This window comes from Crotalus tigris, unplaced genomic scaffold, assembly GCF_016545835.1.
Source record: "Crotalus tigris isolate CLP2741 ecotype Arizona unplaced genomic scaffold, ASM1654583v1 scf7180000017690.20705106771:4171800, whole genome shotgun sequence".
Lineage (NCBI taxonomy): Eukaryota > Metazoa > Chordata > Lepidosauria > Squamata > Viperidae > Crotalus > Crotalus tigris.
The window spans coordinates 2,566,306-2,635,971 of record NW_024096569.1 but is presented as its reverse complement, the minus strand read 5'-3'; the positions used below and the strand labels follow the sequence as shown (position 1 = coordinate 2,635,971).

Below are 69,666 nucleotides of genomic sequence, written 5' to 3'. Positions count from 1 at the left end.
AAAGCTGGAGACAGTACCAAATAAGGAAAAAGGAGAACGAGACCTCTATAAAGGAACTGGATTGATATGAAGACAACTCCATGATCCTCACAGCCACAAGGGATGATTCTGGATTATATAAATGCCGGTACCTAGAACAGAAATATGGGAGAACCATCCCTTCAGACTGGAGTCGTCCTGTCTCAATAGTGGTGAGAGGTGCGGATTTTTTTTTCTTCATTTTGAAAATGTGGATCCCTATAACTGGGGCTTTATTTATTTAGAGCCTGCATATGAAAGCATTTCCCTGATGAAATCCCAGAAAGGCGCCACCCTGGAGACAGTGGAATCCAAGCACCACCAAGCTAATTCCCATTTTTCTCTTCTCCAGATCCTCTGCCTCCCCCAGTGTTGAAGCTGCATCCTCCCTCTGGATCCCTGCAGGAAGGCAAAGTCCTGTGCATCCAGTGTTTGCCCAATGAGGGCAATAACACCAAGAGGTTCCATTTCTCATGGAAGGGTGTGGAAATGGCCTCCAGCAATGAAGGTCTTCTGAGGAGCAGCAGAGACCCTGGGCTTTTTACTCTAAATATGTCATCAGCCTTCCTATGTGCCAAAGGCGATGGAAGCCTGGGACTTGCTTGCAGATGGGAGGAAAACATAAGTGGGCGCTGGATCATGTCTCCTTGGAGCCAGATAGTGAATATCACAGGTGTGTCTTTTCAGAAGGTGGAGTCATCTGCTGCCTAAATGCAGAAGGAACCCTTTGCAAAATTTGATTTAACTATTTATTAAGTCTTTATGCAACTGGCCTTGTGCTGGAGCATAGAGACTAGAAAGGCCAAAGAAAGATCTATAGAAAGGCAAATGGCTTTTGTGAGATTGCTAAGCAAATTTCACGAAGACCATGAAATGTTTAAAAATGAGACTAATATAAGAGGTGAGTATTTCAATTTTTAGGTGAAATAGGATCTAAACCAGCGGTTCTCAACCTATGGGTCGTGACCCCATTTGGGGTCGATCGACCATTTTACGGGGGTCGCCAAAGAAGGCGATCAGCCATTTTCCCCCCTCAGGGCGCGGCGCCATGCATGCGCGGCACGTTTGTGTGACGGGGGTCGCCGTCACACAAACGTTGAGAACCACTGATCTAAACTTCCAAGAACAGGACAACAAAATGTGATGAATTGCTTAATTACTTTAGAGGAAATTGGCTTATCTATTAAGCAGTTAAAGGTGGGAAAGTCTCCAGGAATAGATGGATTGACGGCAATGTAGTATAAAATTTTACTTGAGGAGATGATGGAGCCATTAAAGGAGCTTTTTAATAGTATTTTGTCGGGAGCTCAGGTTCGCCCCTCTTGGAGAAGTGCATTTATATCATTGATCCCGAAGGAGGATCAAGATCTTACTGAGCCTAAGAATTATAGACCCATATCTCTTTCAAATGTAGATTATAAGATTTTTTCAAAAATTTTGGCAAATAGATTTATGCAGGTTATGAAGGATTTGATTCATAGTGACCAATCAAGATTTATAACAGGAAGATATATGAAATATAACGTAAGACAAATTCTTAATTTAATTGAGCATTTGGACAAGAATAATCAGATTCCTGTGGCTTTTATATTTTTAGATGCTGAAAAAGCTTTTGATCAATTAGATTGGAAATTTTTATTTTTATTGATAGAGAAAATGAATTTTAGAGACAAGTTTTTATATGCTCTCAAGGCTATATATCAGCAACAGTCTGCTCAAATTATTATCAATGGGGGATTGACAGAGACTTTTAATATTGAAAAGGGAACAAGACAAGGATGTCCATTATCCCCATTGTTATTTGCTTTAACAATGGAGATTTTGTTAATTCAGATTTGAGAGTCAACGGTACTTAAGGGAATAAAAGTAAACAGGAATGAGTATAAATCGAGAGCTTTTGCGGATGATTTGGTTTTAACTCTAGCACAATCGACTCAAGTGGTCGGTCATTTGTTGGAACTTATAACTCAGTATGGGAAAGTTTCTGGTTTTAAAGTAAATAATAATGACTAAAATGCTATCTAAGAATATGTCTAATAAGGAAAACGAAATTTTAGTTAAACTTACAGGTTTCCAGATGGTGAAAAAGGTTAAATATTTGGGAGTATATATAACAGCTTCTAATGGAAAATTATATAAGAATAATTATGAATTATTATGGGCAAAAGTACAAAAGGATTTAAATGATTGGAAAAAGTTGCAATTGTCGTTGTTGGGGAGAATAGCAGCGGTAAAAATGAATGTTCTACCAAAGTTTCTTTTTTTGTTTCAAATGTTACCCATTTTGAAGAAAGATGCAAACCTGGATGAGTGGCAAAGGGGTATTAGTACATTTATTTGTGCTGGGAAGAAACGAAGGGTAAAATTTAAGATTATGCAAGATGCCCGAGAAAGAGGCGGGCTTAAAGCACCTAATTTGAAATTATATTATGATGCAGCCATCTTAACTCTGATAAGTGATTGGCTTATTCTTGAAGGGTGGGATTTATTGTATGGTTGGCATGCATATTTGATTTTTAACAAGAAAGTAGATCGGGCTTTTAAATCACATATTTTAAGAAACACTTTTCTTCGTGTTTGGAAGAAGTACTATTATAGGTTAAATTATAAAATACCTATTTGGGGGATTCCTGGACATGTAATTGAGGGAGTTTCTAAGGGGATGAATTTTGATAAAATTTCGTATAAAGAATTATTAATTTGGTCAGGTACTGAGTGGCAATTAAAATCTTTAGATGTATTAAGACAAGAAAATATTTTACAGTCACGGTTTCAATACATACAAATTGTGGATAGGTGGACTGTAGATAAGAAAGTTGGAATAACTTTAGGAGATGAAAATTTGGTAATTCAGATTAAAGGTCAGAATCATGCTCATATTAAAAGAATTTACAATGAGTTAATAAAATTGGATTCGGAAACAGAGTTGGTAAAAGATTGCATGATTAAATGGGCTCAGAATATCCAGGAACCGATTTCACTGGATGTATGGGAGACTATTTGGATTAGAAATGTTAAATTTACACAGGCCCAAAATTTGAGGGAAATTTTTTTATAAAATGCTTTATAGGTGGCATTTGGATCCTAAAAAACTGTCTTGTATGTATCCTAACTTACAGCCCAAATGTTGGAGGTGTGGTAGTACTGATGCAACTTATTTTCATGTTTGGTGGACTTGTAAAAATGTTAAAGCTTTTTGGATTATGATTTGGTGGAACATTCAAAAGATTTTCAAAAGGAAGATAAAGTTCACTCCTCAATTATTTTTACTGCGTATTTTTATGGATTTAGATGTTAATGAAACTATTTTAATGTTGAATTTAATAACCGCAGCAAGGTTATTAGTAGGTTCATACTGGAAGGATTCATTGCCTACTATAGAAGAATGGATACTTAAGGTTTCTAATTTAGCAGAAATGGCAAAGATTTCTGCTTATTTAAAGGATCATACACAAGAAAAATATATTTTGGTATGGAGAAGATGGATAGATTATATTCAGAATAAATATGGAACTCAAAAGTTCCATTTATTTTATGATTAATTTTGTTTGAAATAACAATTATTATTTATAGAATTTTATAATAAATGATTTATAATGGATTTGTTTATATTATTATGATGTCAAAGCTTAGAGGGAGTTAAGGGTTAAGTATGAATTTGTTTATTGTATAAATTTTTTTTTTAAAGTTAAGTAGATTTTGTTTATTTTGTTTATAATAACCCTGTATTTTGCTCTGGGAAGTGGGGAGGGGTGGGTTTAAGTAGGTTAGACAAATAGAAACATTAATGTATAAAATAGATAGAGTAATTTTGAGAGAGGTGCCGCTCTGGTATTTCCCCTGAACTGTATCCGAAGAGGGATGAGTGGGAAGGAGGAAGGGATGGAAGGAAGTAGGCTGGGAGGAAGGGAGGAGGGGAAGAGAGAGGTGAGGAGAGGAGAGAAGGAAGAGAGAAGTAAGGAAGGAAGGTAGAGAGGGCGGATGCAGTCTGGGGGGAGGTGGGTGAGCGACACCTAATGTGTATGAATTTATTTTAAAAAATATATTTTTTTTATAATGTATTGAAAAATGGAAAATAAAAACTTTTTTTTTTTTAAAAAAAGAACAGGACAGGGTAAAAATATTCTGCCAAGTAATATGAAATCATCCTCCTTCTTTCCTAGTCAAACCAGTTTGGACCCAAGGTTTATATTCTGTTTGGAGATATGCCCGGAGATGGATTCTTTTTCTAATTCTGCTGGTTCCAATTGCCTTTTATTGCTGGAAGCAAAAGAGCAGTAAGTGAAGGATTTGGGTTCGAGGGTTCCCTTATCAGAGGTTGCTCTTGTAGTTGGATATGTTGACCGAGAGATCCTCCGGGGAAGCAGGAAAGGAAAAGCAGAACTGGAAATGAGAGGGATGGGAAGATGATAGGTAAGGATGGTGGAAAGTAGCTTCATAGTTTTTTTTTTCCTTTTTATTGCTGCCATGGAAGCATCTCAATCACAGGAACAATTTCAACTAATGGAAAAGAAAGAGAAAAATCATCTTTCAGTGATGGAGCCTCAAGCAGCAACACCCTCATCAGTCAAGGTAGCTGGTGGAATTCATGGGTGACTTTAATTAACGTCTACAGCAGGGGTCTTCAAACTTGGCCCTTTTATGACTTGTGGACTTCAACTCCCAGAATTCATTATCCAGCATGCCTGGCTGAGAAATTCTGGAAGTTGAAGTCCACAAGTCATAAAAGGACCAAGTTTGAAGACCCCTGGTCTACAGGGAAGGTCTATCACACTGGAGAGTGATACTAGATTTATGGAATCCTCACCAATAACTTACAGTGTCCTGTGGAATCACCCAACTATTGTCGTCTATAAACAAGAATGATATAGATGGGCTTTAGAGGGCCTGAAGCATAGTGGTGCAATGTTGGTAGATAGTGAACTTAAATCTTAAAACTTAAATCTTAACTTCAAGCAGGATTTGCCTCCCATAATCCCATTTGTTTTGATCTCTGTCAACAACTATTCTCCGTTTCTTCATTTACTTCGTTTCAATCAAAGAATTTAGGCATTTTAGTACCCCTGGATATTTCTTTAAAAATAGGAAAGAATAATTCTCCTTATGGCTTTCTGTCTAACAAATTATGTATTGGCCATAAAATTAAATGGCCTTGAAATTCGCAGAAAAATGCGAAGAGAAAGATATATTTAAGAAAACTAAGTATCTTAGAAGCCATCAAAGATTCCTCTAATCAAGTGTTGCAGGCAAGGTTTTAGAGGAATGTCCTTGCGGATTTCTCAGGAGTATCTCATCACCATCAGAATCAGAAAACCAGACCGGGTCAGGTGTGATGCCGAAGGTCAATCCTTCTGTTCTTTGATGGGCTTGGCAATCTTTCTAGAAGACCATCAACCTTATTTATTTCTAAAAATGCTGCAAAATGCTGGAGAAATCCCTTGTTCTTCATTGGTTCTTGAGCTGCAGGCAAACTGAATGTTTGAACAATGGGCTCTCTTTCCCTTAGTTTCCCCCGGACTCTGAGGCCACCTACAGCAATGTTCAGGACTTCTCCACTCAGAAGAACCATCTTAGAGAAGAGGAAGAAGAGGGGCCACTGTATATAAACTTGATTGGAGGAAAATAAGATAACTCTCTTGGTGCAGTCTCTTACTAGGCTCAGACATGCACATGACCTGTGAAGAAATGATGAGGTACTTCAGTTTATGGCAGAAGAGAAAGTCCATCCAAAAGGGGGAAATCTTTGGCCCCACCCTCTTCTACAAGTCTCAGATCTATCTAGACTTGAGCCTGCTGGGAAGATTTTTGTTACTGCTTTCAACAACTTTTTTCTGTAAACGGGATAGATCTAATACAAACAACTGCCATGAGGTCTAGTTTAGAGGCCCCTTTCCACACTGAAATTTCTCTTGAATCTCCAGCTCATAGGAGCTCGCCTTCATCCTTTGGAGATTCATTTCTGACTCTCAGGTGAGAGAGAAGATCCAAGGCTTTTTCCTTGTTGATCTGTTCCTGTCCATGTTTGTTTGAAGCCGTGGGAAATGTCCTTTGGGATATTTTGCTTTGAATACTAGCTGAGTCTCTTGGCTAATAACCCCTTTCTCATTTTCCCAGAGATACAGTTTTTCCTTTTTCTTAGGTCCACCTTGCCTTTTTTTCTCCTTCCATTTTTTTGATGGGTTGAATGGTGCATGGAGGTGATAGATAGATAGATAGATAGATAGATAGATAGATAGATAGATAGATAGATAGATGATAGTTAGATTGATAGATCCTGTAGATAGATAGATAGATAGATAGATAGATAGATAGATAGATAGATAGATAGATAGAGACAGTGGGGGGGTTGAGAAAAGAATTATACATACATACATATATATACATATACATTTGGTACAATATGGTATTTCAATATGGTGAGGTTCATATAATATACTTAGATGCTTAATATTCTATTATTTAAGTTCCTTGGAGTACTGAATATAGATATGAGGAGAAAAATATATATTTTATCAGTATTAATTACAGTTTTGGATATTGGTGTTACCAATATTATGATTGTTTGACTTTTTCTTCAAAGTTAGATATAACTTTGAAATAAATTGAAAAATGAAAGAAGAGTATGCATCGAAGTATTTGTTTTATAATAAAAGTTTCGGTCTCAATCTAAATCACTTGATAATAAAATGGGCTAGACTTGTAAAGAAAGTCAAAATTTGCGACCTGTTACTTTAAAGTGAGATTTATTCAAGAAAAGAATTCGGCAAAAGAATCTCCCTCTTCGGCAACAGAAGTTTAGCCTGGAGGACGAGGCAGGAAGAGATGGCAAGTGTCTTCCCAATTGTTTGAAGCACTTCCAGAAATCAGGAAATTATTACCGTAGCTGAAATTACAAGGAAACAGATTTTGGCTGGACGACAGGAAAAAAAAAAATTCCTAAGAGGAACTGAAGGCCTTGGGAAGGCCTGGATTTTCCTTCCGTCAGAGATGCTGCAGATGGGGATTCAGTTCCACATGTTAAATTCTGTGGAGCAGTAGTTATTTTTTAAATGATCTTTAAAATTCACCAAGTGCTTTCAAGCCACCCACAGTCATCTTGTAGGGCAGATGTGTGGCATAGAAACTGAATGAATGAATGAATGAATGAATGAATGAATGAATGAATGGATATAGAAAAGAGAGGATAGAGATAGATAGATAGATAGATAGATAGATAGATAGATAGATAGATAGATAGATAGATGAGAGAGAAGGGCAGGCAGGCAGGCAGGCAGGCAGATGCTGAAATGAGGGAACACCACAATTCAACAGAGGGTAGGCAATGGAGGGAAGCCATGCAGACTACCACATACACAAAACACACACATAAAGTGAGAGAGCTGGGATTGCGTTTCTCAACCTTGGCCCCTTTAAGCTTCCCACAGAAACAGTTCCAGGAGTTTCTCATCCCATAATATCCCAGCCCTCCTCTGCTGCGTATGTATCACTCACCCTCGAAGGAGACTCTGGCTGATGACCGGCTCCTTCTCTCCCTCTCCTCTGATGACCGGCCTGCCTGGCCCAAACTCCCAACACCCCTCGGGGCATTTGTGAGGCTTTGATTCAGATAATCTCCCAAAAAGCCAGAGCCATTTTTTCCCCTCAGAACAAGACTCTCTCTCCATCTCCCCTCAGACGCCAAGAGTTTTTTCTCCCCTCAGTCCATTTTTCCCGCCTTTTTTTTCCCTTGGAATGCTGGGCTCTGTAGTTCTGCTGCCCTGCACTCTAAGGCCCTCTTCCCGGGTAGAGCCTACATCTCCCAGAATCCCACGCTCGGCTCCTCCTCCTCCTCCTCTTCCTCCTCCTGTTCAGAGCTTGAGGTGATAGCTAAAGTTGGCTGGAGCTCCTGCCTCCATTTGCTGGACCCCAATTAAAATAGCCAGAGGATGGCAAATAATCAGCAATATGTTTGAAAGAAAGAAAGAGAGAAAGAAGACTAGTTAAAATGCAAGAGAACCCCTGTGAGTTAACCAGTGCCGTGGAACTACAAAAACCATATTGCAGGTATTACAAAGTCCATACTGTGTGGCCCTCAAAGTGGATGAGGTTCCAGCCACCACCATAATTAGCAATACATTTGAAAGGAGCAGAGAAAGAAGGCTAATTCAAATACAAGAAAACCCATGTGAGTTAACTAGTGCAGTGATATTACAAATACCATATTCCAGGTATTACATAGTCCATACTGCATGGCCCTCAAAGGGGCGAGGTTCCAGCCACCACCATGATTAGCAATACATTTGAAAGGAAGAGAACAAGAAGGCTAATTAATATACAAGAGAACCCAGGTGAGTTAACCAGTGCAGAAAACATATTGCAGGTAATACAAAGTCCATAGTGCATGGCCCTCCAAGGGGTGAGGCTCCAGCCACCAGCCCATCAGGGAGCCTAGAAGGGCCTCAGTAGCTTAGAGAGAAGAAAATCACCAGCAGCAACCATAAAGCTTTGCGTAATTTGAAAGATGAAAATGCCACTGATAAACCGGGGATACAAATTACCTATTTGGACCAGTGAAAACATTGCAAACATTGTGAATGGGAGACCTGCATGATTGGAGAGGATGCCTGTGGAGACCCAGCGCCATGGGACCCAGTTTTGGGACAGAACAGCAACCCTGCCATGGAAAGAAACAACAACAATTGCAGAATCCCTTATATTTAAAAAAAAACTCTTATATTTTTTGAAGCTCAAATAGTTGGCCACCTAATGAGAAGAAAAGATTCATTGGGAAAGACTCCGATATTGGGAAAGATGGAAGACAAAAGGAGAAGGGGACAGCAGAGGATGAGGTTATTAGATGGTGTCATTGATGGAATAAACATAAATTGGAGCAAAATTTGGGTGGGCCTGGCATGCTATGGTCCATGGGATTGCAAAGAGTCAGACACAGTTTGGTGACTGAACAACAACAACAGCATTTTTTATTTATTTGACAGGATTTATATCTCCTCCACTGGTTTCTCCTTCAACAAGGACAGGAAGAATCATTTAGCACAAAAAGGGGAAAGCAGGACCGGTATTCCTGGTCAGTAACTGGACATTGGCCAATATTTCTACTAGTTAGGAAGAGTAAAAGGTCAAGGCTGTAAGTTCTGAGTGATTTCGGTGTACTCCCGAAGGTATGCCCCGTGTTTCTCAATCTTGACAGCTTGAAGATGGGTGGACTTCAACTCCCAGGATTCACCAGACAGCCATGAATTCTGGGAGTTGGAGTCCATCCATCTTCCAGTTGATAAGGTTGAGAAACCCTGGGTTCAAGCATGTCTATTCCCAAATACCCCAACAGAACCAGAGCAAGTCCTCCATTCCTGGTGGTGAAGAGGCTGCTCTTCTGAAAGTGGCCTTTGGAGAAGTAGTCAGTGGGCTGTTCTGCTGGTTGCTTGAACCCGGACATCGCTGTATATGACTTGGTCCACTTCCTGGGTCTTCAGAGGATTCTTGGTCCTGGGTTCCAAAGGGATCACCGTGGCTGACTTCTTGACAAAAACATAGGTGAGTTCTGAATTCTAGAAAGCCAGGAAAAGACAAGATTGAAATTCAGTCAGAATCCATCATAAAGGAGACTTTTTAAAGTTTATTTTGGAAGGTGTTTACAAATGGAAACTAGCTGACACTTCCAGAATCCTCAGCAAGTGTAAATGGCAACCACACCACACCAGGCCCAACCCAGATCTTCTATCTCCTGTCACCCAGAGAGCTGCCATGGGAGAGACTTCTACCAGGATGACCATCCACTTTGATTTACTTATGACCAGGCAGGAGGAATCCCTAATACCTAAGATGCTCTCAAAGACAAAACTTCATATTGCATTGAACTATAGCTCCCAAATCTTTCTAGTTGGAAAACCAACAATTCGTTCACAATAAAACCAAATATTAGTAGAATACAAGACTACTCGAGACAAAATGGACTTTGGGCCATGCCACTCAAGGCAAGAAGTAAATGAAGGTATTCTTCAAAAATTGTTCTTTGGGTTCTGCTTTTATAATCTAGTGAATGGAAATCCTTCCCTCCCTCCAGAAGTCCTCGACTTACGACCAGTTGGGTAGTCCTCGACTTACGACCGGTTGGGGGTCACAGCATTAAAAAGGTTGAGAACCACTGATCTAGTGAATGGAAATCCTTCCCTCCCTTCTCTCTTAAAATCCTCTAGAAAGTTTTTTTATTCCATCAGAATTTCACTACCAGGAAACTTGGGGTGATATACGATATCTCTGAAACTGCCCAGGATTCCCAATTTCTTCATAAACGGTCCTGCCCAGGAATGGAAGAATCCTTGAAGTGGTTACCTGTAAATCCTCCCCATCCAGATCCTCAGATCCAAGATCATTTAATCGGACTTCCTCCTTCTCTTTAGTCTCAGATCTCCGCTGGCATCCTGATGCTTCCAGATCCATGCAAAAAAAAGGAAGCCAGGAATAAACAAACATGACTTGCTCATCCTAGTTATTCCATCATCTTAAAAACAAAAGTAAAGATAGATACACCCTCAAGCTCAGCTTCACTGGGCTGCAGTGTCCATTCTATTTCTTGAAAACTGCCCACTCTACAGCTAAGAAACATCTTGGATATTCGCATCCAGCTATTACTCAGGGTGAACATACTTACCGTCTAAGATCTGCTATCTGCTGCTATTCTGGCTGGGAGGAGAAGACTCTCCTTTAAAGCCAAATATGTTCTTCTCAATTCAGCCACCTTCGCCCAGTAGAGGGAATACCCCAACCTAATTACTACTGAGGGTAGATACAGTGGGAGCTGGAGTTTCTTAGCTCAGGGGGATGTTCGTTATGTCAACAGTCAAGACCCTCCTAATCTCAAGGCTGAGATTCCCAAGGCCAAATGTCTATTAAATTGTGGGACAGGCAACAAGAAGGACCACTATGCCTATCAGAGTAGTCTCCATTGTGTTGAAGAAGGACCTCTTGGAGGTCTATTCTTCCAAATGGCTTCGACCATTTCTGCAATGAAGATTCCTCTCTAACGACTTGACTGAGATTCAGGGTAGTTCCTGCTACTTTTGAATTTGGGACTCACCCACCTACCGTTCTTCTTCCTGCTGCAGCAGAAAACCAGTGGGGCTCCCAGGAGGAGGACAAGAAGAGCCAACGCTGCATAGCCCACTGACGGGGCAGATGAGGCTGGTAGAACTGCAAAGGAAAAGAGGGAGAAGTATCATTTTGCAAGATTTCCTTGGATGGTTAAATCAATTCCTTCCACGTTTAGGCAGCAGATGACTCCACCTTCTGAAAAGACATACCTGTTATATTCTGGCCCCAAGGAGACATGATCCAGCGCCCATTTATGTTTTCCTCATATCTGCAAGCAAGCCCCAGGCCTCCATTGCCTTTGGCATATAGGAAGGCTGCTGACCTATTTAGAATAAGAAGCCCAGAGTCTCTGCTGCTCCTCAGAAGACCTTCATTGCTGGAGGCCATTTCCACACCCTTCCATGAGAAATGGAACCTGTTGGTGTTATTGCCCTCATTGGGCAAACACTGGATGCGGAGGACTTTGCCTTCCCACAGGGATCCAGAGGGAGGATGCAGCTTCAACACTGGGGGAGGCAGAGGATCTGGAGAAGAGAAAAGGGGGAATTAGCTTGGTGGCGCTTGGACTCCACTGTGGAAAGGGTGGAAACTTTCTGGGATTTCATCAGGGAAACACTTTCATATGCAGGTTCTAAATAAAAAAAGCCCCAGTTACAGGGATCCATATTTTCAAAATGAAGAAAAAAAAATCCGCACCTCTCACCACAATTGAGACAGGACGACTCCAGTCTGAAGGGATGGTTCTCCCATATTTCCACTCTAGGTATCGGCATTTATATAATCCAGAATCTTCCCTTGTGGCTGTGAGGACCCAGGAGTTGTTGTCTTCATGCCAGTCCAGATCCTTTATAGAGGTCTCATTCTCATTTTTCCTTATTTGGTACTCTCTCCAGCTTTGAACAGTGTTGTTGGGATCGGAGCACCTGAGAGAAATGTTCTCCCCAACCAGATACAGAGGTTCTGAAGGATTTGGAGAAAGACTGGGAGCTGGTGGAGGATCTAGATAGATCCAGAGAGGAAAAAGAAGTGAGTATCAAATGTCCTTCAGGCAGTCCCAGGATTATCTTGATTGGCACCCATCAACACATCTAACTGCACTAAAGGTCTTGGTTGGACTTTCCTTCATGCAGAATGGAACTGATGACCTCTTCTCTTTCCTCAGAAAATACTCCTTGGAATCAGGAGGTTGAAGAAATCTAGACTGGGCAGCTTCACAGCCTGAATAATGGGACAGAAATATCCCTAAAATATCCCACTAATATTCCTTCACTCTCCAGGGATATTCTAAGGAGACAGAATCTCGGCGAGGAAGCACCAAAATCTCCCTGCTCCAATGTGGTGAAGGTGTGAAATATCATAATTTCTTTCAGCTTTCTGCTTTAAAAGAAATTGGTCTGCTTGAATCTCTTTCTCTGTCTCTTTTTTGTTTCGAGAACAATAAAATAAATAACTTTTATTTAATGAATTAAGGAACACAGGTTCTTGAAAGTACTGTTTTTTGTCGTAGGAATCTCTTAGGCATCTTTCTAACGATGTGAACAGTATTTCTCAACCTTGACAAATATGAAGATTTTGAACTGACTCTCAGAATTCCTCAGCTAGCATGTGGAATTCTGGGAGTTGAGGTCCACACATCTTAAAGTTGTCAAGATGGAGAAACCCCGATGTAAACACTTTATAAATTAGAAGAAAATTCCTTACTGATGATAGTGAATTCAACCCGATTACTCTTTCGTGACAGAGATCTTCTTCCTTCTCTGTTTTTTCCTATGTAAGAACAAGAACATTTTGCCTTTGGGGCCATTCGTATTGCCTGAATCAGCAGAGTATTTCCAATCTGTTCTTGATATCTTGTCTCTTCACCCTTTTCACCGGTGCGATAGAAAAAGTAATGTTCTCCCTTCTGTCCTCCTGGGGGGGAACATTTTAACTCTATCTGTTCTCCTTTGTGGAGAGTTTGGTAAGGGGGGGACCAGGACAAGGTGGGAGCTGCTTGATGCTGATTCCAAGTCATCTTCTGAAAATCTGAGAAACAAAGGAAATTTGGAAAGAATCCCATAAAAATACTTGCAAGCTAGTAAGCAGAATTGTGTTGCACGAATCCAATCCAAGACCTGGGCTAGAAGTAGAAACAACCAAATTATCTCTTCTCAAATAAAAGTCTTTACAGGTAGTGCTTGACCAACGGCTGATTGCTTTGTAAACGTTCAAAGTTATGACAGATCTCAAAAAAGCAAATTACAACCCAGATTCAAAGTTCTGACAGCAGGCTCCATTATGGTCATTAAGTTGAGGCTTACATGTGCATCTGATGACCAGAAAGTGGACCATTACTCTCAACATCTCTACCAACTACAATTAACAAATCCTTAATGGAAATCCAGACAATTCAATGGATAGCTGTTGAGAGCTAGGCGGTGGATCCAATGAGGCTTTATGCATGTATTCCTGGACTACAGTTCCCATCATCCATTAGCAATGGCCATTTTGGATAAGGTTCATAGCTGGGATTCTATAACGTCTGGAAGGTCTCAGGTAGACATTTATCACATTTATGATGAACTGGAACTCCCTACATAAATTCAGCATATGAGAGATCCTTTTTTCTGTCTGCAGATTCACGACTGTGGCATGGCCTATTAATTTATACATTAAAGCCGATTTGCAACAGAGCCATGAATTACCCTTCGCCAGAGCTGGTCCATCTGAATCATCAACGTTTTTGTTCGATGGAGCCATTTTTACAATCACAAATTGGTTAACTTCTCCCTTGACACGTCACATGCACATCAAGAAGCCAATATTGGTAGGGCAATATTGGAAGAAGGATTGTTTGCCTACTATAGAAGAATAGACGCTTAAAGTGTCAAATTTAGCAGAAATGGCGAAAATTTCTGCTTACTTGAAGGATCATTCACAAGAAAGATACATTTCGGTCTGGAGAAGATAGATAGATTATATTCAGATAAATATAAGACTAAAAAGGTCCATCTAGTTTATGAGTAAATTTTAGAGTATTATTATTATTAATAGTTTATTATAGTAGAATTTTTATTAGTTTTATTATTATTTTTAGTATTAGTATTGTTTAACAATTTGGATATTGTATTGTTTAATAATATTGAGTTGTTTATATTATTATGTTTATTTTTAATTTGTTTATACCTATGTTAAAGGGGAGTTAAAGCACATTATGGACTTGGTTATTTATATAGTTGGTTAATGTTAGTTAGAGTTTGATTATTATATTTGTAACCCTGTGCTCAGCTCTGGGAAGTGGGGGAGGGAGAGGGGGGGTTAGGGTGGGTGGCTTTTGGGGTGTATACTGTAATTTTTATAAAGCTTTTCAATAAAAAAAGAAGCCAACCACAAACGCTGCAGTCACAGGAAATGCTAGTCTAAGTTGGCGTTTGTGGCTTTGTCACTGCACTGAAGAATTGTGCAAACTGGACCCATTATTGGACCAAGAAAAGGAAAGATGGCAGTTTATGGTCAAGAATCGCCAGGTGAAGCTCCAGAAGCAAAATGTTCATATTTAGCATGTTGACTGACGTGAGTATTGGGCCTTGTTCAACATGATGCAGTTCAGTGATGAGAAAAGATAGATAAATGTAGAATAGGTAGTACCCAGTTCAACAGCAGTAACTATCAGATGCATCTAGGTGTCCTGGTAGACAATCACTGAAGTATGAACCAACACTATGCTGTAGCTGCCCAAAAAGCCAATGCAGTTCTAGGCTGCATCAAGAGAGGGTTAGTTTCAAGATCACAAGAAGTGATTGCATCGCTTTATAATGCCCTGGTGAGCCCACATCTGGAATACTGAGTCCAGTTTTGGTCACCATGATTTAAAAAAAAGGTTTCTAAAAAAAAGAGTGCAGAGAAGAGCAAAAAAGATGATTAGGAGACTGGAGACTAAACCGTGCTACTGTGAACCATTGAGGGAACTAAGGATGTCTAGTCTAACAAAGAGAAGGACTAGAGGAGATTGACAGCATCTTCCAATATTTGAAGGGCTATCACAGGGAAGAACATTTAAAATTTCTCAAATTGCAGGCAAGGAAGGGAGAAAAGCAAAAGAGCGCCTTTGAGACAAACATTCTTAAGACGTTAAATCTGTGAGAGGGACCTCGGAGTCCTAGTAGACAATCACTTAAATATGAGCCAGCAGTGTGCTGCAGCTGCCAAAAAGGCCAACACAGTGCTAGGCTGCATTAACAGAGGGATAGAATCAAGATCACGTGAAGTATTAATACCACTCTTCAATGCCTTGGTAAGGCCACACTTGGAATACTGCATCCAGTTTTGGTCACCACGATGTAAAAAAGATGTGAGACTCTAGAAAGAGTACAGAGAAGAGCAACAAAGATGATTAGGGGACTGGAGGCTAAAACATATAAGGAACGGTTGCGAGAATTGGGTATGTCTAGTTTAACGAAGAGAAGGACAAGGGGGGACATGATAGCAGTATTCCAATATCTCAGGGGCGGCCATAAAGAAGAGGGAATTAAGCTATTTTCCAAAGCACCTGAAGGCAGGACAAGAAGCAACGGGTGGAAACTAATCAAGGAGAGAAGCAACCTAGAACTAAGGAGAAACTTCCTGACAGTTAGAACAATTAATCAGTGGAACAGCTTGCCTCCAGAAGCAGTAACTGCTCCAACACTGGAAGTTTTTAAGAAGAGACTGGACAGTCATTTGTCCGAAATGGTGTAGGGTTTCCTGCCCGAGCAGGGGGTTGGACTAGATGACCTCCAAGGTCCCTTCCAACTTTACTATTATTATTATTATTATTATTCATCCTTTTCATCAAGAAAATTTCTCTTTGAGTCTTTTCACTTCTTTGCCACACTAAAACGAGCCAATGTTTACAAAACTATCTGATTCCTGGAGAGGGATTTTCAGAGAAAAGACATAGGATCCCTTTTCACAAATGAGAAAAAGGACAATAGGAAGAGCTTTCGGCTCATACCACTTTGATAGCTCCTCTATCTATTCTGATATTAACCACACATTCCCAAGCATAAGAGTGAGGATTTATTCCCCGCTACCTCTTTGGAGAGAAATCTTCATTTCCAGATCCTTCCTCCCATCTTGTGTGTCAGAAAAGGGAAAATGTAGAAGCAAAGAACTTAATTTTACCTTGGGTGGTTGATTCACATGGGAGGATCGGGAGAGACGTTGGAAGAAACAGAAAGAGAGCCACAAAATTGATGATGGGAACAACAGGAGCTGAAGAGTACCGAGAGAAGAGAGACACCTTCAAGCCATCCTCCAAGTGGTGGCCTCCATGCTCCACAAGATGTTTCATTTGTGGAGCTAGGATCTTCTCAGCACCACCACCGCTCTGTTTTCTGAGCTGAGGAGGACAACCTGCTCCTGCAAATGCTACCTCCTGTTAGCAAAGAACAGGAAAGGAAAAACGTCATCAACATCTCTCCACAACTCTCCTCCTCCTCCTCACTTGGCAGGCCCAACGAGACCAACCCAGCTCCCTGCTCAGCTCTGCGGCCTTCTTGACCACAGCAAACCTATTCTGCAATCTCACAAGGACATCTCGCCGCCCCCGGCCCTAGAGGTGTCATTGTCAAATCCTTTGTGCAGCCACGGCTCCTTAAGAAGAGCCAAAAACAATAGAATAGACAAAAACGGAGAGCAAAACACAGTTTCTCTTATTCTCAGCATCAAAGATTCTCCACCAGCTCGAAAAATCATCCACCTCCAAACCGGAAGCTCCTATGTCTTCCTTCCCCAATCCCACCAATCCAAGGCGTCGTTGTTCTCCATTCAGTTCCATCTGACTCTTGGTAATTGTATGCGCCAGGTCTCTCCACATCTTCCATCTTGCACTGCTTCTTTGAGATTTTCTATGCTCTGGCTGGTGTCGGTTTTAATTGTATCCGGCCGCTGTGATTTTTGGGTGTCCTGGTTGTTGTTTTTTACCGCTAACCCTTCCCAACATAAATATCTATGGAGCTTCTCAGCCATCCAGGTCACGGATGTCCCAAAGGTGCTTTTTTTTTTCAGGAGGCAACTGGACCTCCTTGTTTTTGCTTTGAAGATGTTTCGCTTTTCATCCAAGAAGCTTCTTCAGCTCTGACTGGATGGTGGGGAATGGAAGGATTTATATTCCTTGCAAATAGCTGGTCACTTGGCTTTCTGTAGAGTCTTTGAGGCCATTTGGAGGTTTACCTGTGTTCTCAGGGTCACCTGAGTGGTGCAAATGGGTGTGGCACCTTTTTGGCTGCAGGATGTTTTCGCCCTGGGTCCCTTCACTATTGAAGACAGGCGCAGGCTGTTGGGGATGAGTCTGTGTTGTCTGCATCCCAAACTGAAGCACAAATGGTCTCTATGGTCCACAATGTTTTCTGGAAATCCGTTCATCCTCCCGCACCCTTCGCAGGGGGTACATCCCAATGTGTATGGCTCAATGTCTATGGAGAGTCTCAGTCATCCAGGTCACAGTTGTCCCAAAGGTGCTTTTTTTTTCAAGAGGCAACTGGCCTTTCTTGTTTTTCTTTGAAGACGTTTCACTTCTCATCCAATCTTTCCATTCCCCGCCATCCAGTCAGAGCTGAGGAAGCTTCTGGGATGAGAAGCGAAACTTCTTCAAAGAAAAACAAGAAAGTCCAGTTGCCTTTGGGACAACAAGAGTGCAAGATAGTTGGGCAGGTGGAAGGGGCTAGGTTAAGTTAAGCGGCTCAAGATGTCTTCAAGAAGAAACATAAGAGCCCACGGTTAGAAGCGTCAATGAATCCCCTAGAGAAGATAGTCAAGAACTATTTTCAATAGACAGAAATGAGAACCGGGAATGATGCGTACAAGTAAGCAACCAGCTGAATTTCTTTAAACATAAGGAAAAATTCCTGATGATAAGGTGTATGGAACAGTTCACTTATTGAGGTTATGGGATGGCCATCTCTGGAGATCTTAAAGGGGCTGGAGAGTCACTTCTCATGAATGCTTGGATTGATTTTTCTGGACTAGATGATCTTTGGGATCCTTCCAATTTCAGCGTTGTAGGATTCAGTGAACGGCTCCTCCTGACTAGCTCTTTCCTCTATTAAATCATAGAACCCTAGGCTGCCTTTGATGTAAGTATTTCTCTGCAATAAATATTGATCTTACCAATGACTGAGAAGACCAGCTGGTTACTGTTGGAGAAAAAGGGCTTCCTCCTAATGTTTTCCAGAACTTGTAGGAACATGCTCTCTTTATTTGGTCTGAATATAGTTTTGCAGTGCTGAGAATAAAGGTATTTTTATAGAGATGTTCATGTTTGATTGGTGTGTCTGACTGATCCACGCTGTAGAAAAAGAACCATTCTGCATGAGATCCCTCAGGGAGGGAGCACTTCAAAGAAACCTCTTCTCCTCTAATAATGACGGTGTGTGGAAGAGATGAGGACAGCCTGAGGGCTGATAGAGATGAATCTGCCCAGGAACCTGAGGAAAGAGAGAGAAGCCATTGAGTCTTTCCTGCTGATCTCCTTTGGAAACCAAACCTCTACCCTAGAACATCCAAGCGGATTCCCACAGTGGCTTCCATCTATAAACTGCTTTGTGGATCCTTGACCCACTGCTTCTCTCTTCTCCCGGTGAGAACAATTGGGGCTCCGCTCGCCTTTTCACTCTAAGAGTTGGAGGTCTTCCTGACGGAGCCACTGAGGACAGCCTCCCACTTTTGAACCACTTTTGAAAGCTTGGGAATCACTTGAGGGTTGGGTAGTTGACGTCCCAGGCGGTGGACGGTTTTCTTGCATTGCAAAATCAAATCCGATTAAATTTCTCTTACCAGCTCCCAGGAGGATCCTTGAGAGGGCTGAAAGAGAGAAGGAGGGAAGGTGGAGTTAAGAGAAGAACAGATGGTCTAAGGCTGTGGAAGACTTTCATCCCCACCACTCTCAAGTGAATCATCTTCCCTGAATGGATTCAGCAGTTAGATGCTGCCGTAAAGGAGGATGAGGAGGAGGAAGGGGTCTTCTCCCACCCATATTCTATCCTTCGGGGGTCATAAGAGTTCCTCAACCCTCCTTATCATGGCTGGAATTAGCACGAAGGACAGAAATGGGGACTTTCACAGGCCCAGGAGGGTTTTCTCTCTGAAGTTCAGCTGTTCTGATGTCTTCAGTTCTCAGTTGTTTGAGAGGAGGAGGAGGAAGGAGAAAAAGGGAACACCCCTTATCCTCAATGCCTTCATTGCGACCCACGGGACAACCCCTTTCTTTGCTCATCTATCACCCCAACTTCCTATATCTTTCAATGGCCGTGAAGCTGCAGTTTCTGGGTATTTCTGATGGGAGGGAGAGAGACTGCCCTGCATCCCCACATATGCCCTTTAGTTGAGATGGCCATAAATCAAGAGAACTAGAGACACGATTGGGGGGAGGCAGGTAAGTGCCACTGTTGTTCAAATTATGCCAAGCTGAGAAACAAGAAAGTCCTTGCTTTTTGGAAAAGATCTAAAATAAGAAAAGAATGTGGCACTAAAGCAATCCTCTCTTCAGTGAGGAGAAGAGTCGGATTGAGATGGGAAGTAGTAGAAGAAGAAGAAGTTGGTCCCGAATCTATCATCCAAGGGATGGTCTCCATCTTCTCTTCAGGATTCCTGGGAAGCTGGTCTTGGCCTCCGTTGCTCTCATCTTCTTTCCCCAGAGAGATGAAGAGCTGCAACTTCTCTTGAGTCAGTCTTTCAACTCAACAGTGAAGGGAGGAACTACGTCATCTGCCCAGTCCAGGACGCAACTCAGCTCTCAGGCCTTCTCCACCACACCAAAGCCCTTTTCTGTGCAGCAGCTTGCTGTCCCCATCCTCCTTGGGCTCTCTTACACCCAAAGAGAATGAAAACTAAAAATAGAGAGAATGAATACTAAAAATAGCTATCCGGTGAGGTGAGAGGTGTAAAAGGCAAGAAGCCAAGTCAGTTTGCTTTTCTCATGACCTAAATGCCAACCCTTTGTATCTGACCTAATTCCTTCCCCTTCTTGTCCTAAGCCATGCATTTCCAAAGTGGAGCCCAAAACACGTGCAATAAAAAGAATAACAAAGCATTAATAAACAAACATTTAAAGTGGCAATATCATCGAACAGCAGTAGGTTCCACTAAAACAGCTCTTAAAGGCATTGGCTGTGTCTGAAACATCAGAGTTTTGCCCTTCAAATTTATCAGTCCCCTCTTAATAGCATCTCGGATTGGCCTTATGGTCTTCTGCTTCCAGCTATTGGTCTTTGATGAAGGTCCATCCAAGATTTCATCACTTCCTGGTCTTTGGGGACTATTCCCCTCCTCAAATGAAGATCTCTTCAAATCAACCTCAAGAACCTAGACATCCAGAAGGAGAGGCCATTCATGTTGGAAAGCCAGATGTTTGAAGGGTATTTCGGAAGAAAAGGGAGGCGGAGATAACATGTTGAATTTTGGTTGAAGGAAACCATGAAGCTAATGGTGATTTCAAGAAGTCCCCAAATGAAGCTCCCCAAAAGTGAAAGAGGAGAAGATGGACACAATTGCGAATTTTTTGGCCTTAATGGTCATAACAAACGAAGAGACCCCAAGATTGGAAGAAGGAAGAGAAAAAGATTGGCTTTGAGGACAGATGACACAAAAATGGGGGTGGGGGAGAGGGAATCCCTATGATTGTTGATGTTCCGTCATGAAATTGGTCTTCCCCCCTCAACATTCCTGAATATCTCTCCTTTGTTCCTTTTCCCAGCATTAAAAATAAATTGAAGGGGAGAAGAGCCCTCTATAAACCATACAAATATTTTTTTCTAAAGTGTGATAATCAGCTCCTAGAGGCTCCCAAATATCTCTGAGGGGATGACCTGGTTGACTTTTTGCTTCGACCGTGCGGACCCTCTATAAATGCTCAGAATAGTAAATATGTGCCTCAATGCATTAAAATACCCTTCTTGGGTGGACTTTCCAAAGGTCACTTCTGGAACTTAATTGTAGCTTCTTCCATTCCAGCTGGACAAAGTTTCCGTTTTAATCTTTGGTGTGAAAAATCCTCTCCACTTTTGGGAAAAGCCAGTTTGACTTTGGCTGGTCTCAGAAAGAAAAGCTTGAGCAGCTCTGGATACTTTTCAAAGTATCTTCTTCTTCCTCCTGGTTTCTTCAAGAAATCCAGAACTGAGACACTGGAAAACCATCTTGGATGAAGACAAGGGCCAATGACATTCATGCTATTGTCAAATAAACTATAGAGTCAAACTGGTCACCAAGAGTTGAGATCCTCTCAAAGGAGATCTTGCCCATTAAAAGACACAGAGGCTTTTACATTCCAAATAAGTTTGGAATGAGAAGCTGGAGGCTCACCATTAATCAATCAAAGAGTATCTTGCTTTCTTCCTAGGAAGGATCCAAAACAACCTGTTAGGCCAGCCCATCAGCTGGCCAATAGCCAAGTCTGCCTTTTATGAGAGGTGGATTTGATTGACTGATTTATCTCCTAGCTGAGTATCATTCATCTGGTGCTGTTTTTTATCATCCAGTTGGAATTGCCAATAAGGATTCAAAAGAAAGCAAGGGGGGGGGAAGTAATTTTGTCAACTTTCACTAGTGTCTGAATGCTCTGTTGCAGGACTTTTAAGCTGCTTAGACTTGTCTGACTGAGACAGCAGAGAAGTAGCAGAAAGAAAATTAAATAAATAGGGTTCTGACTTGGGGGGGGGGGCTCTTTCTTTGCCTGAATTCATCATCTCCTTGCTCGTTTTGGGTGAGAAGGACATTTGGAAGCGATGATGGGCCTTGCCAACCAGTCAACTGTTTCTGATGACCTTCTATAGTAGTTTAATAGTGGTTGAGTTTCTGAGCAGCACTGTGGATCCTGGTAGCTGACGACGTAGCAGAGATGCTACATGATGGATTGGTGGAAGTGGGAATGAAGGAGCCTCTAGATCGCAGGAAAGGAGGGGATTTCAGAGCTGGTGGAGAATCTCTGGAGAGTAAAAGCATCGTGTAAAAGAAATTTAGCCTTTTGCTCTGAGTTTTGTCAGTTTCAGACCAATTCTATTATTTGCACCCTCTTCTTAAGCTCCATAGTTGCACAGAGGACTTGGCAATGGGACGTCTGGGACCAGGGGTAGTGAGATACTCTTGTGAGATTGCGGAAAAGGTTTGCTGTGGTCAAGAAGGCCCCAAAGCTGAGCAGTGAGCTGGGTTGTCCTCGCTGGGGAAAGGGAAGAGGAGGGTGGTTCAGAGGTGTTGATGACGTGCTTCCTTTGCTGCTGATTGCTGTGAAGAGAAATGTTTGCAGGCCAGGTTGTCATCCTCGGCTCAGAAGGCAGAGCTGTGGTGGTGCTGAGAAGATCCCAGTTCCCCAAATGGAGCATCTCCTGGAGCAGAGAGACTACCACTTGGATGATGAGTTGAAGGTTTCTCACTTCTCTTGGCCCTCTGCATCTTCTCTGGTTCCTGCCATAAATTTTCTGCCTCACTTCTTATTTCTTCCAGTTTTCCTCCAGATCCTTCTGTGTGAATCCACTGCCCAAGGTACATCTAATTTCTTCACTTCTACATTTTCCGTTTTCTGAGATGAAATGGGGGAAAGGAGATGTAACTGTTCTCCCAAGAGGGAGAGGGGAATAAATCCTCACCATTATGCTTGAGAATATGTGGTTAATATCAGAAGAAGAGCTATCAAACTGGTAGAAACTGAAAAATTCCCCAATTGTCCTTTTTCTTATTTCTGAGAAGTGATTTTTTAAAATCTTCTTTCTGAAAAAGAAAAATTCTCTCCAGGAATCATTTTAAGTGGCAAAGAAGTGAAAAGCCTTGCATAGAAATACAACCTCTTGTTCTTGATGAACAGGATGAATAATGACATTTAACTTCTTAGAAATGTTTGTGTTTCTCACTTCCTTTCCTTAAAATTTAGAGGGCATTTGCTTCCTCCCTTGTTGCAAATCTAATGATTTAGATCTTGTCTGTTTCAGTTGCCTCAAGTGGAATGTAGTTCTTTTTATATCAAATAAAATAGATCCATGTGGATTGATTATGTTTCCCCCTTACGAAGAACAAAGGTTCAGATCAGGCTTTGGATGCGTGACTTCAAGAGGTATTTTGGACCCTCTGCATGGAGGCCATGTTGAATAGAATAGAATAGAGCTGGAAGGGACCTTGGAGGTCTTCTAATCTAACGTAAAACCTTACTTTTCTCACCACTGGACTGCACTTTCTTGGACAGGGCCCAATGCTCAAGTCAGTCAACATAATAAAAATGAACTGGACCTTCACCTGGAGATCCTTGACTATAGATTCAGAAAACTGCCACGTTCTCTTTCTTTGGTCCAGTAACGGGCCCACTTTGCAAATTCTTTAGCACAGCCACAAAGTCACAATAGCCCGCTTATACTAGCATTTCCTGTGATCTGAAGCATTTGTGGTCAACCTCTATTTTGTTTGCTTCATGTGACATGAGTCAAAGGAGGCCTTAGCTAACTGCTGATCTTCACAATGGCATCGACAAAACAATTCAGATTGGCCATCTCTGGCTGAGGCTAATTCATGGCTCACTTTAAGAAATTAATAGGCCAGGCCCTCGGAGATGCAAATCTCCAGAAACAAAAAAGGATCTCTCTTACGCTGAATTTGATGCAGAGAATTTGATGCAGAGGTTTCATATTTGTCACCAATATGATCAATGTCTACATCAGGCCCTCCAGATGTTATGGAAGCCCAGCTGTCATGGGCCCTGTCCAATATGGCCAATGCTAGGGGATGATGGGAATTGCAATCCATTATGCAGAAAGCCACATTTTGTTCACCCTTAGTTCTCAACGCCTAGGTTTCTATTAAGGAATTGTTAATTGACAATTGATACAATTGTTGAGCCTAATCTCCAGTCATCGGATGTACAGGTAATCCTCAATTTACAATCATAATAGGGCCTGTGTCGGAACTATGAATCTGGGTTGTAAGTCACTTTTTTGAGGTTGATCCTAACTTCAAACACTTACTAAGCAACCGGTCGTAAATCAAGGACTACTTGTAAAGACCTTTATTTGGGAAGAGGTAATTTGGTTGTATCTGTCTACTTCTACCCTGTGGGATTCTCTTGAGTTCTTGCAACACAATTCTGCTTAATAGCTTGCAGGATTTTTATGGGATTCTTCCCAAATTTCCTTTGTTTCTCAGATATTCAGAGGACTACTTGGAATCTCCCAGCAGCTCCCACCTTGTCCTGGTCACCTTCTTACCAAACTCTCCTCAAAGGAGAAGAGATAGAGTTAAAATGTTCCCCCCCAGGAGGACAGAAGGGAGAACATTACTTTTTCTATCGCAACAGTGAAAAGGGTGAAGAGACAAGATATCAAGAACAGATCGGAAATACTCTGCTGATTCAGGCAAAACGAATGGCCCCAAAGGCAAAATTTGCTTGTTCTTACACGGTAAAAAACAGAGAAGGAAGAAGATCTCGGTCGCGAAAGAGTAATCGGGCTGAATTCACTATCATCGGTAAGGAACAAATCTTCATATTTGTCAAGGTTGAGAAATGCTGTTCACATCGTTAAAAAGATGCCTAAGAGATTCCTATGAGAAAAATAGTAATTTCAAGAATCTGTGTTCTTTAATTCATTACATAAAAATTATTTATTTTATTGTTCATGAAAAAAAAAGAAATAGAGAAAGATGTTCAAACAGATCAATTTGTTTTACGCCGGAAAGCTGAAGGAAATGTGATATTGCACACGTTCACCGCTTTGGAGCAGCAAGATTTTGGTGGTCCCTCGCTGAGATTCTGTCTCCTTAGAATATCCCTGGAGAGTGAAGGAATATTAGTGGGCTATTTCAGGGATATTTCTGTCCCATTATTCAGGCTGTGAAGCTGCCGAATCTAGATTTCTTCAACCTCCCAATTCCAAAGAGTATTTTCTGAGAAAAGAGAAGAGGTCATCAGTTCCATTCTGAATGAAGGAAAGTCCAACCAAGAACTTTAGTGCAGTTAGATGTGTTGATGGGTGCCATTCAAGATAATCTGGGGATTGCCTGAAGGACATTTGATACTCACTTCTTTTTCCTCTCTGGATCTATCTAGATCCTCCACCAGCTCCAAGCCTTTCTGCAGATCCTTCAGAACCTCTGTATCTGGTTGGGGAGAACATTTCTCTCAGGTGCTCAATTCCCGACAACACTGTTCAAAGTTGGAGACCGTACCTGTTTTCCCAAATAAGGAAAAATGAGAATGAGACCTCTATAAAGGATCTGGATTGGCATGAAGACAACTCCCTGGTCCTCACAGCCACAAGGGAAGATTCTGGATTACATAAGTGCCGGTACCGAGAATGGAAATATGGGAGAACCATCTCGTCAGACTGGAGTCATCCTGTCTCAATCGTGGTGAGAGGTGCAGATTTTTTCTTTCTTCATTTTGAAAATGTGGATCCCTATAACTGGGGCTTTATTTATTTAGAGCTTGTATATGAAAGCATTTCCCTGATGAAGTCCCAGAAAGTCTCCACCCTGGAGACAGTGGAGTCCAAGCGCCACCAAGCTAATTCCCGTTTTTCTCTTCTCCAGATCCTCTGCTTCCCCCAGTGTTGAAGCTGCATCCTCCCTCTGGATCCCTGCAAGAAGGCAAAGTCCTGCAAATCCAGTGTTTGCCCAATGAGGGCAATAACACCAAAAGGTTCCATTTCTCATGGAAGGGTGTGGAAATGGCCTCCAGCAATGAAGGTCTTCGGAGGAGCAGCAGAGACCCTGGGCTTCTTACTCTAAATACGTCAGCAGCCTTCCTATATGCCAAAGGTAATGGAAGCCTGGGACTTGCTTGCAGAAGTGAGGAAAACATAAATGGGCGCTGGATCATGTCTCCTTGGAGCCAGATAGTGAATATCACAGGTTGGTCTTTTCAGAAGGTGGAGTCATCTGCTGCCTATATGCGGAAGGAACCCTTTGCAAAAATTGATTTAACCATCCAAGGAAATCTTTTCCTTTGCAGTTCTGGCAGCCCCATCTGCCCCGTCAGTGGGCTATGCAGCGTTGGCTCTCCTTGTCCTCCTCCTGGGAGCCCCACTGGTTTTCTGCTGCAGTAGGAAGAAGAACGGTAGGTGGGTGAGTCCCAAATTCAAAAGTAGCAGGAACTACCCTGAATCTCAGTCAAGTGGCTAGAGAGGAACCAATGTTGCAGAAGTGGTGGAAGCCATTTGGAAGAATAAACCTCCAAGAGGTCCTTCTTCAACAGAATGGAGACTCCTCTGATAGGCATAGTGGTCCTTCTTGTTGCCTGTCCCACAATTTAATAGACATCTGGCCTTGGGAATCTCAGCCTTGGGATTAGGAGGGTCTTGACTGTTGACATAACGAACATCCCCCTGAGCTACGAAACTCCAGTTCCCACTGTATCTACCCTCAGTAGTAATTGGGTTGGGGTATTCCCTCTACTGGGAGAAGGTGGCTGAATTGAGAAGAGCTTATTTGGCTTTAAAGGAGAGTCTCCTCCCAGCCAGAATATTAGCAGACAGCAGATCTTAGACGGTAAGTATGTTCACCCTGAGTAATAGCTGGATGGGAATATCCAAGAAGGTTCTTAGTTGTAGAGTGGGCAGTTTTCAAGAAATAGAATGGACACTGCAGCCCAGTGAAGCTGAGCTTGAGGGTGTATCTATCTTTACTTTGTTTCTAAGATGATGGAATAACTAGGATGAGCAAGTCATGTTTGTTTATTCCTGGCTTCCTTTTTTTTGCATGGATCTGGAAGCATCAGGATGCCAGCGGAGATCTGAGCCTAAAGAGAAGAAGGAGGAAGTCCAATTAAATGATCTTGGATCTGAGGATCTGGACGGGGAGGATTTACAGGTAACCACTTCAAGGATTCTTCCATTCCTGGGCAGGACTGTTTATGAAGGAATTGGGAATCCTGGGCAGTTTCAGAGGTATTGTGTATCATCCCAAGTTTCCTGATAGTGAAATTCTGATGGAATTATAGAAAAACTTACTAGAGGATTTTGAGAGAAGAACCACTTCTGGAGAGAGGGAAGGATTTCCATTCACTAGATCAGTGGTTCTCAACCTGTGGGTCAGGACCCCATTTGGGGTCGAACGACCATTTCACGGGGGTCGCCAAACAAGGCTGTCCGCCATTTTTTCCCCCTTTTCTTTGGACACGGCCCTGGCAACCGATGATGTATAAGTGATTGGGGGTCACCACAACATGGGGAACTGTATTATGGGGTCGCGGCATTAGAAAGGTTGAGAACCACTGCACTAGATTATAAAAGCAGAAGCCAAAGAACAATTTTTGAAGGATACCTTCATTTACTTCCTGCCTTGAGTGGCATGGCCTAACGTCCATTTTGTCTCGAATAGTCTTGTATTCTACTACTATTTGGTTTTATTGTGAACGAACTGTTGGTTTTCCAACTAGAAAGATTTGGGAGTTATAGTTCAATGCAATATGAAGTTTTGTCTTTGAGAGCATCTTAGATATTAGGGATTCCTCCTGCCTGGTCATAAGTAAATCAAAGTGGATGGTCATCCTGGTAGAACGATTTGGGAGTCATCCTGGTAGAAGTCTCTCCCAGGGCAGCTCTCTGGGTGACAGGAGGTAGAGGATCTGGGTTGGGCCTGGTGTGGTGTGGTTGCCATTTACACTTGATTTGTGTTGCTGAGGATTCTGGAAGAGTCAACTAGTTTCCCTTTGTAAACACCTTCCAAAATAAACTTTAAAAAGTCTCCTTTATGATGGATCCTAGTTGAATTTCAAGCTTGTCTTTTCCTGGCTTTCTAGAATTCAGAATTCACCTGTGCTTTTGTCAAGACGTCATCCACAGTGATCCCTTTTGAACCCAGGACCAAAAATCATCTGAGGACCCAGGAAGTGGATCAAGTCATATACAACAATGTCCGGGTTCAAGCAACCAGCAGAACAGCCCACTGACTACTTCTCCAAAGGCCACTTTCAGAAGACCAGCCTTTTCACCACCAGGAATGGAGGACTTGCTCTGGTTCTGTTGGGGTATTTGGGAATAGACATGCTTGAACCCAGGGTTTCTCAACCTTGGCAACTGGAAGATGGATGGACTCCAACTCCCAGAATTCATGGCTGTCTGGTGAATCCTGGGAGTTGAAGTCCACCCATGTTCAAGCTGTCAAGATTGAGAAACTTGGGGCATACCTTCAGGAGTACAGCCTTGACCTTTTACCCTTCCTGACTAGTAGAAATATTGGCCAATGTCCAATTACCCACCAGGAATACCTGTCCTCCCTTCCCCTTTTTGTGCTAAAAAATTCCTCCTGTCCTTGTTGAAGGAGAAACCAGTGAAGGAGATATAAATCCTGTGAAATAAATAAAAAATGCTGTTGTTGTTGTTCAGTCACCAAATTGTGTCTAACTCTTCGCAACCTCATGGACCGTAGCATGCCAGGCCCACCCAAATTTTGCTCCAATTCATATTTATTCTGCCGATGACACCATCTAATAACCTCATCCGCTGCTGTCCCCTTCTCCTTTTGTCTTCCATCATTCCCAATATCGGAGTCTTTCCCAATGAATCTTTTCTTTTGGTTAGGTGGCCAAACTATTTGAGCTTCAAAAAATATTATAAGAGTTTTTTTTAAAAAATATAAGGGATTCTGCAATTGCTGTTGTGGCTTTCCATGGCACGGTTGCTGTTCTGCCCCAAAACTCGGTCCTGTGGGGCTGGAAGATGGGTCTCCACAGGCATCCTCTCCAGTCACGCAGGTCTCCCATTCACAATGTTGGCAATGTTTTCACTGATCCAAACAGGGAATTTGTATCCCTGATTTATCAGTGGCATTTTCATCTTCCAAATTACACAAACTTTATGGTTGCTGCTGGTGATTTTCTTCTCTCTGAGCTGTCGAGGCCCTTCTAGGCTCCTGATTGGCTGGTGGCTGGGGCCTCGCCCCTTCGAGGGCCATGCACTATTGTAATACTAACAATATGGTTTCTGTACTGGTTAACTCATATGGGTTTTCTTGTATTTGAATTAGCCTTCTTTCTCTGTTCCTTTCAAATGTATTGCTAATTATGGTGGTGGCTGGAACCTCATCCCTTTGAGGGCCACACAGTATGGACTATGTAACACCTGAAATATGGCCTTTGTAATACCACTGCACTGGTTAACTCACATGGGTTTTCTTGTATTTGAATTAGTCTTCTTTCTCTACTCCTTTCAAATGTATTGCTAATTATGGTGGTGGCTGGAACCTCATCCACTTTGAGGGCCACACAGTATGGACTTTGTAATACCTGCAATATGGTTTTTGTAGTACCATTCCACTGGTTAACTTACATAGGTTCTCTTGTATTTTAACCAGTCTTCTTTCTTTCTCTCTTTCTTTCAAACATATTGCCAATTATTTGCCATCATCTGGCTATTTTAATTGGGGTCCAGCAAATGGAGGCAAGAGCTCCAGCCAACTTTGGGTATCACCTCAAGCTCTGAACAGGAGGAAGAGGAGGAGGAGGAGGAGGAGGAGCCAAGCGTGGGATTCTGGGAGATGTAGGCTCCACCCGGGAAGAGGGCCTTAGAGTGCAGGGCAGCAGAACTACAGGGCCCAGCATTCCAAGGGAAAAAAAGGCGGGAAAAATGGACTGAGGGGAGAAAAAACTCTTGGCCTCTGAGGGGAGATGGAGAGAGAGAGAGAAAGAGAGAGAGAGAATATCTTGTTCTGAGGGAAAAAGTGGTTCTGGCTTTCTGGAAGATTATCCGAATCAAAGCCTCACAAATGCCCTGAGGGGTGTCAGGGGGTTTGGGCCCGGCAGGCCGGTCATCAGAGGAGAGGGACAGAAGGAGCCGGTCATCGGCCAGTGTCTCCTTCGAGGGTGAGCGCTACATATGCAGCAGAGGAGAGCTGGGATATTATGGGATGAGAAACTCCTGGAGCTGTTTCTGTGGGAAGCTTAAAGGGGCCAAGGTTGAGAAACGCTGCTTTAAACAATCCCAGCTCTCTCACTGTATGTGTGTGTTTTGTGTATATGGTAGTCTGCATGGATTCCTCCCATTGCCTACCTCTGTTGAATTGTGACATTGCCTCATTTCAGCATCTGTCTGTCTTATCTATCTATCTATCTATCTATCTATCTATCTATCTATCTATCTATCTATCTATCTATCTATCTATCTTTCTTTCTTTCTTTCTTTCTCTCTCTATCTAACATCTATCTATCTAACATCTATCTATCTATCTATCTATCTATCTATCTATCTATCTATCTATCTATCATTTCCATGCACCATTCAACCCATCAAAAAATTGAACTAGAAAAAAAGGCAAGATGGACCTAAGAAAAAGATCTCATTTCAGCATCTGTCTATCTATCTATCTATCTATCTATCTATCTATCTATCTATCTATCTATCTATCTATCTATCTATCTACTCTCTCTTTCTATATCTATCTATCTACCTACCTACCTACCTATTCATTCATTCAATTTCTATGCCACATATCTGCCTTTCAAGATGACTCTGGATGGCTTGAAAGCACTTGGAAGTGCTCCAAACAATTTGGAAGACACTTGCCATCTCTTCCTGCCTCATCCTCTTCTCCAAAGCTAAATTTCTGTTGCTGAAGACGGAGATTTTTTTGCCAAATTCTTTTGTTGAATGAATCACACGTTAAAGTAACAGGTCGCAAATTCTGACTTTCTTTACAAGTCTAGCCCATTGATTTGTTAAAATTGGGAATTCCAACTCTTTGTTGGTAGTTTCTTCCTATTCAATATATGCATTAGTGCACGCACATACACACACACACACACACACAAATACAAGTACACAAACACATGTATGCATCAAGTAACAACATGATGAACATTTTATTATCAAGTAATTTAGCTTGAGACCAAAACTTTAATTATAAAACAAATACTTTGAGGCATACTCTTCTTTCATTTTTCAATTTATTTCCAGTATTATATTTAAGTTTGAAGAAAAAATCAAACAGTCATAATATTTGTAACACCAATATTCAAAGCTGTAATTAATACTGATAAAATATCTACAGTACCTACCTACCTATTTATCACCTCCATGCACCATTCAACCCATCAAAAAAACGGAAAGAGAAAAAAAAGTAAGGTGGACCTAAGAAAAAGGAAAACCTGTATCTCTGGGAAAATGAGAAAGGGGTTATTAGCCAAGAGACTCAGCTAGTATTCAAAGCAAAATATCCCAAAGGACATTTCCCACGGCTTCAAACAAACATGGACAGGAACAGATCAACAAGGAAAAAGCCTTGGATCTTCTCTCTCACCTGAGAGTCAGAAGTGAAACTCCAAAGGATGAAGGCGAGTTCCTATGAGCTGGCAGATTCAAGAGAAATTTCAGTGTGGAAAAGGGCCTCTAAACTAGATCTCATGGCAGTTGTTTGTATTAGATCTATCCAGTATACAGAAAAAAGTTGTTGAAAGCTGTAACAAAAATCTTCCCAGCAGGCTCAAGTCTAGATAGATCTGAGACTTGTAGGAGAGGGTGGGGCCAAAGATTTCCCCCTTTTTGATGGACTTTCTCTTCTGCCATAAACTGAAGTACCTCATCATTTCTTCACAGGTCATGTGCATGTCTAAGCCTAGTAAGAGACTGCACCAAGAGAGTTGTTTTGTTTTCCTCCAATCAAGTTTATATACAGTGGCCCCTCTTCTTCCTCTTCTCTAAGATGGTTCTTCTGAGTGGAGAAGTCCTGAACATTGCTGTAGGTGGCCTCAGAGTCCGGGGGAAACTAAGGGAAAGAGAGCACATTGTTCAAACATTCAGTTTGCCTGCAGCTCAAAAACCAATGAAGAACAAGGGATTTCTCCATCATTTTGCAGCATTTTTAGAAATAAATAAGGTTGACTGGTCTTCTAGAAAGATTGCCAAGCCCATCAAAGAAAAGAAGGATTGACTTTTGGCATCAGACCTGACCTGGTCTGGTTTTCTGATTCTGATGGTGATGAGAGACTCCTGAGAAATCCGCAAGGACATTCCTCTAAAACCTTGCCTGCAACACTTGATTAGAGGAATCTTTGATGGCTTCTAAGATACTTAGTTTTCTTAAATATATCTTTCTCTTCACATTTTTCTGCGAATTTCAAGGCCATTTAATTTTACGGCCAACACATAATTTGTTAAACTGAAAGCCATAAGGAGAATTATTATTTCCTATTTTTAAAGGAATATCCAGGGGTACTAAAATGCCTAAATTCTTTGGTTGAAACCAAGTAAATGAAGAATCGGAGAATAGGTGTTGACCAGAGATCAAAACAAATGGGATTATGAGAGGTAAATCCTGCTTGAATTTAAGATTTAAGTTCACTATCTACCAAGATTGCACCAATATGCTTCAGGCCTCTAAAGCCCATCTATATCATTCTTGTTTGTAGACAACCATAGTTGGGTGATTCCAGAGGACACTGTAAGTTATTGGTGAGGATTCCATAAACCTAGTATCACTCTCCAGTGTGATAGACCTTCCCTGTAGACCAGGGGTCTTCAAACTTGGCCCTTTTATGACTTCTGGACTTCAACTTCCAGAATTCCTTAGCCAGGCATGCTGGCTGAGGAATTCTGGGAGTTGAAGTCCACAAGTCATAAAAAGGGCCAAGTTTGAAGACCCCTGCTGTAGACACTAATTAAAGTCACCCATGAATTCCACCAGCTACCTTGACTGATGAGGGTGTTGCTGCTTGAGGCTCCATCACTGAAAGATGATTTTTCTCTTTCTTTTCCATTAGTTGAAATTGTTCCTGTGATTGAGATGCTTCCATGGCAGCAATAAAAAGGAAAAAAAACCATGAAGCTACTTTCCACCATCCTTACATATCATCTTCCCATCCCTCTCATTTCCAGTTCTGCTTTTCCTTTCCTGCTTCCCCGGTGGATCTCTCAATCAACATATCCAATTACAAGAGCAACCTCTGATAAGGGAACCCTCGAACCCAAATCCTTCACTTACTGCTCTTTTGCTTCCAGCAATAAAAGGCAATTGGAACCAGCAGAATTAGAAAAAGAATCCATCTCCGGGCAAATCTCCAAACAGAATATAAACCTTGGGTCCAAACTGGTATGACTAGAAAAGAAGGAGGATGATTTTATGTTACTTGGCAGAATATTTTTACCCTGTCCTGTTCTTGAAAGTTTAGATCCTATATCATCTAAAATTGAAATCGTCACCTCTTATATTAGTCTCAATTCTAAACTTTTCACGGTCTTCTTCGTGGAATTAGCTTAGCAATCTCACAGAAGCCAATTGCCTTTCTTTAGATCTTTCTTCGGCCATCCTAGTCTAGCCTATCGTGGTGGTCTCAAGATTTAACCACATCCAACATTCCCCTAACTGGCTCACCTGTCATGTTTATCCCCTGGCTCCAAGAAGACATGAACCATCGGTTGCTTCTCCTTTCTTCATAACTGCAAGCAAATTCCCCTCTATGGTTGAACGAGGCATGTAGGATTCTCAAAGAGGCACTTTGAACACGATCTGTGGGTTCACTGGAGGGTTCCAGAAGACCTTTTTCCCTGGAGGTGATCTCCATCCCATCCTTGTAGAAATAGAAGATCTTCTCTGCGTTGCCTCCTTCCACTGAGCAGAGGAAGACCAAAGGGTCACCTTCCTTCACCTTCTGGGACAACGGATCCACCTTCAGCAGTGGGGAAGGAAGTTCATCTGCAAGAAAAGTTCAAAAAGAACATATTAATGTCTCCATTAAAGCAGGGGAAATCTTGGAAATCATCCATAGTATCCCCTTGAATCTAACGTACCATTTCTATGAGACAAAGCAATGATATTTCAGAGAATGGAGATTAAGATGGGAAATAAGGAAGGAGAATGCTGTAGTTTGGGGTGAAAATAATACATAAACTGCCCCTTTTCATACAAGAGAGACTAGATCAAGCAATCATTATGGTGGCCCTGCTTGTCTGGTTCACTGGATTAATTTTTGAAAGTTTTATTGTGCATTTGCATAGGTTGAGTATTAGAACTGCCTTTGATGTGAATATTTCTGGGCAATGAGGATCCATCTTACCAACAACTGAGAAGACCAGATGGTTACTTTCAGGGTAATCAGACCATCCCCCAGATGATTCCCTGATCTTGCATTTACATATAATCTTTATTTGGTTAGTGGTCAGATTTTCAGTGCTGAAATTGAAGGTATTGTTAGGGAGAGGGTGATCTCCAACTAATTTGCCAGATTGATCTTTACAGTAGAAAAAGAACTTATGGGATCCCTCAGGACTCTGTGATGCGACTCCCTCAGGGAGGGAGCAATTTAAGGGAATCTCTTCTCCTTTAATAATAAAGCTGTATGGAAGAGACGAGGATAGCGTGGGGGCTGATTGAGTTGAATCTGTCTGTGAACCTGAGGAAAGAAAGAGAAGACATTGAGACTTTTCTTCTGATGTCCTCCTGGAACCAAATCTCTAGACCAGAACATCCACCGAATTTCCAGAATGGCTCCCATCCATAATCTACTCTGAGATTCTTTGATCCACTGCTTCCTCTTACAAGGACAGGAGTTGGACAAAAAGGGACTGACACTGCAAATAACCCACAATACTCAGCTTCGTTTTATACTGCTTTACATATACTTTGCTATATACTGCTTTGGTAAGGCCACACTTGGAATCCTGTATCCAGTTTTGGTCCCCACGGTAGAAAAAAGATGTTGAGACTCTAGAAAGAGTGCAGAGAAGAGCAACAAAGATGATCAGGGGACTGGAGGCTAAAATATATAAGGAATGGTTGGTGGAATTGGGCATGTCTAGTTTAATCAAGAGAAGGACGAGGGGGGACAGGATAGCAGTCTTCCAGTATCTCAGGGGCTGCCCCAAAGAAGAGGGAGTCAAGCTATTCTCCAAAGCACCTGAAGGCAGGACAACAAGCAACGGATGGAAACTAGCCAAAGAGAGAAGCAACCTGGAATTAAGGAGAAATTTTCCTAACAGTTAGACCAATTAAGCAGTAGAACCACCTGCCTCCAGAAGTTGTGAATGCTCCAACACTAGAAGTTTTCAAGAAGAGATTAGACAACCATTTGTAGGGTTTCCTGCCTGAGCAGGGGGTTGGACTAGAAGCACTCCGAGGTCCCGTCCAGCTCTGTTATTCAGTTTATTCTGTTTCTCGGGTGATCGGTTAGTGAGGGCTCATTTATCGTGTTATTTTCAATTCTGAAACCTGAGCCTTGTGACAGTGAACTCTAGCAATAAGGGAACTTTCTTACCAACAATCAAGATCTCCCTGGAATTACTAGAAGGATAAGAGTAGAATTTTATTTCATTGAGGTATTTTGAACTGCAATTGCAAATAAGCTTCTTGGTTCCATTCAGATGTGCGATGCTGATATTCCATGTATTTTCTTGATGAGCTTTTTTCAGGATGGAAGAACCTGATTCATTTTTACAATGGAAAATGAAAAGAAGTGGCTGATATCTGTCTGGAACGGAACATATCAAGGTCATCCGCTCTCCTTGAGCAAAGACGCTGTATGGAGGAGACAAGAAGAGTCTCGTAGTTGCCAGAGATGAATCTATCCACGAACCTGTGAAAGAGATAAAAACCACATAGGCCTTCTTTTTTCATCCTCTCTTGTCAGCTAGATAAGGGGTAGATAAGGGTCAATAGCACTCAGGGGAGATTGGGCTGAGCTTTCTTGTGGCTACGTAGGGTTTCTAGGCTGATAACCTTTTTAACTCCCCTCCAGAGTCTGCCCTTCCTTCTCCTGCTTCTCCTACTCTCTGTCCTTCACAAGAAGCAACAATCAAAGTCTACATTTGTGTGGCCAGAGAAAAACTCTACACAAGTCTCGGTCTTACCTGCTCCCAGGTTCACCCACAAAAGAACTGAAAGAGAAAAGAAACGAAAGTGGCTTAAACAGAACACACAAACACACATACAAAAAAACCCCTCAAGATCTCTGTGCAAAACTGGCAGTTTCCATTTCTGTAATGGGGCTTCCTAGAATGTAGAAGAGACAAGACAAAGAAAAGCAAGAAAAGCAAAATGGAGGACTGAAGACGAAGGGCTTACGCCATGAGACCTTGAATACGGGACTAAAACCCAGTCTATTTAGAGGGAAAAGAAGATTGATTTTACATTTCATATAAACGGGACCCTTTTTAAAAGAAACATCCTGACTTCAGGACGGAGATAAAAAAATATCTTGATGTCCCATAGATTAAATTCACGTCAATTAAAGTGGTCACTTTGAGCCAAAGATGCTTTTTTTTTTAAGGAGGCAACTGGACTCTCTTGTTTTTCTTTGAAGACGTTTCGCTTCTCCTCCAAGAATGGTGCGAGAGGATGAATGGATTTCCAGAAAATATTGCAGACTACAGGAACCATTTGTGCTTTAGTTTCATGACCCAAACTAGACAACATCAGGACTAGCACAGATGATGGAGGAGGAGGAGGAGGAGGAGGAGGAGGAGGAAGAAAGGATGCAGGTGTATTGTCATCTTGGGCACAGGGAAAGAAGAATAATTAGTTTTAGAAGCGAGAGAGGAAGAAGAAGGAGGTCCCAAACCTATTATCCAAGTGATGGTCTCCATCTTCAGGTTTCCTGGGAAGGAGGTGTTGTTGGTATCCGTTGCTCTCTTCTTCCTTCCCCAGGGAGATGAAGAGCTGCAACTTCTCTCGAGTCAGTCCTCCAACTCAACGGCCAAGGGAGGAACTGCGTCATCCCCACCGAGGACATCACACCCACGCCCTCCCAGCCCAGGACGCAGCTCGGCCCCACGGCCTCCTTCACCACACCAAAGCCTTTCTCTCTGCAGCAGAGAACTTCCCCCGTCCTCCTGAGCTCTCTTGTGCCCAAAGAGAATGAAAAATAGAATAAAACAAATGAAATCAAATAAAAATAGCCATCCGGTGAGGTGGAGGTGTGAAAGCCAAGAAGCCACGTTGTTCTGCTCTTTTGCAAGGTTTGACACCCCACCCCACCTCTCTGTGTGTCTGACCTGATCAGCTGCGTTGCTCGTCCTCAGCCACGCATTTCCCGTAGCGGAGCCACAGACAGACAGAATAAAGCAAATGATCATCCGTTAACTAGAAAAAATTTAGTTCTGATACATAGCAGTTCCCCTAAAATACTTCTCAAAATCATGGCTTGTGTCTAAAATGCCAGAACTATTATCCTAATTGTTTTTTCAATTTGTAACATTTTATTAGATTATAAAGTAAAATACAAAAATACAAAAAGAAAGAGCAGGACATGGTGGGGAGGGACAAGGAAGAGAAAAGTAAGGGGAAGAAGGGAAAAAAGGAAAAAAGAGGCATTGACTTCCAATTTCTTCTATTGTCGTAAAATGAAGCATTAACAACAAACCTTCATTTTTTTATTTTTCCAAAGTGGAAAAGCCCAACAGTCATAAGTGTGGAAAACAGTCATAGGTCACCCTCAACCTCTTTTTTGTGGTATGCTGACCAGAATTGGCTGCAGTGTTCCAGGTGTGGTCTTACTAGGTCTTTACAAAGCAGTAATAGGACTTCTCGTGATCTTGATTCTATGCCTCTGTTTATACCACCCAGGATTTCAGAGACTTGACCAACAAAGACACATTTTGCTGCAATCATGGATGATTTTTCTGCCTTCCTTTGGATTGAAACACAATGTCACTATACAATATCCCCTCTTCTTCCCGTTGTGTAGGATGGTTCTTCCTTGTTGCTCCAGGAGGAGACGGAGCGAAGGAGTCCCGGAGGCAGCTGTAGGTGACCTCAGAGGCCTGGGGAAAGTGAGGGAATGAGAAGACATTGCTCAGTCTACCTGCAGGCGAGGAACCCATTGAGAACCTGGGAGTTCTCCATAATTTCACAGCATTTTTAGAAATAAATAACCTTGACCCATCTGTTACGGCCTAGAAAGATTGCCAGCCCATCAAGGAAAAGAAGGACTGTCCTTCCGCATCAGACGTGACCGATTCTGAGATGCTCCTGAGAAACCTACAGGGCCGATCCCCTAAAACTTTGCATCCAGTACTTGATTAGAGGAACCTTCAATGGCTTTTAAGATACTTAGTTTTTGAAATATTTCTTTTTGTTTGCTTCAAGGCCCTTCAATTTCTTGGCCAAGACATGATTTGTGGAACTGGAGGCCATGAAGAGAATTATTCTACTTCTCCATTTTTAAAGGAAAGATCTAGTACTTCAAAAACTCCTAAATACTGTTTTTGAAACCCAGCAGGCCAAGAAACGTAGAGCAGATGTTCAGAGAGATCAAGACAAATGGATTTATGGAAAGCATATTCTGCCTGAATGGAAGAATTAAAGTTCGGAAGCTCTAAATCCTTTCTGCTTCGTTCCTGTTTCATCATGAGAGTTGGGTAACTCCAGAGGACACCATCAATAGTGGGGATTAAAACTGGGTTTCCCTCCCCAATGTAAACAGACCTTCCCTGCAGACACTGATTAAGGTCACCCATGAATCCCAACAGTTACCTTGACAGGAGTGAGTGTAGCTGCAGTTGCTGCTTGGGGCTCCATCACTGCAAGATCATTTCCTTCCTCCTTCTTTTTTGGAAGCTGAGAGTGTTCCTGGGATGGTGACACTGCCAAGGCAGGAATGAAAATAAAAAGGAAGATGAAATTGCTTCTTTCTATCACCCTCGTGTATAGTGTTCTCCCTCTCACATCCAGGCCTGGCTCTCCTTTCCTACCTCCCCCGTAGGATCTCTCTGTCCACAGTTGGAACCACAAGGAGCAACCTCTGACTCCAGGTAAGGATCCCTTGAACCTCAATCACATCACTTACTGCTCTTTTTTTTTCCAGCAATAAAAGGCAAAGGGAACCAGCGGGATTAGAAGAAGCATCGCCATCCAGGAATATCTCCAAATAGGATCTGAATCTTGGGCCCAAACTGATTTGAGTAACAAACAAGAAGGAAGACTTAGTATTTCTTGTAGAACATCTTAACCTGCCCTGTTCTTCAAAGTTTAGATTCTGTTAAATCGACAAATGAAACAAACCCCCATTGTTTTTTTTATTTAGCTCGGTTACCAATTTTTCATGGACCTCCCCGTGGAGCTAGTTAACAATCCCAGAAAAGCCATTTACCTTTCTCCGGGACTTCCTTTGTCCTTCCTAGTCTGGCCTATCATGGTGGTCTCAAGATTTAACCACATCCAACATTCCCCTATCTGGCTCACCTGTCATGTTTATCCCCTGGCTCCAAGAAGACATGAGCCATCGGTTACTTCTCCTTTCTTCATAACGGCAAGCAAATTCCCCTCTGTGCTTGAACGACGCATGTAGGATTCTCAAAGAGGCACTTTGAACACGATCTGTGGGTTCACTGGAGGGTTCCAGAAGACCTTCTTCCCCGGAGGTGATCTCCATCCCATCCTTGTAGAAATGGAAGATCTTCTCTGCGTTGCCTTCTTCCACTGAGCAGAGGAAGACCAAAGGGTCACCTTCCTTCACCTTCTGGGACAACGGATCCACCTTCAGCAGCGGGGAAGGAAGTTCATCTGCAAGAAAAGTTCACAAGGAACATATTGTCTGCATTAAAGCAGGGGAGTCGTCAGAACCAAAATATTCCATTTTGGAGATATTTTTCCCATTGAAGGAAAGTCCTCCTGACTATTTTCTTAGAGGAGGTGTTATTTGTTTAATGGTGGGTCTGCTTGTTTGGTTCACTGGATTAATTTTTGAACTGTTTATTGTGCATTTTCATAGGTTGAGTATTAGAACTGCCTTTGATGTTAATATTTCCGGGCAATGAGGATCCATCTTACCAACAACTGAGAAGACCATCTGGTTACTTTCAAGAGAAGAAGACCATCCCCCAGATGATTCCCTGATCTTGCATTTACATATAATCTTCATTTGGTCAGGGGTCAGATATTCAGTCCTAGCATTGAAAGTATTGTTAGGGAGATTTTGATCATCAACTAGTTTGCCAGATTGATCTTTACAGTGGAAAAAGAACATATGGGATCCCTGTGACATGATTCCCTCAGGGAGGGAGCAATTCAAGGGAATATCTTCTCCTTTAATAATCAAGCTGTATGGAAGAGACGAGGACAGCGTGGGGGCTGATCGAGATGAATCTGTCTGTGAACCTGAGGAAAGAAAGAGAAGACATTGAGACTTTCCTTCTGATCTCCTGGAATCAAATCTCTACACCAGAACATTCACCTCGATTCCCAGAAGGGTTCCCATCCATAATCTACTCTGAGAATCCTTGACCCACTGCTTCCTCTTGGAAGGACAGGAGTTGGACAAAAAGGGACCGACGCTGCAAATGAGAGGTTCTCCTACCCTTCATGGCTTGGATGAAGGTCCGTCCCAGATTACATTCCTCCCCGATCTTTTAGGACTGTCTTCCTTTCTGCTCTCCTTGCTCTCTAGACCACAGGTCCCCACCTTTTCTGGGTTGGCAGCCTGGAGAGAAAGGGTGGAGCAAGCAGATTTCTGCGTGCATGCGCAAAAAGGGCTGCTAGTTCCTTCACGCATGTGCAAATGGGGCTAAAAGCAGCTGTGCGGTGGCACTAACACCCACGCACATGTGCAAATGGGGCCATCAGCGCCCATGTGACTGCTAGTACAAGTGGGAGGAGGAGTGTACGTGAATATGTGCACACACCGGTGAGCTATTCTCATGGCCTAGTGGCCAGCAGGCTACGGACCAGTAGTGGGTTGCAACAAACAGGTTGGGGACCCTTGTTGTAGACACCTCTCCATCTGATTGGCTCAAAGTCACCCAGCCAGTTGTCATGGTTAAGACAAGACTAGAACTCATTGTCTCCCACTTTCCAGCCTGATAACTTAACCACCATTCACTAGTAGAGAAGGGGATGAGGTTCCTTTGTGCATTTATGCTTTTCTTTGGGCATTATAGTATTTTGTGTCAGGCGCAAAACACCAGTTCACAAGTGAACATCCAATTAAGTTCATTTATTGCTAAAAGCCTGTGAATAGGAACCTTGTCAGCTAGATAGTCAACAGCACTCAAGGGAGATTGGGCTGAATTTGCTTGTGGCTACATAGGGATTGTAGGCTGATATCCTTTTTAATTCCCCCTCCAGATTCTGCCCTTCCTTCTTCTGCTTCTCCTACTCTCTCTCCTTCACAAGAAGCAACAATCACAGTCCACCTTTATATGCTCCAGAAAAACTACACAAGTATTGGTCTTACCTGCTCCCAGGTTCACCCACAAAAGAACTGAGAGAAAAGAAACGAAAGTGGCTTAAACAGAACACACAGACACACACAAAATACCCCCAAGATCTCTGTGAAAAATTGGCAGTTTCCATTTCCGTAATGGGGCTTCCCAGATTGTAGATGAGAGAAGCTGAAAAAAAAACAAGAAAAACAAAATGGAGGACTGAGGAGGAAGACCTTATGCCATGACACCTTGAATACGGGACTAAAAACCGGTATATTTTGAGGGAAAAGAAGATTGGTTTTACATTTCATATAAACGGGACCCTTTTTAAAAGAAACATCCTGACTTCAGGACGGAGATAAAAAAATATCTCGATGACCCATAGATTAAATTCACGTAAATTAAAGTGGTCACTTTGAGCCAAAGACTCAAACTGGACTCTCCTGTTTTTCTTTGAAGACGTTTCGCTTCTCCTCCAAGAATGGTGCGAGAGGATGAACAGATTTCCAGAAAATATTGCAGACTACAGGAACCATTTGTGCTTCAGTTTCATGACCCAAACGAGGTAACATCATCAGTGCATCAGGACTAGCACCAATGATGTTACCTGGTTTCAGTAATGAAACGCCTGCAAGAAAACCACCAAGCTCAGAGAGCAGCCAGGATCCCTCGTTTCCATCCTGAGCTGCAAATATTCTCCTTTATAGGTAGAATTCAGCTTGATATAACAGGAGACTGTTAGTGGTGAAAGGAAACCAGCCCCCCAAAGACACAACGGCTGGGAACCATCAAAGCTGACCAGCCAGAGCGTAGAACAACTCAAGGAAGCAGTGCAAGATCGGAAGAGGTGGAGAGACCTGGCCAACAGAATCACACAGAGTCAGACATAACCACATGCATATACATCTTGAACATTATTGTAAAAGAAAAACAAGAAAAACAAAATGGAGGACTGAGAGAGGAGAGACCTGGCCAACAGAATCACACAGAGCCACACACGACCAAATGCATACTTCATGAGCATCACTGGAACAGAAAGCAACAGAAATTTGTCATCAAGATAAATTTCCTTGCTTGCAAAAGGGCTGCACAATACTTTCCTATGTGACATTTTGTGACTTCTACCTAGGAGATTGATCCAAACAATAACTCTGAAGGAAGAAGGAAGTGCTGAATTTTTGAGATGGAAGAAGGAGAAGGAGAAGATCTTGAGCACAGGGAAAGAAGAATAATTAGATTTAGAAGCGAGGGAGGAAGAAGAAGGAGGTACCAAACCTGTTATCCAAGTGATGGTCTCCATCTTCAGGATTCCTGGGAAGGAGATGTTGTTGCTTCATTCTACGGCAATAGAGGAAATCGGAAGTCAATGCCTCTTTTTTTCTTTTTCCCTTCTTCCCCTTACTTTTCTCTTACTTGTCACTGCCCACCGTGTCCTGATCTTTGTTTTTGTATTTTTGTATTTTACTTTATAATCTAATAAAATTGAAAAAAACAACTAGGATAATCGTTCTGGCATTTTAGACACAAGCCACGATTTTCAGAAGTGTTTTAGGGGAACTGCTATGTATCAGAACTAAATTTTTTTCTAATTAACTGGTTATCATTTGCTATATTCTGTCTGTCTGTGGCTCCGCTACGGGAAATGCGTGGCCTAGGACGAGCAACGCAGCTGATCAGGTCAGACACCCAGAGAGGTGGGGTGGGGTGTCAGTCCTTGCAAAAGAGCAGAAGAACATGGCTTCTTGGCTTTCACACCTCCACCTCACCGGATGGCTATTTTTATTTGATTTCATTTGTTTTATTCTATTTTTCATTCTCTTTGGGCACAAGAGAGCTCAGGAGGACGGGGGAAGTTCTCTGCTGCAGAGAGAAAGGCTTTGGTGTGGTGAAGGAGGCCGGGGGGGGGGGGGCGAGCTGCGTCCTGGGCTGGGAGGGTGTGGGTGTGAGGTCCTCGGTGGGGATGACGCAGTTCCTCCCTTGGCCGTTGAGTTGGAGGACTGACTCGAGAGAAGTTGCAGGTCTTCATCTCTCTGGGGAAGGAAGAAGAGAGCGACGGAGACCAACAACACCTCCTTCCCAGGAATCCTGAAGATGGAGACCATCACTTGGATAACAGGTTTGGGACCTCCTTCTTCTTCCTCCCTCGCTTCTAAATCTAATTATTATAAAACTATTCTTCTTTCCCTGTGCCCAAGATCATGGTACACCTGCATCCTTTCCTCCTCTTCCTCCTCCTCCTCCTCCTCCTCCTCCTCCTCCTCCTCCTCCTCCTCCTCCTCCTTCATCATCTGTGCTAGTCCTGATGTTACCTAGTTTGGGTCATGAACCTGAAGCACAAATGGTTCCTGTAGTCTTCAATATTTTCTGGAAATCCGTTCATCCTCTCGCACCATTCTTGGAGGAGAAGTGAAACGTCTTCGAAGAAAAACAAGAGAGTCTAGTTGCCTCCTGAAAAAAAGCATCTTTGGCTCAAAGTGACCGCTTTAATTGACATGAATTTAATCTATGGGTCATCAAGATATTTTTTTATCTCCATCCTAAAGTCAGGATGTTTCTTTTAAAAAGGGTCCCGTTTATATGAAATATAAAATCAATCTTCTTTTCCCTCAAAATATACCAGTTTTTAATCCCATTTTCAAGGTCTCACTGCGTAAGGTTTTCCTCTTCAGTCCTCCATTTTGCTTTTCTTGCTTTTCTTCGGCTTCTCTCGTCTATATTCTGGGAAGCCCCATTACGGAAATGGAAACTGCCAGTTTTTCACAGAGATCTTGAGGTTTTGTGTGTGTGTGTGTGTTTGTGTGTGTGTATCTGTGTTCTGTTTAAGCCACTTTCCTTTCTTTTCTCTTCTAGTTCTTTGGTGGGTGAACCTGGGAGCAGGTAAGACTGATACTTGTGTAGTTTTTCTTTGACCACACAAAGGTAGACTGTGATTGTTGTTTCTTGTGAAGGAGAGAGAGAGTAGGAGAAGTAGGAGAAGGAAGGGCAGAATCTGGAGGGGGAGTTAAAAAGGCTATCAGCCTTGAAACTCTATGTAGCAACAAGCAAACTCAGCCCAATCTCCCTTGAGTGCTATTGATCCTTATCCAACCCTTATCTAACTGACAAGATTCCTATGCACAGGCTTTTAGCAATAAATCAACTGAATTGGACGTTCACCTGTGGACTAGTCTTTTGCGCCTGACACAAAATACTATAACGCCCAAAGAAAAACATAAATGCAAAAGGGAACTTTATCCCCTCATTTTCTTATCTTCTTTTTGCTTCAATGTGGGCAAAGTCCCATTGCCAGAGAGACAGTCTGGCCTAGTGGTTAAGGTATCAGGCTGGAAAGTGGGAGACAATGAGTTCTAGTCCATGAAAACTGGCTGAGTGACTTTGAGCCAATCAAATGGAGAGGTGTCTACAACAGGGGTCCCCAACCGGTGAGCCGCAGCACACTACTGGTCCGTAGCCTGCTGGCCATTGGGCTGTGAAGATAGCTGGCCGGTGTTTGCACATGTGCAAGCACACTCCCCCCTCACTGGTGCTAGCAGTCACATGGGCACTGGTGGCCCTATTTGCACATGTGGATGGTTTTGGCCCCACTGCACAGCCACTAGTAGCCCCATTTGCACATTTGTGCAGGCACTAGCAGCCCTTTTTGCGCATGCATGCACAAATTTCCTTGATCCTCCCTTTCCCTCTGGGCCACCAACCCGGAAAGGGTGGGGACCTGTGGTCTACAAAGCAAAGAGAACAGAAAGGAAGACAGTCCTAAAGATCAGGGAGGGATGAAATCTCGGATCCAAGCAATGAAGGGTAGGAGAACCCTTCATTTGCAGCATCGGTCCCTTTTTGTCCAACTCCTGTCCTTGTAAGAGGAAGCAGTGGGTCAAGGATTCTCAGAGTAGATTATGGATGGGAGCCATTCTGGAAATTGGGTGGATGTTCTGGTCTAGAGATTTGGTTCCAGGAGGAGATCAGAAGGAAAGTCTCAATGTCTTCCCTTTCTTTCCTCAGGTTCACAGACAGATTCATCTCGATCAGCCCCCAGGCTGTCCTCGTCTCTTCCATACAGCTTCATTATTAAAGGAGAAGAGATTCCCTTGAATTGCTCCCTCCCTGAGGGAGTCGCGTCACGGAGTCCTGAGGGATCCCATTGGTTCTTTTTCTACTGTACAGATCAACCCAAGCTAATAATTGATGATCAAAATCTCCCTAACAATACCTTCAATGCCAGGACTGAAAATCTGACCCCTTACCAAATAAAGATTATATGTAAATGCAGGATCAGGGAATCATCTGGGAGATGGTCTGATTACCCTGAAAGTAACCATCTGGTCTTCTCAGTTGTTGGTAAGATGGATTCTCATTGCCCGGAAATATTCACATCAAAGGCAGTTTTAATACTCAACCTATGGAAACGCACAATAAACCTTTCAAAAAATCAATCAAGTGAACCAAACAAGCAGACCCACCATTAAATAAATAACGCCTCCTCTAAGAAAATGGTCAGGAGGACTTTCTTTTAGTGGGAAAAATATCTCCCAAATGGAATATTGAGGTTGTGACGACTCCCCTGCTTTAATGGAGACATTAATATGTTCTTTGTGCACCTTTCTTGCAGGTGAACTTCCTTCTCCGCTGCTGAAGGTGGATCCATTGTCTCAGGTGGTGAAGGAAGGTGACCCTTTGTTCTTCCTCTGCTCAGTGGAAGGAGGCAACGCAGAGAAGATCTTCCATTTCTACAAGGATGGGATGGAGATCACCCCCAGGGAAGAAGGTCTTCTGGAACCCTCCAGTGAACCCACATATCGTGTTCAAAATGCCTCTTTGAGAATCCTACATGCGTCGTTCAATCACAGAGGGGAATTTGCTTGCAGTTATGAAGAAAGGAGAAGCAACCAATGGCTCATGTCTTCCTGGAGCCAGGGTTTAAACATCACAGGTCAGCCAGAGAGGGGAATGTTGGATGTGGTTAAATCTTGAGACCACCATGATAGGCTAGACGAGGAAGGACAAAGAAAGACCTGGAGAAAAGCAAATGGCTTTTCTGGGATTGTTAACCAGCTCCACAGGGAAGTCCATGAAAAATCGGGAACCGAGCTTGATAAAAAAGGTGGGGTGTTTCATTTGTCAATTTAACAGAATCTAAACTTTGAAGAATAGGGCAGGTTAAGATGTTCTGCAAGGAATACTAAATCATCCTTCTTCTTTGTTACTCAAACCAGTTTGGGCCCAAGATTCAGATCCTATTTGGAGATATTCCTGGATGGCGATGCTTCTTGTAATCCCGCTAGTTCCCTTTGCCTTTTATTGCTGGAAAAAAAAGAGCAGTAAGTGACATTAGTGGGGTTCAAGGGATCCTTACCTGGAGTCAGAGGTTGCTCCTTGTGGTTGCAACTGTGGACAGAGAGATCCTACAGGGAGGCAGGAAAGGAGAGCCAGGCCTGGAGGTGAGAGGGAGGAGAACGCAATGCACGAGGGTGATAGAGCCGAGGTGGCGCAGCAGTTAGAGTGCAGTACTACAGGCCACTTTAGCTGACTGTGTTCAGCAGGTCGGCAGTTCAAATCTCACTGGCTCAAGGTTCACTCAGCCTTTCATCCTTCCGAGGTAGGTAAAATGAGGACCCAGATTGTTGGAGGCAATGTATATATATAATATACATTGCTTATTGGTGTACATCGCTTAGAGAGTGCTTGCACTTAAAGCGATATATAAGTCTCATAAATAAATACAAAGAAGCAATTTCATCTTCCTTTTTATTTTCATTCCTGCCTTGGAAGCGTCACCATCCCAGGAACACTCCCAGCTTCCAAAAAAGAAGGAGGAAGGAAAAGATCTTGCAGTGATGGAGCCTCAAGCAGCAACAGCAGCTACACCCACACCTGTCAAGATAGCTGGTGGGATTCATGGGTGACCTTAATCAGTGTCTGCAGGGAAGGTCTGTTTACATTGGGGAGGGAAACCCAGTTTTATCCCCACTATTGATGGTGTCCTCTGGAGTCACCCAACTGTCATGATGAAACAGGAATGAAGCAGATGGGATTTAGAGCTTCCGAACTTTAATTCTTCCCTTCAGGCAAAATATGCTTTCCATAAATCCATTTATCTTGATCTCTCTGAACATCTGCTCTACGTTTCTTGGCCTGCTGGGTTTCAAAAACAGAATTTAGGAGTTTTTGAAGTACTAGGTCTTTCTTTCAAAAATGGGGAAGTAGAATAATTCTCTTGGTGGCCTTCAGTTTCACAAATCATGTATTGGCCAAGAAATTGAAGAGCCTTGAAGCCCACACAAACAGAAAGAAATATTTCGAAAACTAAGTATCTTAAAAGCCGTTGAAGGTTCCTCTAATCAAGTACTGGATGCAAAGTTTTAGGGGATGGGCCCTGTAGGTTTCTCAGGAGCATCTCAGAATCGGTCACGTCTGATGCGGAAGGACAGTCCTTCTTTTCCTTGATGGGCTGGCAATCTTTCTAGGCCGTAACAGATGGGTCAAGGTTATTTATTTCTAAAAATGCTGTGAAATTATGGAGAAATCCCAGGTTCTCGATGGGTTCCTCGCCTGCAGGCAGACTGAGCAATGTCTTCTCATTCCCTCACTTTCCCCAGGCCTCTGAGGTCACCTACAGCTGCCTCCGGGACGCCTTCGCTCCGTCTCCTCCTGGACTAACAAGGAAGAACCGTCCTACAAAACGGGAAGAAGAGGGGATATTGTATAGTGACATCGTGTTTCAACCCAAAGGAAGGCAGAAAAATCACCCCCTGATTGCAGCAAACTGTGTTTTTGTTGGTCAAGTCTCTTAAATCCTGGGTGGTATAAACAGAGGCATAGAATCAAGATCACGAGAAGTCCTATTACCGCTTTGTAAAGCCCTAGCAAGACCACACCTAGAATACTGCAGCCAATTCTGGTCACCATACTACAAAAAAGAGGTTAAGAGTGACCTATGACTGTTTTCCACACTTACGACCATTGGGTTTACCCCAGTTTGAAAAAGTAAAAAAATGAAGGTTCGTTGTTAATGCTTCATTCTATGGAAATAGAGGAAATCGGAAGTCAATGCCTCTTTTTTTCTTTTTCCCTTCTTCCCCTTACTTTTCTCTTCCTTGTCCCTCCCCACCGTGTCCTGATCTTTGTTTTCGAATTTTTGTATTTTACTTTATAATCTAATAAAATGTTACAAATTGAAAAAAACATTAGGATAATCGTTCTGGTGTTTTAGACACAAGCCACGATTTTCAGAAGTGTTTTAGGGGAACTGCTATGTATCAGAACTAATTTTTTTTCTAATTAACTGGTTATCATTTGCTTTATTCTGTCTGTCTGTGGCTCCGCTACGGGAAATGCGTGGCTGAGGACGAGCAACGCAGCTGATCAGGTGAGACAGACAGAGAGGTGGGGTGGGGTGTCAGACCTTGCAAAAGAGCAGAACAACATGGCTTCTTGGCTTTCACACCTCCACCTCACCGGATGGCTATTTTTATTTGATTTCATTGGTTTTATTCTATTTTTCATTCTCTTTGGGCACAAGAGAGCTCAGGAGGACGGGGGAAGTTCTCTGCTGCAGAGAGAAAGGCTTTGGTGTGGTGAAGGAGGCCGGGGGGCCGAGCTGCGTCCTGGGCTGGGAGGGCGTGGGTGTGATGTCCTCGGTGGGGATGACGCAGTTCCTCCCTTGGCGGTTGAGTTGGAGGACTGACTCGAGAGAAGTTGCAGCTCTTCATCTCTCTGGGGAAGGAAGAAGAGAGCGACGGAGACCAACAACATCTCCTTCCCAGGAATCCTGAAGATGGAGACCATCACTTGGATAACAGGTTTGGAACCTCCTTCTTCTTCCTCCCTCGCTTCTAAATTTAATTATTCTTCTTTCCCTGGGCCCAAGATTGTCATCTTCTTCTTCTTCTTCTTCTTCTTCTTCTTCTTCTTCTTCTTCTTCTTCTTCTTCTTCTTCTTCTTCTTCTTCTTCTTCTTCTTCTTCTTCTTCTTCTTCTTCTTCTTCTTCTTCTTCTTCTTCTTCTTCTTCTTCTTCTTCTTCTTCTTCTTCTTCTTCTTCTTCTTCTTCTTCTTCTTCTTCTTCTTCTTCTTCTTCTCCTTCTCCTTCTCCTTCTCCTTCTCCTTCTCCTTCTCCTTCTCCTCCTTCTTCTTTTTCTTCCATCTCAAAAATTCAGCACTTCTTTCTTCCTTCAGAGTTATTGTTTGGATCAATATCCTCCTACCTAGGTAGAAGTCACAAAATGTCACATAGGAAAGTATTGTGAAGTGCAGCCCTTTTGCAAGGAAGGAAATTTATCTTGACGACAAACGTCTGTCGCTTTCTGTTACAATGATGCTCAAGATGTATACGCATGTGCTTGTGTCTGACTCTGTGTGATTCTGTTGGCCAGATCTCTCCACCTCTTCCCTTCTTGCACTTCTTCCTTGAGTTGGTCTACGCTCTGGCTGGTCAGCTTTGATGGTGCCAACCGTTGTGTCTTTGGGGGGGCTGGTTTCCTTTCACCACTAACAGTCTCCTGTTATATCAAGCTGAATTCTACCTATAAAAGAGAATATTTACAGCTCAGAATGGAAACGAGGGATCCTGGCTGCTCTCTGAGCTTGGTGGTTTTCTTGCAGGCGTTTCATTACTGAAACAAGGTAACATCATCTGTGATAATCCTGATGCAGTGATGATGTTACCTCATTTGGGTCATGAAACTGAAGCACAAATGGTTCCTGTAGTCCGTAATATTTTCTGAAAATCCATTCATCCTCTCGCACCATTCTTGGAGGAGAAGCAAAACGTCTTCAAAGAAAAACAAGAGAGTCCAGTTACCTCCTGGAAAAAAAAGCACCTTTGGCTCAAAGAGACTGCTTTAATTCATGTGAATTTAATCTATCAGTCATCAAGATATTTTTTTATCTCCATCCTGAAGTCAGGATGTTTCTTTTAAAAAGGGTCCCGTTTATATGAAATGTAAAATCAATCTTCTTTTCCCTCAAAATATAGCGGTTTTTAGTCCCGTTTTCAAGATCTCACGATATAAGGCCTTCCTCCTCAGTCCTCCATTTTGCTTTTCTTGCTTTTCCTCAGCTTGTCTCATTTACAATCATTCCGGTTTTGCACAGATCTTGAGGGTTTTTTTTTTGTGTGAGTGTGTGTCTGTGTGTTCTGTTTAAGCTACTTTCATTTCTTTTCTCTTCCAGTTCTTTTGTGGGTGAACCTGGGAGAAGGTAAGACTGATACTTGTGTAGTTTTTCTGTGACCACACAAAGGTAGACTGTGATTGCTGCTTCTTGTGAAGGAGAGAGAGTAGGAGAAGTAGGAGAAGGAAGGGCAGAATCTGGAGGGGGAGTTAAAAAGGTTATCAGCCTAGAAACCCTACGTAGCCACAAGCAAACTCAGCCCAATCCCCTTGAATGCTATTGACCCTTATCCAACCCTTATCTAGCTGACAAGATTCCTATGCACAAGCTTTTAGCAATAAATGAACTGAACTGGACGTTCACCTGTAGATTAGTCTTTTGCGCCTGACACAAAATACTATAACGCCCAAAGAAAAACATAAATGAAAAAGGGAACCTTATCCCCTCATTTTCTTATCTTCTTTTTGCTTCGATGTGGGCAAAGTCCCATTGCCAGAGAGCCAGTCTGGCCTAGTGGTTAAGGTATCAGGCTGGAAAGTGGGAGACAATGAGTTCTAGTCCATGAAAACTGGCTGAGTGACTTTGTGACAATCAAATGGAGAGGTGTCTACAACAGGGGTCCCCAACCTGTGAGCCGCAGCACACTACTGGTCCGTAGCCTACAGGCCACCCGGCTGTGAGGGTAGCTGGCCGGTGTTTGCACATGTTCAAGTACACCCCCCCCGATGGTGCTAGCAGTCACATGGCTACTGGGGCCCCATTTGCACAGATGCGTGGGTGTTAGTGCCGCCGCACAGCCGCTAGTAGCCGCATTTGCACATTCGTGCAGACACTAGCAGCCCTTTTTGCACAAGCACGCACAATTTTCCTTGTTCCTCCCTTTCCCTCTGGGCCACCAACTCGGAAAGGGTGGGGACCTGTGGTCTACAAAGCAAAGAGAGCAGAAAGGAAGACAGTCCTAAAAGATCAGGGAGGGATGAAATCTCAGATGGACCTTCATCCAAGCCATGAAGGGTAGGAGAACCTTTCATTTGCTGTGTCGGTCCCTTTTTGTCCAACTCCTGTCCTTGTAAGAGGAAGCAGTGGGTCAAGGATTCTCAGAGTAGATTATGGATGGGAGCCATTCTGGAAATTGGGTGGATGTTCTTTTTTAGAGATTTGGTTCCAGGAGGAGATCAGAAGGAAAGTCTCAATGTCTTCTCTTTGTTTCCTCAGGTTCACAGACAGATTCATCTCGATCAGCCCCCAGGCTGTCCTCGTCTCTTCCATACAGCTTTATTATTAAAGGAGAAGAGATTCCCTTGAATTGCTTCTTCCCTGAGGGAGTCACGTCACGGAGTCCTGAGGGATCCCATATATTCTTATTCTACTGTAAAGATCAATATGGCGAATCAGTTGGAGATCACCCTCTCTCTAACAATACCTTCAATCTCAGGACTGAAAATCTGACTCCTTACCAGATAAAAATTATATGTAAATGCAAGATCAGGCAATCATCTAGGGGATGGTCTGATTACCCTGAAAGTAACCAGCTGGTCTTCTCAGTTGTTGGTAAGATGGATACTCATTGCCCAGAAATATTCACATCAAAGGCAGATTTAATACTCAACCTATGAAAATGCACAATAAACAGTTCAAAAATCAATCCAGTGAACCAAACAAGCAGACCCACCATTAAACAAATAACCCCTCCTCTAAGAAAATGGTCAGGAGGACTTTCCTTCAAGGGGAAAAATATCTCCCAAATGGAATATTTTGGTGGTGATGACTCCCCTGCTTTAATGGAGACAGTAATATGTTCCTTGTGAACCTTTCTTGCAGGTGAACTTCCTTCCCCGCTGCTGAAGGTGGATCCGTTGTCCCAGAAGGTGAAGGAAGGTGACCCTTTGGTCTTCCTCTGCTCAGTGGAAGGAGGCAACGCAGAGAAGATCTTCCATTTCTACAAGGATGGGATGGAGATCACCTCCCAGGAAGAAGGTCTTCTGGAACGCTCCAGTGAACCCACAAATCGTGTTCAAAATGCCTCTTTGAGAATCTTACATGCGTACATCAATCACAGAGGGGAATTTGCTTGCCGTTATGAAGAACGGAGAAGCAACCGATGGCTCATGTCTTCTTGGAGCCAGGGGATAAACATGACAGGTGAGCCCGTTAGGGGAATGTTGGCTGTGTTTAAATCTTGAGACCACCATGATAGGCTAGACGAGGAAGGACAAAGAAAGACCTGGAGAAAGGCAAATGGCTTTTGTGGGATTGTTAACTAGCTACACAGGGAAGTCCATGAAAAATCGGGAACTGAGCTTGATAAAAAAGGGGAGGTTGTTTCATTTGTTGATTTAACAGAATCTAAACTTTGAAGAATAGGGCAGGTTAAGATGTTCTGCAAGGAATACTAAATCACCCTTCTTCTTTGTTACTCAAACCAGTTTGGGCCCAAGATTCAGATCCTATTTGGAGATATTCCTGGATGGCGATGCTTCTTGTAATCCTGCTGGTTCCCTTTGCCTTTTATTGCTGGAAAAAAAAGAGCAGTAAGTGATGTGATTGAGGTTCAAGGGAGCCTTACCTGGAGTAAGAGGTTGCTCCTTGTGGTTGCAACCGTTGAATGAGAGATCCTACGGGGAGGCAGAAAAGGAGAGCCAGGCCTGGAGATGAGAGGGAGGAGAACGCAATACACGAGGGTGATAGAAAGAAGCAATTTCATCTTCCTTTTTATTTTCATTCCTGCCTTGGAAGCGTCACCATCCCAGGAACACTCTCAGCTACCAAAAAAGAAGGAGGAAGGAAATGATCTTGCAGTGATGGAGCCGCAAGCAGCAACTGCAGCTACACCCACACCTGTCAAGGTAGCTGGTGGGATTCATGGGTGACCTTAATCAGTGTTTGCAGGGAAGGTCTGTTTACGTTGTGGAGGGAAACCCAGTTTTAATCCCCACTATTGATGGTGTCCTCTGGAGTCACCCAAATGTCATGAGGAAACAGGAACGAAGCAGATGGGATTTAGAGCTTCCGAACTTTAATTCTTCCCTTCAGGCAAAATATGCTTTCCATAAATCCATTTATCTTGATCTCTCTGAACATCTGCTCTACGTTTCTTGGCCTGCTGGGTTTCAAAAACAGAATTTAGGAGTTTTTGAAGTACTAGGTCTTTCTTTCAAAAATGGGGAAGTAGAATAATTCTCTTGGTGGCCTTCAGTTTCACAAATCATGTATTGGCCAAGAAATTGAAGAGCCTTGAAGCCCACACAAACAGAAAGAAATATTTCGAAAACTAAGTATCTTAAAAGCCGTTGAAGGTTCCTCTAATCAAGTACTGGATGCAAAGTTTTAGGGGATGGGCCCTGTAGGTTTCTCAGGAGCATCTCAGAATCGGTCACGTCTGATGCGGAAGGACAGTCCTTCTTTTCCTTGATGGGCTGGCAATCTTTCTAGGCCGTAACAGATGGGTCAAGGTTATTTATTTCTAAAAATGCTGTGAAATTATGGAGAAATCCCAGGTTCTCGATGGGTTCCTTGCCTGCAGGCAGACTGAGCAATGTCTTCTCATTCCCTCACTTTCCCCAGGCCTCTGAGGTCACCTACAGCTGCCTCCGGGACGCCTTCGCTCCGTCTCCTCCTGGACCAACAAGGAAGAACCGTCCTACACAACGGGAAGAAGAGGGGATATTGTATAGTGACATCGTGTTTCAACCGAAAGGAAGGCAGAAAAATCACCCCTGATTGCAGCAAAATGTGTTTTTGTTGGTCAAGTCTCTTAAATCCTGGGTGGTATAAACAGAGGCATAGAATCAAGATCACGAGAAGTCCTATTACCGCTTTGTAAAGCCCTAGTAAGACCACACCTAGAATACTGCAGCCAATTCTGCTACAAAAAAGAGGTTGAGGGTGACCTTTGACTGTTTTCCACACTTACGACCATTGGGTTTACCCCACTTTGGAAAAGTAAAAAAATGAAGGTTTGTTGTTAATACTTCATTCTACGGCAATAGAGGAAATTGGAAGTCAATGCCTCTTTTTTTCTTTTTTCCCTTCTCCCCCTTACTTTTCTCTTCCTTGTCCTTCCCCACCGTGTTGTCCTCATTGTTTTTGTATTTTTGTATTTTACTTTATAATCTAATAAAATGTTACAAATTGAAAAAACAATTAGGATAATCGTTCCGTCATTGTAGACACAAGCCACGATTTTCAGAAGTGTTTTAGGGGAACTGCAATGTATCAGAACTATTTTTTTTTCCCAATTAACGGATTTTCATTTGTTTTATTCTGTCTGTCTGTGGCTCCGCTTCGGGAAATGCGTGGCTGAGGACGAGCAACGCAGCTGATCAGGTGAGACAGACAGAGAGGTGGGGTGGGGTGTCAGACCTTGCAAAAGAGCAGAAGAACATGGCTTCTTGGCTTTCACACCTCCACCTCACCGGATGGCTATTTTTATTTGATTTCATTGTTTTTATTCTATTTTTCTTCCTCTTTGGGCACAAGAGAGCTCAGGAGGACGGGGGAAGTTCTCTGCTGCAGAGAGAAAGGCTTTGGTGTGGTGAAGGAGGCCGGGGGGCCGAGCTGCGTCCTGGGCTGGGAGGGCGTGGGTGTGATGTCCTCGGTGGGGATGATGCATTCCTCCCTTGGCCGTTGAGTTGGAGGACTGACTCGAGAGAAGTTGCAGCTCTTCATCTCTCTGGGGAAGGAAGAAGAGAGCGACGGAGACCAACAACGTCTCCTTCCCAGGAATCCTGAAGATGGAGACCATCACTTGGATAACAGGTTTGGGACCTCTTTCTTCTTCCTCTCTCGCTTCTAAATTTAATTATTCTTCTTTTCCTGTGCTCAAGATCTTCTTCTTCTTCTTCTTCTTCTTCTTCTTCTTCTTCTTCTTCTTCTTCTTCTTCTTCTTCTTCTTCTTCTTCTTCTTCTTCTTCTTCTTCTTCTTCTTCTTCTTCTTCTTCTTCTTCTTCTTCTTCTTCTTCTTCTTCTTCTTCTTCCTTCTTCTTCTTCTTCTTCTTCTTCTTCTTCTTCTTCTTCTTCTTCTTCTTCTTCTTCTTCTTCTTCTTCTTCTTCTTCTTCTTCTTCTATCTCAAAATTCACCAGTTCCTTCTTCCTTCAGAGTTATTGTTTGGATCAATGTCCTCCTAGCTACCAGTCACAAAATGTCACGTAGGAAAGTATTGTGAAGTGTCAGCCCTTTTGCAACAAGGAAATTTATCATGATGACAAATTTCTGTCACTTTCTGTTACAGTGATGTTCATGAGGTATGCATTTGGTCGTGTCTGGCTCTGTGTGATTCTGTTGGCCAGGTCTCTCCACCTCTTCCAATCTTGCACTGCTTCCTTGAGTTGTTCTGTGTTCTGGCTGGTCAGCTTTGATGGTGCCCAGCCATTGTTTCTTTGGGGGGCTGGTCTCCTTTTACCACTAACAGCCTCCTGTTATATCAAGCTGAATTCTATCTATAAAGGAGAATATTTGCAGCTGAGGATGGAAACGAGGGATCCTGGCTGCTCTCTGAGCTTGGTGGTTTTCTTGCAGGCGTTTCATAACCGAAACAAGGTAACATCATTGGCGCTAGTCCTGATGCAGTGATGATGTTACCTAGTTTGGGTCATGAAACTGAAGCACAAATGGTTCCTGTAGTCTGTAATATTTTCTGAAAATGCATTCATCCTCTCGTACCATTCTTGAAGGAGAAGCAAAACGTCTTCAAAGAAAAACAAGAGAGTCCAGTTGCCTCCTGAAAAAAAAAGCATATTTGGCTCAAAGAGACCGATTTAATTTACATGAATTTAATCTATGGGTCATCAAGATATTTTTTTATCTCTGTCCTGAAGTCAGGATATTTCTTTTAAAAATGGTCCCGTTTATATGAAATGTAAAATCAATCTTCTTTTCCCTCAAAATATACCGGTTTTTAGTCCCGTATTCAAGGTCTCACAGCGTAAGGCCTTCCTCCTCAGTCCTCCATTTTGTTTTTCTTACTTTTCTTCAGCTTGTCTCATCTACATTCTGGGAAGCCCCATTACGGAAATGGAAACTGCCAGTTTTGCACAGAGATAATAATAATAATAATAATAGTAATAATAATAATAAGGTTTTGAGGTGTTTCTTTTTGTATGTGTGTTTGTGTGTTCTGTTTAAGCCACTTTCGTTTCTTTTCTCTTTTAGTTCTTTTGTGGGTGAACCTGGGAGCAGGTAAGACTGATACTTATGGAGAGTTTCTCTGTGGCCAAACAAAGATGGACTGTGAAGGAGAGAGAGTAGGAGAAGTAGGAGAAGGAAGGGCAGAATCTGGAGGGGGAGTTAAAAAGGTTATCAGCCTAGAAACCCTACATAGCCACAAGCAAACTCAGCCCAATCTCCCTTGAGTGCTATTGACCCTTATCCAACCCTTATCTAGCTGACAAGATTCCTATGCACAATCTTTTAGCAATAAATGAACTGAATTGGACGTTCACCTGTGGACTAGTCTTTTGCACCTGACACAATATACTATAATGTCCAAAGAAAAAAATAAATGCAAAAGGGAACCTTATCCCCTCATTTTCTTATTTTCTTTTTGCTTTGATGTGGGCAAAGTCCCATTGCCAGAGAGACAGTCTGGCCTAGTGGTTAAGGTATCAGGCTGGAAAGTGGGAGACAATGAGTTCTAGTCCATGAAAACTGGCTGAGTGACTTTGAGCCAATCAAATGGAGAGGTGTCTACAACAGAGGTCCCCAACCTGTGAGCTGAAGCACACTACTGGTCCGTAGCCTGCTGGCCACCCGGCTGTGAGGATAGCTGGCCGGTGTTTGCACATGTGCAAGCACACTCCCCCACACACTGGTGCTAGCAGTCACACGGGCACTGGTGGCCCCATTTGCACATGTGCGTGGGTGTTAGCGCCGCCGCACAGCTGCTAGTAGCCCCATTTGCACATTTGTGCAGGCACTAGCAGCCCTTTTTGCACATCACTCACAAATTTCTTTGCTCCACCCTTTCCCTCTGGTCCACCAACTCGGAAAGGGTGGGGACCTGTGGTCTACAAAGCAAAGAGAGCAGAAAGGAAGACAGTCTTAAAAGATCAGGGAGGGATGAAATCTCAGATGGACCGTCATCCAAGCCATGAAGGGTAGGAGAATCTTTCATTTGCAGCGTCGGTCCCTTTTTGTCCAACTCCTGTCCTTATAAGAGGAAGCAGTGGGTCAAGGATTCTCAGAGTAGATTATGGATGGGAGCCATTCTGGGAATGAGGGTAGATGTTCTAATCTAGAGATTTGGTTCCAGGAGGAGATCAGAAGGAAAGTCTCAATGTCTTCTCTTTCTTTCCTCAGGTTCACAGACAGATTCATCTCGATCAGCCCCCAGGCTGTCCTCGTCTCTTCCATACAGCTTTATTATTAAAGGAGAAGAGATTCCCTTGAATTGCTCCCTCCCCGAGGGAGTCGCGTCACGGAATCCTGAGGGATCCCATAAGTACTTATTTGAGTGTAAAGATCAATCTGGCAAATTAGTTGGATTTCAACATCTCCCTAACAATACCTTCAATGTCAGGACTGAAAATCTTACCCCTTACCAAATAAAGATTATATGTAAATGCAAGATCAAGCAATAATTTGGGAAATGGTCTTCTTCTCCTGAAAGTAACCAGCTGGTCTTCTCAGTTGTTGGTAAGATGGATCCTTGTTGCCCATAAATATTCACATCAAAGGCACTTCTAATACTCAACCTATGAAAACGCACAATAAAGCTTTCAAAAATTAATCCAGTGAACCGAACAAGCAGAGCCACCATTATACAAATAACGCCTCCCCTAAGAAAATGGTCAGGAGGACTTTCCTTCAAGGGAAAAAATATCTATCAAATGGAATATTTTGGTTGTGACGACTCCCCTGCTTTAATGGAGACATTAATATGTTCTTTATGAACCTTTCTTGCAGGTGAACTTCCTTCCCCGCTGCTGAAAGTGGATCCGTTGTCCTTGAAGGTGAAGGAAGGTGACCCTGTGGTCTTCCTCTGCTCAGTGAAAAGAGGCAACGCAGAGAAGATCTTCCATTTCTACAAGGATGGAATGGAGATCACCCCCAGGGAAGAAGGTCTTCTGGAACCCTCCAGTGAACCCACATATCGTGTTCAAAATGCCTCTTTGAAAATCTTACATGCGTACATCAATCACAGAGGGGAATTTGCTTGCAGTTATGAAGAACGAAGAAGCAACCGATGGCTCATGTCTTCTTGGAGCCGGGGGATAAACATGACAGGTGAGCCAGTTAGGGGAATGATGGATGTGGTTAAATCGTGAGACCACCAGGATAGGCTAGACGAGGAAGGACAAAGAAAGACCTGGAGAAAGGCAATTGGCTTTTGTGGGATTGTTAAATAGCTCCACAGGGAAGTCCATGAAAAATCGGGAACCGAGCTTGATAAAAAAAAAAACGGTGTGTGTGTGTGTTTCATCTGTCGATTCAACAGAATCTAAACTTTGAAGAACAGGGCAGGTTAAGATGTTCTGCAAGAAATACTAAGTCATCCTTCTTGTTTGTTACTCAAACCAGTTTGGGCCCAATATTCAGATCCTCTTTGGAGATATTCCTGGATGGCGATGCTTCTTGTAATCCCGCTGGTTCCCTTTGCCTTTTATTGCTGGAAAAAAAAGAGCAGTAAGTGACATGATTGAGGTTCAAGGGATCCTTACCTGGAGTCAGAGGTTGTTCCTTGTGGTTGCAACCGTTGAATGAGAGATCCTACGGGAAGCAGGAAAGGAGAGCCAGGCCTGGAGGTGAGAGGGAGAAGAACGCAATACACGAGGGTGATAGAAAGAAGCAATTTCATCTTCCTTTTTACTTTCATTCCTGCCTTGGAAGTGTCACCATCCCAGGAACACTCTCAGCTTCCAAAAAAGAAGGAGGAAGGAAATGATCTTGCAGTGATGGAGCCTCAAGCAGCAACAGCAGCGACACTCACACCTGTCAAGGTAGCTGGTGGGATTCATGGGTGACCTTAATCAGTGTCTGCAGGGAAGGTCTGTTTACATTGTGGAGGGAAACCCAGTTTTATCCCCACTATTGATGGTGTCCTCTGGAGTCACTCAACTGTCATGATTAAACAGGAACAAAGCAGATAGGATTTAGAGCTTCTGAAGTTTAGTTCTTCCAGGCAGAATATACTTCCCATAAATCCATTTGTCTTGATCTTTCTGAACATCTGCTCTACGTTTCCTGGCCTGCTGGGTTTCAAAAACAGAATTTAGGAGTTTTTGAAGTACTAGATCTTTCCTTTAAAAATAGGGAAGTAGAATAATTCTTTTCATGGCCTCCAGTTTCACAAATCATGTGTTGGCCAAGAAATTGTAGGGCCTTGAAGTCCACACAAACAAAAAGAAATATTTCGAAAAGTAAGTATCTTAAAAGCCATTGAAGATTCCTCTAATAACGTACTGGATGCAAAGTTTTAGGGGATCGGCCCTGTAGGTTTCTCAAGAGCATCTCAGAATCGGTCACGTCTGATGCGGAAGGACAGTCCTTCTTTTGCTTGATGGGCTGGCAATCTTTCTACGCCGTAACAGACGGGTCAAGGTTATTTATTTCTAAAAATGCTGTGAAATGATGGAGAACTCCCATGTTCTCAATGGGTTCCTCGCCTGCAGGCAGACTGAGCAATGTCTTCTCATTTCCTCACTTTCCCCAGGCCTCTGAGGTCACCTACAGCTGCCTCCGGGACTCCTTCATTCCGTCTCCTCCTCGACCAACAAGGAAGAACTGTCCTACACAACAGGAAGAAGAGGGGATATTGTATAGTGACATTGTATTTCAACCCAAAGGAAGGCAGAAAAATCACCCCTGATTGCAGCAAAATGTGTCTTTGTTGGTAAAGTCTCTTAAATCCTGGGTGGTATAAACAGAGGCATAGAATCAAGATCACGAGAAGTCCTATTACCGCTTTGTAAAGCCCTAGTAAGACCACACCTAGAATACTGCAGCCAATTCTGGTCACCATACCCAAAAAAGAGGTTGAGGGTGACCTATGACTGTTTTCCACACTTACGACTGTTGGGTATACCCCACTTTGGAAAAGTAAAAAAATGAAAGTTCGTTGTTAATGCTTCATTCTACGGCAATAGAGGAAATTGGAAGTCAATGCCTCTTTTTTTCTTTTTCCCTTCTCCCCCTTACTTTTCCCTTCCTTGTCCCTCTCTACCATGTCCTGCTCTTTGTTTTTGTATTTTTGTATTTTATTTTATAATCTAATAAAATGTTACAAATTGAAAAAACAATTAGAATAATAGTTCTGGCATTTTAGACACAAGCCATGATTTTGAGAAGTGTTTTTGGGGAACTACTATGTATCAGAACTAAATTTTTTTCTAATTAACGGATTTTCATTTGCTTTATTCTGTCTGTCTGTGGCTCCACTACGGGAAATGCGTGGCTGAAGACGAGCAACGCAGCTGATCAGGTCAGACACCCAGAGAGGAGGGGTGGGGTGTCAGACCTTGCAAAAGAGCAGAACAACATGGCTTCTTGGCTTTCACACCTCCACCTCACCGGATGGCTATTTTTATTTGATTTCATTGGTTTTATTCTATTTTTCATTCTCTTTGGGCACAAGAGAGCTCAGGAGGACGGGGGAAGTTCTCTGCTGCAGAGAGAAAGGCTTTGGTGTGGTGAAGGAGGCCGGGGGGCCGAGCTGCGTCCTGGGCTGGGAGGGCGTGGGTGTGATGTCCTCGGTGGGGATGACGCAGTTCCTCTCTTGGCCGTTGAGTTGGAGGACTGCCTCGAGAGAAGTTGCAGCTCTTTATCTCTCTGGGGAAGGAAGAAGAGAGCGACGGAGCTCAACAACACCTCCTTCCCAGGAATCCTGAAGATGGAGACCATCACTTGGATAACAGGTTTGGGACCTCCTTCTTCTTCCTCCCTCGCTTCTAAATCTAATGATTCTTCTTTCCCTGTGCCCAAGATGATCTTCTTCTTCTTCTTCTTCTTCTTCTTCTTCTTCTTCTTCTTCTTCTTCTTCTTCTTCTTCTTCTTCTTCTTCTTCTTCTTCTTCTTCTTCTTCTTCTTCTTCTTCTTCTTCTTCTTCTTCTTCTTCTTCTTCTTCTTCTTCCTCTTCCTCTTCTTCTTCCTCTTCTCTTTCTCCTTCTTTTTTTTCTTCTTCTTCTTCCATCTCAAAAATTCAGCACTTCCTTCTTCCTTCAGAGTTATTCTTTGGATCAATCTCCTCCTACGTAGAAGTCACAAAATATCACATAGGAAAGTATTGTGAAGTGCAGCCCTTTTGCAAGCAAGGAAATTTATCTTGACAACAAACTTCTGTTGCTTTCTGTTACAGTGATGTTCAAGATGTATATGCATATGGTTGTGTCTGACTCTGTGTGATTCTGTTGGCCAGGTCTCTCCACCTCTTTCCTTCTTGCACTGCTTCCTTTAGTTGTTCTGTGCTCTGGCTGGTCAGCTTTGATGGTGGCCAGCCATTGTGTCTTTTGGGGGCTGGTTTCCTTTCACCACTAACAGCCCCCTGTTATATCAAGCTGAATTCTACCTATAAAGGAGAATATTTGCAGCTCAGGATGGAAACGAGGGATCCTGGCTGCTCTCTGAGCTTGGTGGTTTTCTTGCAGGCATTTCATTACCAAAAGCAGGTAACATCATTGGCGCTAGTCCTGATGCAGTGATGATGTTACCTCGTTTGGGTCATGAAACTGAAGCACAAATGGTTCCTGTCGTCTGCAATATTTTCTGGAAATCCCTTCATCCTCTCGCACCATTCTTGGAGGAGAAGCAAAACGTCTTCAAAGAAAAACAAGAGAGTCTAGTTGCCTCCTGGAAAAAAAAGCACCTTTGGCTCAAAGTGACTGCTTTAATTCATGTGAATTTAATCTATGTGTCATCAAGATATTTTTTTATCTCCATCCTGAAGTCAGGATGTTTCTTTTAAAAAGGGTCCCGTTTATATGAAATGTAAAATCAATCTTCTTTTCCCTCAAAATATAGCGGTTTTTAGTCCAGTATTCAAGATCTCATGGCGTGAGGTCTTCCTCTTCAGTCCTCCATTTTGCTTTTCTTGTTTTTCTTCGGCTTCTCTCATCTACATTCTAGGAAGCCCCATTACGGAAATGGAAACTGCCAGTTTTGCACAGAGATTTTGAGGTTTTGTGTGTGTGTCTGTTTGTCTGTGTTCTTTTTAAGCCACTTTCATTTCTTTTCTTTTTCAGTTCTTTGGTGGGTGAACCTGGGAGCAGGTAAGGATACTTGTGTAGTTTTTCTGTGGTCACACAAAGGTACACTGTGATTGTTCCTTCTCGTGAAGGACAGAGAGTAGGAGAAGTAGGAGAAGGAAGGGCAGAATCTGGAATGGGAGTTAAAAACTTTATCAGCGTAGAATCCCTACATAGCCACAAGCAAATTCAGCCCAATCTCCCTTGAGTGCAATTGACCCTTATCCAACCTTTATCTAGCTGACAAGATTCCTATGCACAGGCTTTTAGCAATAAATGAACTGAATTGGATCTTCACCTGTGATGTGTGGTTTTTCACCTGACACAATATACTATAATGTCCAAAGAAAAACATAAATGCACAAAGGAGCCTCATCCCCTTCTCTACTAGTGGATAGTGGTTAAGGTATCAGGCTGGAAAGTGGGAGACAATGAGTTCTAATCCTGTTTTAGCCATGAAAACTGGCTGGGTGACTTTGAGCCACTCAAATGGAGAGGTGTCTACAACAGGCGTCCCCAACCTATTTGTTGCATCCCAGTACTGGTCCGTTCCCTTCTGGCCACAAGGCCCTGAGGATAGCTGGCCAGTGTGTCCATATTTGCATGCACACTCCCTCCCCCCACTTGTGCTAGCAGTCGCAGGGGCACTGGGGGCTCCATTTGCACATGTGCACTGGTATTAGTGCCGCTGCACAGCTCCTAGTAGCCCCATTTGCACATGTGTGCAGACAGTGGCAGCGTCTTTTGCGCATGTACGTGTAGAAACACACAAATTTCCTTCCTCCTTCCTTTCCTTCCGGGCTGCCAACCCAGAAAGAATGAGGACCTATGGTCTACAAAGCAAAGCGAGCATAAAGGAAGACAGTCCTGAAAGATCAGGGAGGGATGAAATCTCGGATGGATCTTCATCCAAGCCATGAAGGGTAGGAGAACCTTTCATTTGCAGCGTTGGTCCCTTTTTGTCCAAGTCCTGTCCTTGCAAGAGGAAGCAGTGGGTCAAGGATTCTCAGAGTAGATTATGGATGGGAGCCATTCTGGGAATCAGGGTGGATGTTCTAGTCTAGAGATTTCGTTCCAGGAGGAGCTCAGAAGGAAAGTCTCAATGTCTTCTCTTTTTTTCCTCAGGTTCACAGACAGATTCATCTCGATCAGCCCCCAGGCTGTCCTCGTCTCTTCCATACAGCTTTATTATTAAAGGAGAAGAGATTCCTTTGAATTGCTCCCTCTCTGAGGGAGTCACGTCACGAAGTCCTGAGGGATCCCATAAGTTCTTATTCAACTGTACAGATCAATCCGGCAATTTAGTTGATTTTCAACATATCCCTAACAATACCATCAGTGTCAGGACTGAAAATCTGAACTCTGACCAAATAAAGATTATATGTAATTGCAAGATCAGGCAATCAGCTGGGGGATGGTCGTCTTCTCCTAAAAGTAATCAGTTGGTCTTCTCAGTTGTTGGTAAGATGGATTCTCATTGCCCGGAAATATTCACATCAAAGGCAGTTCTAATACTCAACCTATGGAAATGCACAATAAACCTTTCAAAAAATCAATCCAGTGAACCAAACAAGCAGACCCACCATTAAATAAATAACGCCTCTTCTAAGAAAATGGTCAGGAGGACTTTCCTTCAATGGGAAAAATATCTCCCAAATGGAATATTTTGGTTGTGACGACTCCCCTGCTTTAATGGAGACATTAATATGTTCCTTGTGAACCTTTCTTGCAGGTGAACTTCCTTCTCCGCTGCTGAAGGTGGAACCGTTGTCCCAGAAGGTGAAGAAAGGTGACCCTTTGGTCTTCCTCTGCTCAGTGGAAGGAGGCAACGCAGAGAAGATCTTCTATTTCTACAAGGATGGGATGGAGATCAACCCCAGGGAAGAAGGTCTTCTGGAACACTCCAGTGAACCCACAGATCGTGTTCAAAGGGCCTCTTTGAGGATCCTACATGCGTCCATCAATCACAGAGGGGAATTTACTTGCCGTTATGAAGAAAGGAGAAGCAACCGATGGCTCATGTCTTCTTGGAGCCAGGGTTTAAACATCACAGGTGAGCCAGATAGGGGAATGTTGGATGTGGTTAAATCTTGAGACCACCATGATAGGCTAGACGAGGAAGGACGAAGAAAGACCTGGAGAAAGGCAAATGGCTTTTGCGGAATTTTTAACTAGCTCCACAGCGAAGTCCATGAAAAATTGGGAACCGAGCTTGATAAAAAGGGGGGGTGTTTCATTTGTCGATTTAACAGAATCTAAACTTTGAAGAATAGGGCAGGTGAAGATGTTCTGCAAGAAATACTAAGTCATCCTTCTTCTTTGTTATTCAAATCAGTTTGGGCCCAAGATTCAGATCCTATTTGGAGATATTCCTGGATGGCGATGCTTCTTGTAATCCTACTGGTTCCTTTTGCCTTTTATTGCTGGAAAAAAAAGAGCAGTAAGTGACATGATTGGAGTTCAAGGGATCCTTATCTGGAGTCAGATGTTGCTCCTTGTGGTTGCAACCGTTGAATGAGAGATCCTACAAGGGGCAGGAAAGGAGAGCCAGGCCTGGAGGTGAGAGGGAGGAGAACGCAATATACAAGGGTGATAGAAAGAAGCAATTTCATCTTCCTTTTTATTTTCATTCCTGCCTTGGAAGCACCACCATCCCAGGAACACTCTCAGCTTCCAAAAAAGAAGGAGGAAGGAAATGATCTTGCAGTGATGGAGCCTCAAGCAGCAACAGCAGCTACACTCACTCCTGTCAAGGTAGCTGGTGGGATTCATGGGTGACCTTAATCAGTGCCTGCAGGGAAAGTATGTTTACATTGGGGAGGGAAACCCAGTTTTATCCCCACTATTGATGGTGTCTTCTGGAGTCACCCAACTGTCATGATGAAACAGGAAGGAAGCAGATGGGATTTAGAACTTCTGAAGTTTAATTCTTCCCTTCAGGCAGAATATAATTTCCATGAATCCATTTGTCTTGATCTCTCTGAACATCTGCTCTACGTTACTTGGCCTGCTGGGTTTCAAAAACAGAATTTAGGAGTTTTTGAAGAACTAGGTCTTTCCTTTCAAAATGGGAAAGTAGAATAATTCTTTTCATGACCTCCAGTTTCACAAATCACGTGTTGGCCAAGAAATTGAAGGACCTTGAAGCTCACACAAACAGAAAGAAATATTTCGAAAACTAAGTTTCTTAAAAGCCATTGAAGATTCCTCTAATCAAGTACTGGATGCAAAGTTTTAGGGGATTTGCCCTGTAGGTTTCTCAGGAGCATCTCAGAATCGGTCATGTCTGATGCGGAAGGACAGTCCTTCTTTTCCTTGATGGGCTGGCAATCTTTCTAGGCTGTAACAGATGGGTCAAGGTTATTTATTTCTAAAAATGCTGCGAAATGATGGAGAACTTCCAGGTTCTCAATGGGTTCCTCACCTGCAGGTAGACTGAGCAATGTCTTCTCATTCTCTCACTTTCCCCAGGCCTCTGAGGTCACCTACAGCTGCCTCCGGGACTCCTTCGCTCCGTCTCCTCCTGGACTAACAAGGAAGAACCGTCCTACACAACCGGAAGAAGAGGGGATATTGTATAGTGACATTGTGTTTCAACACAAAGGAAGGCAGAAAAATCACCCCCTGATTGCAGCAAAATGTGTTTTTGTTGGTCAAGTCTCTTAAATCCTGGGTGGTATAAACAGAGGCATAGAATCAAGATCACGAGAAGTCCTATTACCTCTTTGTAAAGCCCTAGTAAGACCACACGTAGAATACTGCAGCCAATTCTGGTCACCATACCCAAAAAAGAGGTTGAGGGTGACCTATGACTGTTTTCCACACTTACAACCATTGGGTTTACCCCACTTTGGAAAAGTAAAAAAATGAAGGTTTGTTGTTAATGCTTCATTCTACAGCAATAGAGGAAATCGAAAGTCAATGCCTCTTTTTTTCTTTTTTCCCTTTTCCCCCGTAATTTTCTATTCCTTGTCCCTCCCCACCATGTCCTGCTCTTTGTTTTTGTATTTTTGTATTTTACTTTATAATCTAATAAAATGTTACAAATTGAAAAAACAACTAGGATAATCGTTCTGGCATTTTAGACACAAGCCAAGATTTTCAGAAATGTTTTAGGGGAACTGCTACGTATCAGAACTAATTTTTTTCTAATTAACTGGTTATCATTTGCTTTATTCTGTCTGCCTGTGGCTCCGCTACGGGAAATGCGTGGCTGAGGACGAGCAACGCAGCTGATCAGGTCAGACACACAGAGAGGAGGGGTGGGGTGTCAGACCTTGCAAAAGAGCGGAACAACATGGCTTCTTGGCTTTCACACCTCCACCTCACCGGATGGCTATTTTTATTTGATTTCATTGGTTTTCTTCTATTTTTCATTCTCTTTGGGCACAAGAGAGCTCAGGAGGACGAGGGAAGTTCTCTGCTGCAGAGAGAAAGGCTTTGGTGTGGTGAAGGAGGCCGGGGGGCCGATCTGCATCCAGGGCTGGGAGGGCGTGGGTGTGATGTCCTCGGTGGGGATGACGCAGTTCCTCCCTTGGCCGTTGAGTTGGAGGACTGCCTCGAGAGAAGTTGCAGCTCTTCATCTCTCTGGGGAAGGAAGAAGAGAGCGACGGAGACCAACAACATCTCCTTCTCAGGAATCCTGAAGATGGAGACCATCACTTGGATAACAGGTTTGGGACCTCCTTCTTCTTCCTCCCTCGCTTCTAAATCTAATTATTCTTCTTTCCCTGTTCCCAAGATGACGCTACACCTGCATCCTTTCCTCCTCCTCCTCCTCCTCCTCCTCCTCCTCCTCCTCCTCCTCCTCCTCCTCCTCCTCCTCCTCCTCCTCCTCCTCCTTCTTCTACCATCTCAAAAATTCAGCACTTCCTTCTTCCTTCAGACTTATTGTTTGGATCAATCTCCTCCTAGGTAGAAGTCACAAAATGTCACATAGGAAAGTATTGTGAAGTGCAGCCCTTTTGAAAGCAAGGAAAATTATCTTGACAACAAACTTCTCTCGCTTTCTGTTACAGTGATGTTCAAGATGTATATGCATATGGTTGTGACTGACTCTGTGTGATTCTGTTGGCCAGATCTCTCCACCTCTTCTGTTCTTGCACTGCTTCCTTTAGTTGTTCTACGCTCTGGCTGGTCAGCCTTCATGATGTCCAGCCATTGTGTCTTTGGGGGGCTGGTTACCTTTCACCACTAACAACCTCCTGTTATATCAAGCTGAATTCTACCTATAAAGGAGAATATTTGAAGTTCAGGATGGAAACGAGGGATCCTGGCTGCTATCGGAGCTTGGTGGTTTTTTTGAAGGCGTTTCATTACCGAAACAAGGTAACATCATCTATGATAGTCCTGATGCAGTGACGATGTTACCTAGTTTGGGTCATGAAATTGAAGCACAAATGGTTCCTTTAGTCTGCAATATTTTCTGGAAATCCCGTCATCCTCTCGCACCATTCTTGGAGGAGAAGCGAAACGTCTTTGAAGAAAAACAAGAGAGTCCAGTTGCCTCCTGAAAAAAAAAGAGATCGCTTTAATTTACATGAATTTAATCTATGGGTCATCAAGATACATTTTTATCTCCATCCTGAAGTCAGGATGTTTCTTTTAAAAAGGGTCCCGTTTATATGAAATATAAAATGAATCTTCTTTTCCCTCAAAATATACCGGTTTTTAATCCCGTTTTCAAGGTCTCACTGCGTAAGGTCTTCCTCTTCAGTCCTCCATTTTGCTTTTCTTGTTTTTCTTCGGCTTCTCTCATCTACATTCTGGGAAGCCCCATTTCGGAAATGGAAAGTGCCAGTTTTTCACAGAGATCTTGACGTGTGTGTAGACTGTGATTGTTGCTTCTTGTGAAGGAGAGAGAGTAGGAGAAGGAAGGGCAGAATCTGGAGGGGGAGTTAAAAAGATTATCAGCCTTGAAACCCTATGTAGCCACAAGGAAATTCAGCCCAATCTCCCTTGAGTGCTATTGACCCTTATCCAACCCTTATCTAGCTGACAAGATTCCTATGCACAGGCTTTTAGCAATAAATAAACTGAATTGGACGTTCACCTGTGGACTAGTCTTTTGCGCCTGACACAAAATACTATAACGCCCAAAGAAAAACATAAATGCAAAAGGGAACCTTATCCCCTCATTTTGTTATCTTCTTTTTGCTTCGATGTGGGCAAAGTCGCATTGCCTGAGAGCCAGTCTGGCCTAGTGGTTAAGGTATCAGGCTGGAAAGTGGGAGACAATGAGTTCTAGTCCATGAAAACTGGCTGAGTGACTTTGAGCCAATCAAATGGAGAGGTGTCTACAACAGGGATCCCCAACCTGTGAACCGCAGCACACTACTGGTCCGTAGCCTACTGGCCACTGGGCTGTGAGGGTAGCTGGCCGGTGTTTGCACATGTGCAAGCACACTTCCCCCCCAATGGTGCTAGCAGTCACACAGGCACTGGAGGCCCCCTTTGTACATGCGCGTGGGTGTTAGTGCAGCTGCACAGCTGCTAATAGCTGCATTTGCACATTCGTGCAGGCACTAGCAGCCCTTTTTGCACCTGCAGACACAAATTTCCTTGCTCCTCCCTTTCCCTCTGGGCCACCATCCCGGAAAGGGTGGGGACCTGTGGTCTACAAAGCAAAGAGAGCAGAAAGGAAGACAGTCCTAAAAGATCAGGGAGGGATGAAATCTCGGATGGACCTTCATCCAAGCCATGAAGGGTAGGAGAATCTTTCATTTGCAGCATTGGTCCCTTTTTGTCCAACTCCTGTCCTTGTAAGACAGTGGTTCTCAACCTGTGGGTCGGGACCCCATTTGGGGTCGAACGACCATTTCACGAGGGTCGCCAAGCAACGCTGTCCGCCATTTTTCCCCCCTTTTCTTTGGCCACGCCCCTAGCACCCGGTGATGTATAAGTGATTGGGGGTCACCACAACATGGGGAACTGTATTATGGGGTCGCAGCATTAGAAAGGTTGAGAACCACTGTTGTAAGAGGAAGCAGTGGGTCAAGGATTCTCAGAGTAGATTATGGATGGGAGCCATTCTGGAAATTGGGTGGATGTTCTGGTGTAGAGATTTGGTTCCAGGAGGAGATCAGAAGGAAAGTCTCCATGTCTTCTCTTTCTTTCCTCAGGTTCACAGACAGATTCATCTCGATCAGCCCCCAGGCTGTCCTCGTCTCTTCCATACAGCTTTATTATTAAAGGAGAAGAGATTCCCTTGAATTGCTCCCTC

The 69,666-nt window shown here is 43.0% G+C and overlaps 4 protein-coding genes and 2 long non-coding RNA genes across 11 annotated transcripts; 4 read left to right on the top strand and 2 right to left on the bottom strand.

The window, feature by feature from the left end:
- Positions 1 to 4,087: 4,087 nt before the first annotated feature.
- LOC120305763 lies at positions 4,088 to 5,854 on the top strand. Its single transcript, XR_005556089.1, has 3 exons — positions 4,088 to 4,295; positions 4,493 to 4,590; positions 5,525 to 5,854. It is a non-coding gene; the product is annotated as an uncharacterized LOC120305763 (long non-coding RNA).
- An 890-nt stretch (positions 5,855 to 6,744) lies between these two features.
- On the bottom strand, positions 6,745 to 7,901 carry LOC120305764. Its single transcript, XR_005556090.1, has 2 exons — positions 7,510 to 7,901; positions 6,745 to 6,901 (listed from the first exon to the last, which is right to left on the bottom strand). It is a non-coding gene; the product is annotated as an uncharacterized LOC120305764 (long non-coding RNA).
- Positions 7,902 to 22,369: 14,468 nt separating this feature from the next.
- LOC120305659 lies at positions 22,370 to 28,382 on the top strand. 6 transcript variants are annotated; one of them, XR_005556083.1, is made up of 7 exons: positions 22,370 to 22,599; positions 24,244 to 24,564; positions 25,145 to 25,453; positions 25,627 to 25,947; positions 26,029 to 26,152; positions 26,813 to 26,904; positions 27,836 to 27,877. XR_005556083.1 is itself a non-coding variant. In XM_039337843.1 (7 exons), the coding sequence occupies exons 1-7, from the start codon at positions 22,431 to 22,433 to the stop codon at positions 27,983 to 27,985; spliced, it is 1,380 nt and encodes a 459-aa protein (XP_039193777.1). In that variant the 5' UTR covers positions 22,370 to 22,430; the 3' UTR covers positions 27,986 to 28,382. The 6 variants fall into 6 exon arrangements, 4 of the variants coding, with proteins under 4 accessions (XP_039193777.1, XP_039193776.1, XP_039193775.1 ...); XR_005556082.1 differs by having other exon boundaries at positions 26,807 to 26,904; XM_039337843.1 differs by having other exon boundaries at positions 25,627 to 25,854; positions 26,048 to 26,152; positions 26,807 to 26,904; positions 27,836 to 28,382.
- Positions 28,383 to 30,973: 2,591 nt separating this feature from the next.
- Positions 30,974 to 39,808, bottom strand: LOC120305648. Its single transcript, XM_039337825.1, has 8 exons — positions 39,790 to 39,808; positions 39,349 to 39,522; positions 35,871 to 35,897; positions 35,279 to 35,443; positions 33,400 to 33,720; positions 33,010 to 33,123; positions 32,717 to 32,814; positions 30,974 to 31,794 (listed from the first exon to the last, which is right to left on the bottom strand). Exons 1-8 carry the CDS (start codon positions 39,806 to 39,808, stop codon positions 31,645 to 31,647), a joined length of 1,068 nt encoding a protein of 355 aa, XP_039193759.1. The 3' UTR covers positions 30,974 to 31,644.
- Positions 39,809 to 48,804: 8,996 nt separating this feature from the next.
- LOC120305647 lies at positions 48,805 to 52,450 on the top strand. The gene is made up of 4 exons (XM_039337824.1): positions 48,805 to 48,958; positions 50,328 to 50,354; positions 51,483 to 51,818; positions 52,089 to 52,450. Exons 1-4 carry the CDS (start codon positions 48,934 to 48,936, stop codon positions 52,448 to 52,450), a joined length of 750 nt encoding a protein of 249 aa, XP_039193758.1. The 5' UTR covers positions 48,805 to 48,933.
- A 4,905-nt stretch (positions 52,451 to 57,355) lies between these two features.
- Positions 57,356 to 66,206, top strand: LOC120305646. Its single transcript, XM_039337823.1, has 6 exons — positions 57,356 to 57,362; positions 58,171 to 58,344; positions 62,442 to 62,468; positions 63,570 to 63,905; positions 64,177 to 64,497; positions 65,916 to 66,206. The coding sequence occupies exons 1-6, from the start codon at positions 57,356 to 57,358 to the stop codon at positions 65,921 to 65,923; spliced, it is 873 nt and encodes a 290-aa protein (XP_039193757.1). The 3' UTR covers positions 65,924 to 66,206.
- Positions 66,207 to 69,666: the final 3,460 nt, after the last annotated feature.

Coding starts and splice junctions, on each gene's coding strand:
- LOC120305659 (XM_039337841.1), top strand. CDS start 22,431: ATGGAGCATCTCCTGGAGCAGAGAGACTACCACTTGGATGATGAGTTG. Junction 24,565..25,144: donor GGCTGAATTCACTATCATCG/GTAAGGAACAAA, acceptor GGATCTATCTAG/ATCCTCCACCAGCTCCAAGC. Junction 26,153..26,806: donor CTGCAGTAGGAAGAAGAACG/GTAGGTGGGTGA, acceptor TGGATCTGGAAG/CATCAGGATGCCAGCGGAGA.
- LOC120305648 (XM_039337825.1), bottom strand. Junction 35,898..39,348: donor AGGTCTTCTGGAACCCTCCA/GTGAACCCACAG, acceptor TTTCTCTTTCAG/TTCTTTTGTGGGTGAACCTG. Junction 33,721..35,278: donor CAGGGAGATCTTGATTGTTG/GTAAGAAAGTTC, acceptor CTTTTCTTGCAG/ATGAACTTCCTTCCCCACTG.
- LOC120305647 (XM_039337824.1), top strand. CDS start 48,934: ATGGAGACCATCACTTGGATAACAG. Junction 48,959..50,327: donor GACCATCACTTGGATAACAG/GTTTGGAACCTC, acceptor TTTCTCTTCCAG/TTCTTTTGTGGGTGAACCTG. Junction 50,355..51,482: donor GTGGGTGAACCTGGGAGAAG/GTAAGACTGATA, acceptor TTGTTTCCTCAG/GTTCACAGACAGATTCATCT.
- LOC120305646 (XM_039337823.1), top strand. Junction 62,469..63,569: donor GTGGGTGAACCTGGGAGCAG/GTAAGGATACTT, acceptor TTTTTTCCTCAG/GTTCACAGACAGATTCATCT. Junction 63,906..64,176: donor GTTGGTCTTCTCAGTTGTTG/GTAAGATGGATT, acceptor CCTTTCTTGCAG/GTGAACTTCCTTCTCCGCTG.